Raw genomic sequence first — 57132 nt, 5'->3', positions numbered from 1 at the left:
TAATGAATAATTTCAATACAAGGATAAGACCGAAGGCATTCCGAATGAATCGTTCATCTTGCGTTCACCGTTTGTTCACCGTTCACTTTGCGCTCGCGTTTGCGCTCCGTTCGCGTTCTGCGTTCACTCACCGTTCACTGTTCACACATCGTTCACCAAGTTGCGTTCACCGTTCACTCACCGTTCGCTCTGCGTTCGTTCACCGTTCGTTCACCGTTCGTTCACCGTTCGTTCAACGTTCGTTCACCGTTCAGGTTGGAAAGTAGAACGTTTCAGGGACTGTAATACCTAGTAGTGTATCGTCCCTGTTTGGACTATGCGAGACAGCATATGGGAAGTATAGTGCTGTCTCTTCCTCAGGGCTGAGATATCTCTGTCTCGGCCCATTGTCAAGGGGCAGTCTCAGCTCGCCCTCTTATTTCAAATCAGTTCTGTTTAATTTGTGTGAATTATGAATGAAATTAATATTTAAGAAATAAAGTCAGATTTTATGTTTAAAAAATTGAGTAGAATCTTTAAAAATTATATATTTGTGCTAGAATATTGAGAAAACTGTTTTTAAAATTAAATTTCAAATAAAGCAGGCAAAGTAATTTTGAAATACTTTAACTGTAACAGTAAAACTTGTTTAGTACAAACACCAATATTGCGAGTTCATGGATGTAGCAAAATTATCTTGGATCCCCAGCTATGTAGGTAAATATAATGAATTCCTTATACGGATAAAACAAATTATGGTTACAACTTCATAGGTCCCATTGACTTTGCTATTTATCCAAGTTTTTTCTTTACAAGTTAAAACTAAAAATTGCAACTTTCTGAGAACTTCAAACAACCTTAAAGGGCATTGAGAAGTTATAAACATATTATCATGATAAAATGAAAATTGTTGCACAAAAAGATTGAATTTTCAAGTTTCATTTTGAGACTCTGAATTAAATTATAACTTAAAGAGTTATCCTTCCTGTCTGAGGATCCAGGTATCTAAGCAGATTTTTAATACGTCTTTAGAATTATAAATTGCTTCAAACAAAAAATAGTCTTATATTATAGGATAAACCAGTTTGTTTAAACTGTTTTCATTGTTTTATTAGATAAAATTTAAAATATTTTACAAGATTCTGTTTGATAAATGATTTGTTTGTCCTATATTTATGGATATTAGATGAATTTCAGAGGAATAAATGTTTATAAAAGTCACGCGCCCACTGATGCTGGAGTGTGGAGTCCATGTTGTAGAAAAGAAATGAAACACAAGTGAGAAAATGTCGACATCAGTCATCTATGAATGAAGATGGAGATCAAGTCCCTCTCCTAATTTCTGAGGAAAATGGTGTTGTCTAGATCATCCAATGATCACTCCATTCGCAAATTTCCAGGTAATCTTTAGTTTTGTCAATACGTTAACTTTTGCCTGGATAAATTGATGATAAAATATTTTAATTTGTCGTAAGATTCAGTGCGTAAAAATACTTTTAAATTTGTGCAAAGTGAAATTTAAGGATATATTAAAAATTCAGATCATGCTCATCATATTAACATGAATTTTTTACTTATGAAAATACATATACTTGGTTAATTTTCAGGTTGTTTAGCAGATAATTCAGATATGCGGACGCTTCACATATCCGAACAAATTGACTAGTTAAAAGAGACAGTATATTTTGAATATCTTGAATTTTATAGTAGACTTACTGCTTTTGTTATGCATATCATCTTTGCTTTAGCCAAATGTTTCTGGTCTGCTTCTCTCCTTATACTAAAGTGTCTAAATCAAGCTTAATATTGCTGAAAGAAGAGAAACTAAAGTGTCATAAAGTGTATAACAGAACATCAATTTTATCATAAACTTAGAGTGTTCCAAGGAACAAATGTGTCACTTGCTTTTAGCTTCTTTATGAAGATGTATCTAAATCTGAGTGGTCAGCTATTTTTATACTACTGGTATATACAGTATGCAACCCTCAACTGAATAATCTAATTGAAATCATTATAAATAATTATTTTTCAATTTACATGTGTTAATACATGTATGCGTTTCAAAGCAATTGTTACATTGCATGATCCACTTTGTGGGATACAATCCTGATATATCTAAAGAACAGTATTATAAGCTCATAACCATGTGTAAATGTTAATTTATCAACATCCGTCACTCAAAAGTCTTAAGTTAATTTAAATTCTTTGGGGTATTCTTTGTAAACTAGGTCAAAGGTCAAGTAGAAGCTACAGATAGTTTTCAGTAGACACAAATTAACAAGATTTATTTCCATTTGGTCGCCATTTTGTAGGTCAACATGCTCATATTCCTTCATAATTCAACCAACTTTAACTTTTTATACTGGCTATTGTGGCATGGGAAGCATTGTTTTTCTGACAAATATAATTTTTTAGTCTCCTATATTTCATAATGTTTATTCCATAACGATTTTCCCACAAATATTTCTACTACAACCTCTTATATTTGGTAGGACAAACAGGGAAAATTACCTGGTTGACCCACACGATGGCGGCAAACGGGAAATAACTCTTGTTAAAATGAGTCTACTGAAAACTATCTATACAAATACTAGCAAATAAGGATAAAATGTTTTGTTGATGTACTCCGACTGACCCATCAAAATCCCCCAACCCTATTTTTTTTCAGCAACTTGAAGTTTTGACTTTTTTAAAATTTAGTTTTATTAAATAGAAATAGAGACTGTTTCATTGTAATACTGCAGTATATGATTTCTCTTTGATGTTTTTAGATTAAAAGTTTTTTTCAACAATTAATATTTTATCTGTCTAGGTATCTAGTGTATATTGAAAACTGTTTATTAATAAAAAACATTAATAAATTTCTGAGTCTGACGCTGCAATTTTTTAATGACACTTTAATATCAATTTGATCAATACCATTAAGCCAAAAAAAAGGTACCCACCCTACCCTCCTTGAAAAATGTGTGTAAGTACATCAAACAAAATACATGTTATTTTAATCATGGCCAACGTTTCTTGAAAACAATTACCTAGATGATATTCTTCTAGGAATTAAGAAAAAAAAAATGCTGTTGAGACGACGTGCAGCTTGAAAATCGTGTTCACTTGCCTTCTCCCAAGTCAGAAGCAATCAAACATTTTTTTAAAAGATGGCCTGACTGGGAATTTGAACTATGAGCATGTGCTTGAGATTATTACGGAAATTTGTCTCTGGTTTTACATGTATATAAAATTCATTTTAAAATCTGTACTAAGATGAAACAATGCAGCCTATCTTAACTTTTTATGCTGATCAAATTATACAGACATGTTCTTTCTGTTTTCCTTTCATGAATACTGCTTAATTACTTTCTCATTTAAACACCGAATTTTATGTTAACGCCCCCCAAATCTACCCGATTAAAGATCAATAATTTACCGCCTGTCAATCATTAAAAAATAAAAAAAGCTTCTGATTTGATTGACAGACCAGCTACCCGTGCTACCTGATAGTCTGAGTTTGTGTTTTTAGAAAACGATTGCATGGTCACGCGTCAAACACTTTCATGTAGCCGCCTTGTAAATACACAGCGGTTAAAAAAGAATGTTGGTAAAATTTTATTTCAAAAAGAATAAAGAGTAGATTATTAAAACATGACTTCATAAAATATTTGCTTTCAATCTCAACGGCTTTATTGTATTTTAGGCGTTATGTCGTCCAAAATATCTGCTGTAGAATTTAGTCCGTCCGTGCACAGAAACGCTATTTGCCGATTAAAATCGGAATATGATAAATAAGAAAATATATTTAGCACATATGGAATGGATAAAAAATTTCCTTTATCCCATTCCTTTACTCCATGTTTTATCTATGTATATATGAATACAATCTACACCATGTTCAGTTGAAAAGTTCTGAAATATCAGAAACATGAGTTTCGAGAGTGTAACTTTTAGTACGAATTTCCTAACGTCTGTCAATACCCAAAATTCGAAATTAAAAAGTGAATATATAAAGACGAAGATCAATTTTTAAAAGTATAAAAGAAATCTTGCAAACAATAAAGAATTTTAAACACACGAACACCCGGAAATGGTGAATATTTTCGACACTTTTGTTGGTCAGAACGTAGGCAATATTCCTATCGCGGTACATTGTATATGTTCACACGACAGAGAGGCCTATGAATGGAATATTTTATTATTTTTTCAAGTTTGATATTCACACAAGTTTAATTAGAAAGATATGTTTACGTTTAGTTTTACTCTGTGTTCTTTTCTTTATTTTTACATTTTTTTAAATATAAAAACGATATTTTTTTTAGTATTTATTTTTTCTTCATTAAATATCGCTGATAAATAAATAAATAAATTTTATATTGAAATCAATTATTTCAAGTAGTTCACTCAAATTTAGACACGAAACACGGAATGTTGCTCTGATCACCAAACACAAACTTCCTGTGTAATGCTACGTGTATATAGATTTTTGACATCTTGGGTATTTGGAGTCTCCAGGTAAATAACACCACTGGTACTTTGACCACTCTCCCTCCTCAGGTAACCGTACGGTAAAATAAATTGGGTCTTTAAACTGAAAATTGATTCCTGACACAGCTAGTACATGCATATTCATCTACCTTATGTCTGGTTCTGCATGCATGTACATAAATGACCATTAATTAGAACTCAATCCTATCTAATTGCCAAAGACTTTATAAAAAAAATACATGAGCATATATTACTATTTATAAAGTTTTGAAAATTAATACTAAAATGTACTATCTATTAAAAACTCTGTTTTGATGCCCCCAGGGTGTTGATACTACACATAAATGTAAAAATAAAAATTCATTCAAATGCATGCATGCATGAAATGTTATGAATTGAAAATGAAAGGACATGGGCTTACATACAGGCCGTACGTTACAGAGCACTATAAACATTAACCATGAGCACTAACTATCGCTGAAATCGTTGTATCTAATGTCATCAATATCACGCGTTTTGAAATATATACACTCTTAGCATTTTTAGACACTTCTTTCTTGTGTGTATATGAGCTATTAAAACAACAGAAAAATACCACAGAATAAAACAACTTACGTTTTAAACACTGGCGAGCTTGCATCATCATGTCAACATCCATCATGATCATCCACAAGTTGTACTTCGTTAGATTCGGACTATTTTCTTGAAGTTTATAATTAAACTTGTTAATTGCTGTTAAAATTCATTTTAATTCAAAGTGAAAGTTATCTTATCAATAAAAGCAATTTGAATTGATTCCTAGAATTTTTAAAGATTTTTCGGAAATTTATCAAAACTTGCAAAGAACGACTACTCCCTTCGAAAACTTGTTCACGGTCCCGTAATCTAGACGCTAATGGACGAGTTTACCATGTTAAATCTCCGTAGACTTTGAATTTGCCGTCGTGTGTTAACACTGGTTGACCCCGAGGGTTCGGATAAATGCAGAATTTAAGTTTGAAAAAAAAAAATCAATCTACCAATCGGATATAGGTAGAAAGCCAAGGTATTTATTTATTTTGAGATATTTTGCAAAAAGTAGTCACGGTCCGGTCGTGGGACAGACTATAATACTTTGTCGTACATCCCATATAATAAGTCGTACGTCCGAGATACAAAGTCGTATACGAGATACTAAGTTGTACGTACGACATAATAAGTCGCACGAACGAGATAACATTTACCCCTGGTAGTCATTTGGTGTACGAGATAATATGTTCATGTAGTTATCCGGATTTCTTTGTAATTTCATGAATGGACAGGGGTACAAATAGTTGTCGTACTTTTGACTGCTAGAACGAAAAACGTACATTTCATATACATATGCAATTCCGATTTATTTCATTTAATAATTTCCTTTCAATGAATATAAAAAAAAAGATCTATATTCATTGTAAAAAAAGTTAATTTTTATACTCTTGTTGACTATTAGAAGTTCGATCCAAAGAAGCCCCCGCCTACACCTCAAAGAATCTGATATTTTGATAGATTTTTATTGAAGAAATATTTATGAATAAGGTTTTTCAGGGGGTACCGATGGAGTTGAAATATACAAAAATCTCGAAAATGAAAAAAATTCTTTAATTATGGTTTATATTAATGTTTAATTGTCCTTTTAATATAGAAAATCTCGGATGTTTTGAGACTGACATTTAACATTTTTGGAATGGGCTGGTTCGAATCACCTGGTGACGCACATTAACTTCTAAAAAAAGAGGCTTGTGTATTTCACTTCGTTTTTCCTCAGATTCTAAGATGAATACTTTTCCTTTTGAGAGAAACGGCATTTATAAGAATGTAGATAATAAATATTGGTCTCTAAAAATAAAAACAACTGGTGTTATTCCACAGTGTAAGCATACATTGTTTGAAGACAAGGATTATACATTCTTCTTTACGATGAAGGAGTCACACACATACGCCCCCCATCCCCCCCCCCCCCCCCCCCCCAAAGAAAAATGCATGAATGACATGCGGTTAATCCTAGTATACAACCTCGCCTGAAAAAAAACTCAATAAAATGCATAGTTGATCCTAAACATTTAACTAGATGCCATCATGAGACTATTTGCCTGTTTTTGGAAATAGGCCTAGATGGCAAAGTTAAGATAAAACATCTTTTGTAAATGATAATTTTATTTTTTTTCTTGTACTTTACATGTATCAGAACACCTGCATCACAGTGGGCTTGTGTCACTTACTCACTTAAGTACTAATATTACCATTATCGTTTTTAGATTGCACTGCAGTCTGCACGTTCAGTGTGGTGAACACATCATTGCATGTATATTTGAAGGAATTGTTTCATTTTGTTTAATTGGTTTTATTTCATGAAGTTGAAAGGACCTTGAACAATCGGTAAGTACAAGTTTTGGTATAGATTGGGTAAAATAGTCTGAAATGAATATGGTTAGGTTAAAGTTGAAAGGATCATAGGTCATTGGATGCTTAGACGAATTTCACATTCAGAAGAGTTATCCCCCGTTGTCTACGTTAAATTCAGTTGTAAATAAACAAGATTTTTTTTCTGGGAGGGAGGGGGGATTTCCAGACCAGAATTTCCTGTATATTTAATAGTCCTGCAAATACCGGGGGGTGGGGCTCCCCAATCCACTCCCTTTCCCTGTAATGACAAATGATCATATGACTCCTAAATAGTATGAAACTTTTTCCATTTGACTATACATAATTATGTTTCTTGTGTTATTATGTTATGTAAATTAAATGGTATGAAGGTTATGAACCCTTGGAGGCCACTCTCCTAAAGAACTGGAAACGTTCACAATATGACTGCATTCAATTAAATAAAAGTGCATCAATGATAAGATTGCTTGACATTTTATTCATGAATTTGTGTCAACCTATCCTCCTAAAATTAGAAATGAAAATTATTTGAAGAGATGGACCACATTAAATCTGAAACTTATGTGAAAACATCCTCGGGAAGTGTAGATATTAAATTGTAAAAATCATGACCCCCGGGGCCACAATAGGGAGTTCCAAGTTTTTATGGAGATATATAGAACAAATCTTTTAAAATCTTCTTCTCAAGAACCATTGGGCCAGGAAAACTAAAACTTATGTGGAAGCATCCTTGGATAGTGTAGATATTAAACTGTTTAAATCAAGACCCCCAAGGGGAGGGCGGGCGACAATAGGGAATCCAAGTTTTACATAGAAATATATAGAACAAATCTTTTAAAATCTTCTTCTTAAGAACCACTGGGCCAGAAAAGCTGAAACTTAAGTGGAAGTATCCTTGGGTAGCGTAGATATTAAATTGTTAAAATCATGACCCCCGGGGGTAGGGCGGGGCCACAATAGGGAATCGAAGTTTTACATATAATTTTTTTTTTAAAAAGAATCTTCTTCTAAAAAAACACTGGGCCAGGAAAGATGAAACTTATGTGGAAGCATCCGGGGGTAGTGCAGATTCTAAAGTGATAGTGGAGGGGGTAGGGGCGCGATAGGTATAGGAAGAGGGGAAATATGGGTAAAGAACTTCATTACCCAAGTTACTCAGGTGAGCCATGTGACCCATGGGCATCTTGTTCATATTTGTGTTTCTTGTGACAAGACTTTTTTTTTCTGATACCAACAATTTTAACCCTTTGATCTTGACCTTTGAGTTTGACATACATTTGAGAAACTTCAACCTTCGCCATAAGCTGCCATACTGGGGCATAAGTGTTTCAGAAATGCATCTCGTCTTCATTATTATTAATTGTGTCTCCAAAAACCTTACTGCACATTTACATGACACCAGCAACCATCTCCCAAAAGATGATTAGGCTACTTTGTAAAATGTAGGAGGAGTTCAGGAAAGACGACTTTTTGCATAAAAAACGTCATTTTTCGACCCCCATTTGACCCCCCCGGGGCAAAATCAAAATTCCAAAACCTTACTGCACATCTACATGACATTAGCAACCATCTCCCAAAAGATGATACGGCTACTTTGTAAAATGTAGGAGGAGTTCAGGGAAGATGGGCTTTTTGCATAAAAACGTCATTTTTCGACCCCCATTTGACCCCCCGGGGCAAAATCAAAATTCCGAAACCTTACTGCACATCAACATGACACCAGCAACCATTTCCCAAAAGATGATTAGGCTACTTTGTAAAATGTAGGAGGAGTTCAGGGAAGACGCTGCTTTCGCATAAAAAACCTCATTTTTCGACCCCCATTTGACCCACCGGGGCAAAATCAAAAGTCCGAAACCTTACTGCATATCTACATGGCACCATCAACCATTTCCCAAAAGATGATTAGGCTACAATGTAAAATGTAGGAGGAGTTCAGGGAAGAAAAGTGTGACAGACGGACGGACATGAGTAACAAAAATATACCAAAACTTTCTTTAAAAAGTGCGGGTATAACAATGTTTACAAATCAATTAAAATGAAATCGCAGAAGTAATGTATGATGTGTGGGAAGAATATCTTCATGATTTGATTTTAAGAATATTATAGATCTACAGTGATTTGACCAGTTCCGAATAAGAAACCGATTTGGCGGTGCTCTGAATATACTATGCAATGTTTCAAAATTAAATTGTTTTATCAAGGTAGTTCGATGACTTGTGGAATTAAATATTGTTGAATAAAGTTCAGCCTTCCCTCAAAAAAAAAATTATTTCGCAAGTTTACATAAGTGTTCATTTTACCAGTTACGAATAAGCCGACGAGTTCCGGATAACCTAGAGATTCTTATTCAATTCAACCCTAAATCAACAAGCTAATTCAGAGAATTCGTGTCCCCCGCTTAGGGAAAAAGTCGGATCCCCCTGACAGAATTTGTAGAATTATTAAATGTATACATGTATACTGAAGCAAATAAAATACATGTATGTCAATATGCGTATAAATTCTTTATTATGTGTATAGAAGATTCTTTTTATATGGAATATTTACCACACTGTAATGATGATTTTATAACCTCATAAATTATTCTTTTCACATGCTGAATGCTATCATTTAAAAAAAAGAAAAGTTAAAAAAAAAGGTGGGGATCGTCCGAGATTCGATCCCAGGACCTCTCATATGTGAAGCGGGAGATATTCCACCAGAGCACGGAATCGCTTTAATTGCCGTCAAGAAAATGCAGAAGTAAACTGAAAGTCACATACATGTATATATTCATGTTCGGTATCGTCAAAATTTTACACAATCCATGGTGTTTGATTTATTTAGCCTTTATTAAACAGTTCAAATAGATATAAGAACATAAAGTCCGCCGAGAACCTGTTTTATACGCAATAACTCTCCGCGTGCCCCTGTGCTAAAAATAACGACATGTAATACTCTAAAAATACTTATAAAACAAACGGGCGGGGCACTTTGAGAGGAGTGAGAGAGGTCCTAGGGAGTTTTGGTATAAAATAACATTGCATAAGCTCAAAATTTTCTTGAAATATAGCCTGGAAATGATAGTGTTACACAAAGACAGAATGTATAAATTTACTACCTTGAACTTTAATCTTTTGACCTCAAAATCAATAGGGGTCTTCCTTAAGCCACAGGGAGATGTTATGTAGAATTTCATTGCAATAGCACAAATGGTTTTAGAGATATCGTGTGGAAACGAAAGTGTTATAACAGACATAATTTGCTTATTTATGACCTTGACCTTTGCCCTTATCACCTCAAAATCAATAGGGGTCTTCTTTAGTCCATAGTTCTCCTTAATTATCAAATTCTGCTTGACCCACTGTATTATGTGTATATATGTTATATATTTTTGTGTACCTCATGTACCATTTACATGGTTTTGAGAGAATAAATTGAATTGAATGAATTGAGTTGCTATGCTAAATTTCATGGCAAAAGCTCAAAGGGTTCTTGAGATATCGTGTGGAAACGAAAGCGTTACAGACAGACAGAAAGACGGACGGACGGACGGACAAACCCAAATTAATATAAAAATATACGCCCCATATGTTATCCACTGGCATGCTTAAGAAAAGTTAAATCAATTGCTTACCAATAAATTATTTGTATTTTCAAAGGTTGAAGAGAAACTAGAGGTACTGTGGGCACTGAGCTCATTTTGATGATACCCCACACCTTTATGACAATATCCATGTTTAGCTCTGGGAGACCCGAAATAAGTGTCAGATCAAAAAGTCAAAAAAAAAGGTCACAATGGCACAATGTAATAAAGAATCAGTGAAAGTATCATTAAATAGTATTCAGTGGTATAGGAGGAATTGTGGATAAGAGATGGATATAACTTTCACTATTACAAAGAATGGTAGTATCTATGTTTTTCTCAGGAAGCTCAAATTATGTGCCTGATCCAAAAATAAAATAGCTGCACTTTGTCACTGTTAAACAAAGATTCTGTGAACAACTCATTAAATTCCGCGAAGCCTCATAAAACTTTATTCAGTGGCAGACGAGGGGTTGCGGATAAAAAATGGATACCCAGGAGCGTATCAGTGGATGCACCTACAGACGGATGGATGGTCAAACATCCAATTACTATATACCCCTTCTTCCTGTTTTTCAAGCGGGGGTATAATACATGTAAGTCACGTTAACAATGAAGAAAACATCGATGAGCGAATTTATAATAGTGTATAAAATCGGTATTCGGAACTGGGAAAATAGAGTACGAAAATATTTCGATATCTTCCAATTACTAGTATCTATTTTTGACAAATCTTTCGTATATATTAGAGTACATACCAAACTTACTTTTGATACCATGAACGTTGTCGTATGCGAAAATGTTTGTTTCTAAAGAGGTTTTTCTGCAGACTTATGCGTCGCCGTGATTCAGATATCTTCCAATTACTAGTATCTATTTTTGACAAATCTTTCGTATATATTAGAGTACATACCAAACTTACTTTTGATACCATGAACGTTGTCGTATGCGAAAATGTTTGTTTCTAAAGAGGTTTTTCTGCAGACTTATGCGTCGCCGTGATTCAGATTTGTTGCATTGCAAAAGTATGTCGACTGTTTCAAGTACGATAACGAAACCAAACTGACAGCAAAAAATCAAACTTCACATAATTCAAAACTCATGAATAAACCTTCCTAACATTGATAACAATTTATTTTTACACCGTTGAATTTATTGATTATCAGTCCTTATATTACTAATTATTCGGAACTGGCCAAACGACTGTATTAAACGAAGATAACATTTCTAACAGGTCTTACGTATATGATCTTGGGGCTACGGAAGCCTGTTGGTGCCACAGTGGAATTTTTTTTATCTGGTGGCCGATCATTGTAAAATATGACGGGGCAAGGACTACATGTGTAACTGTTGAATAGTATGGCAATGGTTTATTATATGTATACCGGGTATATTTAAGGAATCACTGTCTAGTTTTGAGAGTGTGATTCCTTATATTTCCATTTCATTGTGAGATAAAATTGTAGACATAGACATCAAAAATGTAGACTAATAATTTAAATTACACGAGGACTTCCATGCCAATTGACGTCAATCACAAAGACAGCCGCTCGAGATTTACATGCTTATTTGGCCTCCTTAGCGTCAGACACAGAACCAGATGCGCACGAGATTTGACCGCGTATTAGGCCTCCTTAGCTGCTGACCTATCGACCTGTCTAATTTACATTCCCGCAGAATTATCAAGAAATAAATTCCCCCAACTTTCAAACAGTTATCACAGAGAAAAAAAATAGAAATGGAAATATTAAAGTAAAATGTTATTGTCAAGGACAGATAAACGGTGCCCAAGGGAAGTTAATTTCACAAAAAATAAATATTTAAGGAATAACTGCCTTATTTTTCCATTTCATGATGTGATCAATCGATTTAGAGTTTTTAAATTAATAACAAGGTTGATGATTTACTGCCAGAGAACACAAAATTTCTTTAAAGGTAAGCCCCATATGAAAATACAGAGCAACATCTATCTTCTTAACCCAATAAAGATACATTAACACTCACCTATTGAAAAATAATTTATGATGCGGCCGCCAGATATATAAGTGGCGGCCGCCACATAAAATATTTTTTCCTACGTGGCACCAGGGGGCCGTAACAGAAAGCATGCTATTTAGGTTTCAAATGACTGTAAGCAAAGTTGCAAGCCTAAAATTAATATATGAATTTTTCCTATGGAGCTCTTCTTCTAATGAAGAGCAATACAGTCTGAATGGCCAAGTTCAAAGGAGCTGGAATTCCGAGAAAAATTAAAAAATCAGAATTTTTTGCAGTGACGTAGCATCGTTTATGAAGGGGGTGGGGAGGGGGGGGGGGTAGGGGGCAGCCATTGATAAAATAACTTCCCCTGAAAAAAGTTGACAGGTCAAAAAACAACACTCTAAGAAGAAAATATTATTTCGGGAGGGGAGACATTTAAGTCTACACGAACGAGACTTTTTAAATACTTCATGTACTTACATACACAACAGTATTCGGCATAAATCTATTACATAATGTATCTGGTTCCATTTCATGTTTAGAGGCACCTATGTTTTAGGGTGCTTGTGAACTAGGTCCGGTGTTATTGTTCGGCAAGAATAAAATTTCCCATAAATTTCTGTACAGATTTATTCTAACATTTCTCTGATTTCATGCTTTAGTCATAAAGGTAATATAGTAGGAAGTATAAATGTAATAACTTTAAATATGTACCTTATAATGAGATAAATATGTTGTTTATATGTTAATTACTTCATTCAATGAGATATTCATTTACCTGGTTACTGACACGGTATCAGTTTCTCAATGACAGTAGCTTTTCATTGACAAAGTGTTCCCATACTATAATAAATATTGCTTTACAGATTTTTCAGAACAACCCCCAGATTTCAACAAGGCGTAATAGATTAAATAGTATCAACATGATCAATGTAATGAGAAAACTTTTACCTTTCATCAAAATGGTGTCCACCGTGCTGTAAAGGCCTTCCTCAATCGCATCATCTCGGGTCTTTCCGTCACAGGTCAGAAAAACAACCTCGAATGTATTAACATCACTGGATGTTAAAATTGTATACATTTCCAGTTTATTCGAATACAGGATAAACAGAGTAAGAAGTCCCTTCGATTGTATATTATAGGTAATATCATTACATTGAATAAAGTTAAACTTCATAATCAACAGATAAAAGGTCTCCATGCATTTATTTAAAGATCGTGAAAAGAGAGGGTTGTCATGTATATCATACCATATTCATTCGAGGTCGTTTTTCCGCCAGTCGGAAAGGCCCGAGAAGTTGCGATTGAGGCCCCCCTTTCTCTGGCTGACAAAATGAATATTAAAACGAAAGTAGAATGAAGTTTTCTGTATGATTTAAAATCTGTAAAAATACATAAAAATGCCTTTTTTGTATTTCAGTTTTGATATTTTATACTTTCTACTTTATACTTTTTAATCAGTTCATGTATTTTGTAGATACGACTTCCCTTGCGGGCCCCAACCACCGCTCTACTGTATAATATACATTACTCATTGGTGGCGGATCTTAAAATGAGAAATGCACAACACTATGGAGTGGTAGGAATATTTCTTTATTCCATCAATTTAAACTTTAAAGATTAATATTAATATATGGATGTACGTTGGGACGCACGAATGTGAATATTTTTTTTAAAATTCCATTTAATGTATTCTAGTTAGTTTAGTGTAAGAAGTATTTTACTCATAAAATACAAGAAGTATACAATATGAATATGTACTGAACAGAATGCAAATCACCAAACTTTTTTCTTCGTTTACAATTTGATCCACATCGTGAGGACGAAAATCCTCAACTCTGAAATCAGGAGAACAAGAAAATATTTTCATTAACTGTAATTTGCGACATTCTATTGATTTCAAAAATACAATCCCTCGGTTATGTGTGAATCCGCCTTTCTATATCGTTTTTTCTATCTCGGATCCTGTTTTTTGCCTTCTGCTCTTCTTTGCGAATATCATGTATTCTCTCTTCTTTAAGCTTGTTAACTATTCCTATTACTGTATCTGTATGATGTTCTATTTGCTTCTGAATTTTACCTTTTCTCCTAGATAGATATGTCTCTTTTGCTTCTTCTTTTGACAGTATATCCTGGTATTTTGGTATATATATTCCTTCTATTTCGTCTTTATCCCTCTGAATGTTAGCTCTCATTTATCATACACTACCTCCAGGTCCTGGACTTTGTGTCCTTCATGGTTTCCTTCACGACATTTAGGACATATTGGCGTGTGACAGAGTGAGCAGTAAAATTTAAGTAGTTTTCTTTTATGGATGGGAGCAGTCAAGAATTTCTGTAACTTTTTTGATCTCGCGATATCTAGCGATTATTCTCTTCTAGTGCTTTGCTTTGCCAAGTGCACTTTTTGCACACAAATTGTGCTGCACTGTCCTCACAGTCTTCGCACTCAATATAGTGCTGAGCAGATCGATCGGAAAGTTCCGTAGTTAAAGCCAGATTATAGTTATAAATTTCAAATGATTAGATTTATGTACATTGATGGTTTATTAAACATATAATAAGTGTAATTATGACCCTAAAATTCCATTGTTCAAATCAATCAAAAGATATTTTCAAAAGATAGGGTTTATGTAATTGATTTAATTTTCTTTCATTGAAATCAGTGAAACCTTGATCTGCATTATTGAAGGCTAGAATTTGAAAAAGAATAATCTACTAACTTTCACTTTCGGTCCGCTGAGATCCTTCTTAAGCAAGTATAAAATGCTTTTACAAGGATTGACAATAAGAAATAAAACATCCGTTAGATGATCAGCAATGTATTGTAATACTTTTCCAACATAAGGAAACGTGACATTTATATTGGATAATCATGGGACACGGCTTTAAATTTTTATGAACGTTGAAAAAGTGTCAATAGAACATTATTCAATAGCCTGGATACGCATTAGGTAAACTAATGTACTGTTATCAACCAGAACAAATATATTAAATATAAAAACTAATTTATCAACTTGGATGATTTATATCACAAAGAATTAGGTTTAACAATTCACATCGATATTAACTGATGAGAAATATACTTGATGTCGCTGTGTATCAATGCAGCCAGTTGTAACTGCATTTCTTCTTTTGCTTTGACAAAACAAAATTTGTAACAATGATACCTTGATAGTGATGAAATCCACAAAACCTTCTGATGTGTATTTCTAATCCTTCCTTCTTTTTTAGAGGGATAATCCAAAATCTGAAGTTTAAAATGCGTCGAAACATCACAAGCAAATTCTCGTCGGTAAATCAATAAAACAAGCATTTATTTTTTTTCTAAACAATCATGTGATTCTCTAGATTGCCCAAAAGTTCGTTATCTAATCATATAAAGAAAGTTTCAAAAGACTTAATAATATACATTCTAAGCTTAATATTCTTTACATCTAATAACAATTCGAAAAAACAAGAATGAGCGGTACAAAGATTTGAATTCGTCGTTAGAGGTAACGGTGTTAGGGAATAACACGGTGAGATGAAACCTTGTCTACAGTACTTCATTCCTCAAAGTATACTAGAAAAACATTGAAGTAACCATCAATTGTCACCCGGGAAATGAATAATTAGTAAATAATGGAGATTATTCTTCATCATCAAACCGCTTTGATATGTGTGAAAAAGACATGCGTCTAAATGATGGAGACAATAGTCGAGACTACTTTGAAAACTTATAGTCCGAGAAAAATCGAACAAAGACGACACCCTTTTAAACTTTATAAATTCTTCAAGTAAATGTTTTGCTGCATAAATATAAATTGAAAACAGACGCATGCATCACCTAGATATATTTCACTTTAAGAATATAAAACACGAAATATGTAGAGTACGTTTTTATACGACATGTAAAATTCGATGTTCTAAAAAAGGGACCTTTGTTTAAGTAGTCAATGATAAGCAACTTTTATGGCACGCCAAATTCACAAAAATGAGATAATCATAGTTTCACAATCGATAAACTAGGTTTATCGGTTGTAAACTATAGTTTACGGACTGTAAACTATAGTTAACAATATTAATCTATATTTTACATTTGTAAACTACAGTTAACGCGATAATCTATGTTTCACAACCGTAAACTATACTTAACACTGAAAACAATCATTTGCGATTGCAAAACATAGATTATCTGATAAATACAGTTTTACGATTTGTAAACTATAGTTTACAAACCGTTAACTATAGTTAACGATCTGATAAATATAGTTTCACGATTTGTGAAACTATGATTATCAACTCTTAACCATAGTTTACGATTGTAAACTATAGTTTACGAACTTGAATCTATGTTTATCAACAAAATCTATTGTTAACGCTTATTACAGACAGATAAACTTAGATTATCATTCGTAAACTATAGTTAACAACCGTTAAATATAGTTTTACAGATGAAAACTATACTTAACGAATCGTTAACTATAGTTTACGGTTTGTAAACAATAGTTTACAGTCGATAAACCTAGTTTATCAATTGTGAAACTAGGTTTAGCTCATTTTTGTGAATTTGGCTTGCCATAAACTTTATATATTAAATGTGAAAAACATATATATCTTTACAGATACACTTTATGGAAGTAAATATATTATGTATCTCGTAACTTATAAACGGAAAGAACATTGTGATTAACAATCTTTTTTGATGTTTAGAAAGCCTTTAATTCTGAAGAACTTCTCCCAGCTCAATCCCTGAATACACCAACACTTAAACTTATATGTATAAACAATAATGTATCATTTCTATCAATTAACAAATGTCCACTCAATATTCCTTTGGCAAGACAGCTAATTTGGATATGTTTGTAATATTTTTGTCTTGCTCACACATTTGTGCGGTTTGTAGAGTCGTTTGATCACAGTTTGTCATCTTCACCTTGTCATCCTCCAAGCAGAATAAGACTTGTCCACTTCAGTGAATTACATGTAGCAACGGGAGTGTTCGATATTGAACAATTTTTTATATTATGAAGTTTTAAGCCTGAAATTAACGTTTCCTGCTGAAACATAAACTGACATTTTTTGCTGAAATTCCACCGCTTTATATACGAAGAAATCTTTAGAAAGTAAATCATCCTCAATACTTATCATTGCAAGCTGTATTAATATTTTCCGGAATTTGATTGAAAAATCAGTTGTAACATGAAATGTAGGATATGGGAAAACTTATGACTATGTTGTCATTATTATGATCCATAGTCATACGTCGTTAACACATTTTTCTATGTTCACTCTGGGTTCTCCATGGGCCGTTTTACATGGCGGCTCCGCCACAGTTAAATTCCTTAGCACCACAGTTACAATATTAGCGCCACGGTAAGATCGTCGTTGTTAGTATGATAAATATTATATTTTTTAAAAAATCAAATAAACTCCTTAACCTTAAAATTATGTATCATTTTTCAGTTTCTAATGCTTAGGTGTTTATTTACTCTAATCATGCTAATTATGGCTCAGATTTGGGCTTGCAAAATCAATTATTTTTTGGACGTCGCTTGACATATGAAGCCATTTTTTTCACACTTCACGATAATTACGAAGAAAATTTTAAAACCGGTTATCTAAAGCTTAAATAGTTCTACAGTCAATCAAGTCTCTAACATAACACTCGCACTACTAATCAAAACATCGTGTGGTAGAACGTTCGCTTCGTGATCGGGAGGCTCGGGTTCGATTTTCGTCCGCGCGGCGCCGCGTCATACCTAAGACGTAACCAAAGTTAGTGACTGTTCCTTCGCCGATCGCTTGGCATTAGAAGTGAAAGTCACGGGTCTTTCGGATATGACCTTAAAAACGTAGGTTCCGTGTCACGGTAGGCACTGGCACGATAAAGAACCTTCACTGCTCAATGGCCCTGAGTGCCGAGCATAGGTCTAAATTTTAAGCCATTCACCGGCATGTCGTCTCCATAGGAGTGAAAAATTCTCAAGAGGGACTTAAACAATATACAATTAATCAATCAATCAAAACATCTTGTGTGATCTATCAGAATTTCCTCTGTCGATCTTTAATGAACACTGCATGCTTGCGTATATTCATCTTTTGAAAACAATCCTTAATCAATAGGATCAATGCTCAAACCCTGTTGTACAGGATATTATTTTTTCAGATTCTATTAGCAATTACTGTAAAACGAGAAAATTGGCGCATACGTATTTAAGCGCAAACGCAAGTGGGAGTGCATTGCCGCAAATTTGAAGTCGGCTCACTTTATGCATAAAATGGCCCTGTAGATATACCAATTAATTGATCAACACTTGATTTTCTATTTGAAGCATTAGAATAAAATAGAGACTTGGTGCTTTCATATCCTATTAAAAAAAATCCTCTAAAAGTCTAGGTCTAGGAGAACTGGCTTTATGAAACTACAATGTTCTCGAATTTGTAGGTAAACAGGTATAATTGAGTACTTTCAATGAAGAAAAAAAATATGAGCGCACTCTCTGATCTAAAAAAAAAAAAAACATGTCTATTAATCCTCTGAAACAGTTCTATCATTTAGAAGTTGGATATTTTAGATCAGAGGTTGCGTTCTATATCAATTATCAAAAAATAGCTTTGAAAAGTGGCCCTTTTGTAGACTTTTTCATAATATGCTTATGTAAAAGCTTTGAACACACGCAAAAAAGGATAATTAGAAATTCTTAAGCGCACAATAAATTTTAGCGCTCAGAGGATCTTGTGCCAAAAGAGCTAAAATTAGTAGTGTTCCAAATATACAACGCGGGTATGTTAAGGAAGCATATAAGTCATTTTTCGAGAAATTTAGACTTTTTAAAGAAAATTAACTTTGATAATTTACCAAAACCGCTGATAAACACAAACTATTGTAATTTTTGCATAAAGAGTGTCTAAAGCAATGATGTGCACCACCACCACCACATCACGTGACTTCAATTAATAGCGAAATTTTCTTTGAGTAAATAATATAGTTGAAAAACATCTATGTTGCCTAAAAAGGGCTGCTAGAATCCCACTGTCCCGTCAGTAAAATAATTATTCCACACATTCGCACGAAACCTTACCCAATGTTTTGATTTTTTTTTTTTACATATGAACCAAGATTTTTCGTAAAACCATGCTTTACCCGACAACACTTTCCAAGTATTTTAGGAGGCGAACTTTCTATCTGTACAAATCTTTTATTTTGAACAAGAGGCCCACGGGCCTTATAGGTCACCTGAGCATTATGCAACAATTTTCCAGTTATTGAATTTGATTCATGTTTTAAGCCAGATGCTATATGACATTCACAATTTTGAAAAAGGCACCATTGATCATCATCACAATACACTTAGCAGTTGCTTAGCTTGGTTACTGAATACCCATATGCAGGGTAGGGGAACAAAAATGCATTCCAACTAACCAGTAGTGCCCCTAACACTGTGACATAAACCCCTGACCCTAGGTCCACACATTGCACAAATTTCAAAAAGGCACCCTTAATATAAAAAAATAAATAAATGTTTTATAAATACAAAAGAGCAGATTTCAAACAATAAATTCATTTTCAGTTTATAAGTAGAGCCCCCACCCCACCCCTGACCCTGGGGCTTTGAAATTCACAATTCTGCAAGATTAGGACCCTTGCTCATCATAACTATAAAGGTAGTTCATCTGCTTTATACCCAGAGACAAAGAAAAAAAAATTCAAAGATTTAATGTATTTTCATAATATAATCAATTGAGCCCCGCCCCCCTTACACCAGAATCCCAGACCCTGGGGCCATAAAATTCATAATTTTAAAAGAGGCATTCTTGCTCATCATAACTATGTACTTAGTTTATTTAATTCCTAGGAGCAGAGAAGAAGATTTTCAAAGAATTCATGTATTTTCAATATATAATCAATAGAGCCCTGTCCTAACACCAGAAACCCTGACCATGGGACCATAAAATTCACAATTTTGGTAAAAGCACTCTTGCTCATCATAATTTTGCACTTAGTAAGTTTATTTAATATCTAGGAGCAGAGAAGAAGATTTTCAAAGAATTCATGTATTTTTACTATATAGAATCTATAGAGCCCCGCCCTAACACCAGAACCCTTGAGCCATAAAATTCACAATTTTGGTTGAGGCACTCTTGCTCATCATAACTATGCACTAAGTTGGTTTATTTAATACCTAGGAGCAGAGAAGAATATTTTCAAAGAATTCATGTTTTTTCACTATATAATCAATAGAGCCCCCCCCCCCCCCAACACCAGAACCCTTGACCCTGGGGTCATAAAATTCACAATTTTGGTAAAGCACTCATGCTTATCATCACTATGCACTAAGTTAGTATATTAAATACCCAGGGGTAGAGAAGAATATTTTCAAAGAAATCATGTATTTTCACTATATATAATCAATAAAGCCCCGCCCTAACACCAGAACCCCTGACCCTGGGGCCATAAAATTCACAATTTTGGTAGAGGCACTCATGCTCATCATATTTAATATCCAGGGGCAGAGAAGGAGATTTTCAAAGAAATAATGTATTTTCACTATATATAATCAATAGAGCCCCGCCCTAACACCAGAACCCCTGACCCTGGGACCATAAAATTCACAATTTTGGTAGAGGCACTCATGCTCATCATAACTATGCACTTAATTAGTATATTTAATATCCAGAGGCAGAGAAGAAGATTTTCAAAGAAATCATGTATTTTCACTATATATAATCAATAGAGCCCCGCCCTAACACCAGAACCCCTGACCCTGGGGCCATAAAATTTACAATTTTGGTAGAGGCACTCTTGCTCATCCTAACTATGTAATTAGTTGATTTATTTAATACCCAGGAGTAGAGAAGAAGATTTCCAAAGAAATAATGCATTTTCACTATATATAATCAATAGAGCCCCACCCTAACACCAGAACCCCTGACCCTGGGGCCATAAAATTCACAATTTTGGTAGAGGCACTCTTGCTAATCATAACTATGTACTTAGTTGGTTTATTTAATACCCAGGAGTAGAGAAGAAGAGTTCCAAAGAAATAATGCATTTTCACTATATACTTATTTTGCCCCGCCCTAGCACTAGAACCCCTGACCCCAGGGCCATGAATTTCGCAATTTTGGTAAAGGACTCAATGCTGATTACAATCATGCAAACAGTTTGACTGCTTGGTGTCCAGAAGTAAAGAAGAAGATTTTTAAAGATTGCATTAATTTTAGTGGTTTTGGCCCCATCCCTCAGGCCCCAGGGGGGCAGGGATCATGAAATTCACAATTTTTGTTCCCCTTCACCCATAGATGCTTTGTGCCAAATTTGTTTGCATTTTTTCAGTGGTTGCAGAGAAGAAGCTGAAAATGTTCAAATGTTAACACACGACGGACGACGAAGGACGAAAACGGATAGCAATAGGTCACCTGAGTTTACTCAGGTGACCTAAAAATACAGCTTATTGTTGTTCTGTTGCATTATTTTTGCCACAAATGACAGAGGAAAGGCCGATCGGGATACGTTTTTACCTGACTGTCTTCTAAAGATTATATAATCGATGTAAATAAATTAGCATACCTGTTTTATTAACTGAACTCCATATGAATTTAACAAAATATTCACGATATATTCTATTTTAAACTCCATTTTACGCATCTTTGTTCATGCCGCCTCAGCTTAATTCTCTTTACACAACATTCAGCTTAATTCTCTTTACACAACATGATCAATTCCGAAGTTACTTGATTTACAGGTATGACGTCATCGGTGGTAGATTTTAATCAAAATTGCAGAATACAGCATATCTAAATAAGATCATTACTTTTTTTAAATATTAATGTTTACACGTTTCTCTTCAATTTCTAGAGTAAAATTACATCTTTAAATATCAATATTACGAAAACTTATGTTCTAGAATTGACGTCATCTCGCCTGCTATGACGTTATAACATAGCACTAGGTAGAATATTTTGTATGCTTCCTTATTCCCCCTGCGTAGTTTTATTTATTTATTTTGTGTGTTTGAGAAGGTGGGTCTTTGTCAGAGTATGAATCGTTGAAATGATTAAATTTCCTTTGCTATTTGTATTTGAATAATGATACATAGGTACTGTGTGTTTTTCAATATTTTTGGAATTCTTACACGAAATTGTCGCGAAATAACCGCAAATATTAGTACTTCGCGAAATTCTTGCGCCACAGTTAAATTTGAAATGATGGAGAACCCTGGTCATTGTGTGCATGCGTATCAGAACATGATTATAAGGTGGGCCGTATGTGTGATATTTTTATTTGATCATTTCAATTAATTGTAAATATAAGTGCATTGTATCTAAAAAGAAAGTGAGAAATGTTCTCTGCGGAATGAATTTAATTTATTCGTGATTAGATGAACTAAGATTAACACAAGAAATTTTGACTTCACTAAATGCATCTTAATTAGAAATACTAATAACCTCTTGCAATTGGCAGGAGATACAAAATATTTAAATCTTAATTATTCCATACAAACGACAATGCTCTTTTTTAAAATTAAGTACTGATAATTGTCCGTAATGTTCAATGCCTACAATTTGCTGTTTTATTGTTTTTTGCATCAAAATAGTGCCATTCGAAAGTATATATGGCTTATATCCGGAGGCTACCAAAAGTTAAGGTTATAAAACTATTACGATAAAATACAGCCAAAAGAGATGATTCGATACTAATATTTTGTTCTTTAAGTATTACATGTAGAATGTATGAGAAATATTTGGAGATAACAAAGACTACTATATGGTATTTAAGATCAAATGTCCTTAAACAATACCTATTTTGGGTGCAAACATGTAGCAAACACGGACAAGAGTTTTGATCAGGTGCTATAGAGGAATGCCAACTGGTCACACCAACCTTGTTCTTCTTGTCTTGATCGTGAATTAACTAAAACATCCGTCCACAACTGAGTTTGTAAATAATAGCCTAGAAATTACATTGTAGTATGAATAACGTCAGCCAGAATTCTAATTATTAGTTCAGTATATTTTTTCCAAGATCATTGTACCGACCATAGATGATACGAAATGGTGTCTATTAAAGAGACAGATGGTATTTTTGTTTTAGCAACTTGTTTGTCAATATGAAATTATTTATGAAATTATTTGTACGTAGTGCATGTTGTAGAGTATCGAACCAAAGGAAAGATGAAAACCCTGCAGGTAATGAAGGTAAATACATTGCTGCATACGCAAGGGAAGCTGATGATTGAAAAGTAAAAGTCATCAAAAGCATTAAGCCCCGTGGGGATCCGGGTTGGAATAGGTCCTCAGTACCCCCTTGCTTGTCGTAAAAGGCGACTAAATGGGTCGGTCCTTCGGATGAAACAGTATAATCCGAGGCCCCGTGCAACAGCAGGTGTGGCACGATAAAGATCCCTACCTGCTCAAAGGCCGTAAGTGCCGAGCATAGGCCTAAATTTGCAGCCCTTCACCGGCAATGGTGACGTCTCCATATCAGTGAAATATTCTGGAGAGGGACGCTAAACAGTATACAATCAATCAATCAAAAGCTATAAACTTACGAAATGATTATTCTTTTAAAAAATGGGACTGTTGGTATTCCTGTATTTTTTACTAATACACATCTTAAGTCCTTCTCATGTTAAATATTAAAATATGAAACATATATTTCGGTCTTGGTGGTATCTTTTATTTCTACCTCAGTGGTATATATAAAAGCAACATTAAAATATAATTGACAATTGTTAATTAGCAATACGCCATCAAAACATTTGAAAGTCGAGTGAAAGGCTAAACAAAGTGCGTTTTACTTTCCTGTTTTTAAAAGATTTTGAACAAAGTCTTCTTCATTTCAACACGAATATATAAGTCTTCTAATAACGCAATGCAGATGGTGCCCAAAAAAGTTCAATTACATGAGATTGTTGGAAGACCTAGCATCTAAAATCCTTTAGATACGATGTCTTATAGAAATCAATAATTGGTTAATATGATAAATTTTAAACAATTTAATTAGACAGTTTTAAACTTATAACAAGAAGCAAAAATTGTTTTGTAAGTCATTTATGCATTAGACAGCTTACACTCTAGGAAGTAAAATAATTAAGAGATAAATAGAATTCATTTTTAAAAGACTCAACTCAAGATTAGCATTATAGGTACAAATAAACTGCATGATGAGAAAAAGAAACGCAGGGCAACATAATATTCGAAATTTATTTGACAGTATGACCGAAAAATACGAACATTGCTCAGATGAGAATGCTAGTTACCATGCACCAAATTTGTGTTCAGAATTGCTCACCCGTAAAATGTATGATTCCACAGAGGCAAAACATTAAAAAGTCCAAAACACGTGCAAATTGACAAAGATAAGTTTTTCAACAAATCTTTTTTTTTCCTATTTGATGCACCTAAGGTATTCACATAGTTTTTCAATATTTACATATGGTATGAATTTTTTGCGATATTGGTACAGTTTACGGAATTTCCATGGAATTTGGTTTTTGAAATGCCACAATAAGGATAAGAACAACAACGGATTACTGTGCAGTTTCTTTTAAATTTCCTCCCAAATAACCTGTTTTCGGAGAGGGTCTGGAATTGTTTCCAACCAACCATAACAATGAAATTGATGTGAAACAGAGTCACGTTAAGATCAAGTTACTCGTTTTGCCACATGTTTAAACGACACCTTATTAGTACTACAAAAACCACTTTTAATACAGTAGACTATTACAATCAATACATCCACCCAAAAACTGAAAGAAACCAATTGTGCAATTTGGGTGTTTGAGTCCTTAAACTTTACGCTGTGTTCCTCTCACTGGCGCATGTGCACGTCGTTTGACTAATGTTTCAGAGCGGTAAACCCATGTCTAGCATAGGCAGGGTTTGAAACATAAACACTCTGATGAATTCTATGCAAAGGAGAATCAAGGCTGTGGGAGACATTGACGATAATGAGAGTTCATGACTTCAACTTAGGAGGATATTGTCATAGGACTTTCAATAACTTATGCATTATAAGACAAAGTAAAGCAGGATTTTGGTTAAATTTTCTTTAGAGATGAAAAGTTAAATAGAAATACTGAAAAAAATAAACTAAATTCACCGCAAAAGTTTACACTGTGTTACTTTTTCCTTTCAGTATAAATATTTTGTAAAGTGCATTCTAAGATAACTATAATTATCAAATAAACGTATTCAAAACGATTTCACAGAAATATAATTGACTTGACAAATATTTTGGGGTATATTACATTTGTCTGCAAAAACATTCTAATTTAAACAAAAAAATGAAGTATATTCTTATATAATGATACTCTCACTCACGATATGGCTTAGGTGTAAAATGGGATATTTGATTTATAGCCAAAAAACCTTCAGTGAAAGCAATTGGCGTAAACACACAAATAGGTATAAAATGAAAAAGAAACATGAAAAAAAATTTATTTTTTTTTAAAAAATCCCAGCAAGGAGCAACTGCAGTGTCTATTTAAGAATAATTTGTGAAAAAAGTTATTCAGTATAGTGTTATATATTTGTAAACATATTTTTTTTTTTCGAATACCTTTTGTTTTTAACCTTGCCAACAAAGTGCTTAAGTACTAAATGTTACAAAAAGAGAATTTTTTAAAATTTGAACTCCCTGAATGTACAAAAATACAGTATTTCTTCTCTAATCAAAGACTTAAGAAGTGTCGTGTTCATCAGACTTTATTTAATTCCTGAATGTCATATGACTTCAAAGAAAGCTATTGGTATGTCAAGTTTACACTAATATACGAGGGTTGTTCCAAAATTCCGTAGACAAGCGTTGTTTTGTAGGAACCCTATGTCATACATAAATGAAACTTCGTATATAGATTAAACCAACACTTTGTAATAAATTCATGGACAAATATGGAATAACTTCTCAAATTATTCCAATTTAAAAGACACCTTTCATTGTCTTGTGTAGGAAGGCGGCGGAATACCCAAAAGTTGCAATTAAAATTTGGTTTATTATATTTAAAATCCTACGGAAAGGTATGTACTACCCTGTAATTTTTAAATGGGAATGAAAAATCTTAATGCTGTTTTATTGTCTACATAACTTCAAATTTTGGTGTTTATCTTTTGATAAATATAAAATTTATAATGTTTTATACACATGGGGTTGAAATCCGACTTTTTGAAAAAATGGCGGCTGTGTTGGAACAGGCGGCGCACTGGACTATGATAAAGTGTTTTGATCCTGAATTTACTCTTACAGAAAGGTTACAGTCAAAAATGTTTGGTAGATTTGGAAACGTTTTCTCGTCCGTAGTATTTAAAATGACTGAAACGGTTTCTCTATGTATATGTGAATAACAGTAACTAAAATAAAAGACAAGACTAAGAAATGGGCAAGAGTTCCATTGTGCAACTCCATTAGAGAAAACAGACGAAAAGCCCGTAGAACTATAGCGTTTTTCATACCTGTACATGCATATACTTTGTTTACATACTTTAATGTTTAATCATATCATAGTAATTAAGATATTTCACATTTATAACTATAACCGTTTCGTTTCATTTAAGAATTTGATTCTGGTAGTTGAAATATTTTCTCCAAAATTTTGAACCGTTGACATTTGTATTTTTTGACGTTGCAGATTGCTCCGGGTGTTAGAGAACGACATCACTTTAAATGTTTTTACTCGAAAAGTTTTTAAGTAAACATGATAAAACTTCGTAATTCATCTGCCAAGAACACGCTTTATCCACCCTGAAAATTTTATAAAATACATTAATTCCTTTAAAAGATATGAGCCCAGTCTACGACTTTTTGGGACAACCCTCGTATTCTACTTGTTTCTGTAATATAATGATATAGTAAGCTATAAGGATCAATATTTTTAAAAAGCATTTAGAAGGGTCAATTACCTTGGAAATTTCTTTTTTCTTTCCTATTTAGAATTTTACGTAAATTTTACTGAAATACTTAATGATTTTACTTTAGGAATCTCGTGACACTTCTTCAGACTTTGATTGTAAGAAAAGAAGCAACAAAAAATGGTCCAGGTATAAATTTTAAATTTCAACTTATTTTGTCGTTAGTGTGCATAAAATACCTAAAAAGACCATATCACAGGCGCTGATATAGATTTTTTTAAGGGGGGAGGGGGTTGAAGAGAAAAAGAGTTATTGTCATCTCCCTCGGGAGATGACACATAAAGATTGTATGCCGGAAGTGAAGTCCTAGTGTAAGCCTCCATTAATCTTTCGGGATTCCTCGAAGTTTTACAGAGTTCCAAGTAGCCTGTAAACTGGTTTTCTTTTAGAAGAACTAGCTTAGGAGTGTGTGATCTACTTTCGGTTTCGCCTATTTGAAAGCCAAGGAAAATTTAGAAAAGAAGTACGATGCTTTTAAATACCTATAGTTTCGGTGTGTCGTATATATATTGATCCACAATACTATGCCTTATTAAATTGGTAAGCCACATAAGGAGAATTGACAATGACGTGATTTCTATATATAGGTTTGTTGACGCGAAGGGAAAACTGGTTCTCGCACAATAGAACAAGCTTACAATTAGATTCTGCAAAAATGAATGAAGAGTAGCCAACTCTAATTTTATGTAAATTTTTTAGACTGTAATTGGATTTATTAAATTAATTCCTGTCAAACTTTAATGATTAGCTGCTTTTAAATGAATGATAAGTATTGTTGATAATTCCGTATCGTGTTAAAAAAATATAGTTCAAGGAAAGTATTTGAATTTAAGTAAATTGTAAACACCCAGAAGCACAAATACCGCTAGAATGAAATTTCACCAAAAATCGCCTTGGGTGCTCTCGCAGACGTCCATGCTTTCCATATATATATATATATATATATATATATATATATATATATATATATATATATATATATATATATATATATATATATATATATATAAATGGCGAAAAAGAAAAATTCGACACTCAATGGACAGGTGAAACCTATTTTTTCTATAATTCTAACTCTCTCTTCTCTCTCTCTCTCTCTCTCTCTCTCTCTCTCTCTCTCTCTCTCTCTATATGTAAAATACACAATTCTGTTCTGTAACAAAGATTTTGAATGTTTCTGTATGAAATGAATTGTGTTAAAAAAAAAAAAAAAAAAAAAAAAACTATAGTTCTTTTTTGTTAGGGTACAGTGTCCTTTCCGCTCTGTGTAAAAATAACACCCGTGTTTCATAAAACTGATACTATTTATCTTAATAAATAATAATTCTCAAAAGGTTTTGATAATGTTTTAAATCATTTTATGTGACACATATAAAATAGTAGCAATAATAGAACATGGCCCCGCTCTTTCTGCCTAAAAATTAATAAAGGGTTGACGTGTTTGTGATGACCTTCGATCTAAAATTCCTTTTACTCAAATTACGATTTGTTATTTTCTAAAGAAGGTTTTGACAAACATATTATTCACACTAAACATGGCTTATATATAAATCTCAACATATACTTGATTTATATCTAGAACAATAATAAAAATGTATTAGTAACAAAAATGATTGAATCATTTTACCTTTTTAGAAAATGGTGTCTTCATGCTGTAAACACATTCCCGTCGCTATGTGACATAATAGATAATTAAATGAAAGTAGGAACTATGAGTCTAATTGATTCGAGAACTTAAACAAAATAAATGATATGATTTTAAATTCATTTTTTATATAAATAACTGAATGTGAAAGTCAGTAAATGTGTTTAACGGACAAGACTTCCCATTTGGGCCCCAGTCAATTCTATTCTTATGTGACATAATAGATAATAAAACGAAAGTAGGAACTATGAGTCTAATTGATTCGAGAACTTAAACAAAATAAATGATATGATTTTAAATTCATTTTTTTTATATAAATAACTGAATGTGAAAGTCAGTAAATGTGTTTAACGGACAAGACTTCCCATTTGGGCCCCAGTCAATGTGTTACTATATATTCTATTCTTAAAAGTGGCGGATCCTAAACTGAACAATGTGACAACGCTATGGAATATTTGGAATATGTCTCTGTTCAACCTTTTTACTATTCTTTTTTATTATATGATTGAAAAATTTCCATCTCTCTGATTGGCTGAGATCCAACTATGTTAGAAAAATATTACGTTGTATTGACCTGCACGTGACGTTCCAGGTCAATACAAGGATTTATTTCCTCTACATTGATCTAAAAATAGATTGGGAAATTCCAAATTGATACAAATTGTTTTTAAAAGCTATTTAAACGACTATGATTTTTTATGTGAACAAAACATATAAGCAAATGTACATATTGAGGGTGGTAAGAAGGGATGCAAGGACACCCCTCCAACACTTTTACTAAACAACTTTTTTTTTTTACTTTTTGGCAGTAAGTCCTCCCTGATAATACTCATTCCTTTCAAAATCTATCCCATAAAAAAGACTGACATTATATTTTTTTTTCATTGAAACTAAAATTGATTTTAATAAAAACATTTCAAATTGATACGATTGTAAGGTTTATTCACATTTTAATTCTGCTTCTCTCTTGTATTTGGCTAGGACTTAATAAAATAAGCTGTATCATTTTATCAGTGAATCATATAATAAAACAATTATTGCTGTTTTTTCGGTCAATACAATGATTTAGCCATCTTCGAAGTACAATATTCACCTCGCCCTTCGGGCTCGGTGAATATTGTACTCCTCAGATGGCTAAATCATTGTATTGACCTCAAAAACCAGCAATAATTGTATAATATCTATGATATGATATATAAATGTAAGATTTCAAGTAAAAGGGAGGGGGCATAAGAATATGTCTTAATAGTGTTTTAAAAACCCATTTAACTTATTCTTATCGCAGGTCGAGTACGATATGGTCTAATACTTTCAAGTATATCTGTCATAGTTTTATTATAACCGTTAACACCGACCAGGGTAATCATTTAAAGTAAAATAGGTTCTACAAGAACTTTGATAGTTAACTATCGTTTTTAATTTTTTTTTAAATATGTACGTTGCTATATTATAGTGAATAGAAATCACTTTTAAATGAATTTGAAATTGAAATATTTTTTCTTAATCTTTATTTTCTGAATTTAAATAATTGTTTTCCAATAAAAAATAAAAGAATATTAAAATAGTAGTTTTGCTAGGGAAATATAATTCCCCGTTATTACTCACAACAAATTTTGCTTGGAAACGCCGCTTATAACTTTCAATCAATATAACTGATTACAATAAAGATTAAAAAAAATTAACAAAGTTCCCAATCTTTGGATTATTATCTAAAACATAGAGCATATATATATATATTGATACTTCTTCATCGGAAACAAGAATACTATCTGGAGATAACAATAATTCAAGCAAAGTCATCCATTAAATCAATACAAAGCGGGAGAAAAGCAGAACAGCCCCGGGCCTAAAAAATATCATAGGTGGGATAAGGTGCAATGCATGTATCCATATTGAAACACCCACCGTGTGCACATTGTCACGATTCGTGAAAGATATTTAAATTCCTAAGACTATTCATCAATCGTTTCAAATTGTCAAGCAAATAGATTTAGTTATAGATTGAATACGCGCACAAGATCATTGTAAAAATCAAAGACCTGCAAAATGAAAACAGTAAATGAGACTGCTGATACATTTGTTTTTTTCATATTTTTTGTCAATTGCTTCTATCATTTTAAAAATTATGTTTACGATGAGCTTCCTTTTATGTATTGAATCAACCGGGGCACCCAATGCTGGTGATAAGGGTATATGTTAGGGAAAGTTGACGAGAGAAAGGTTGAAGCCATCACATCTTTACTATTAAAGACTTCTTCTAGTAAAATAACCAAATATAAAACTAATGTGTCAGGCGTGAGATATACCCTGTCCACATATGAATCAAAACATTTATTATTAATAAATACGTTTACGATGTACTGTACGTGCACATAAATTGGCGTATTCAATGTTCAACAGACAATCATATTATCTTGAAAAATTTCCTACTTCAAAAAGGAATCTGTGTGTATAACTTGTTCTTCTAAAACACATTTAAAACAAGCCTTACAAACAAAACTGGAAGTATTGTGATCAATGACCTCACTAAATAATACCCCGCCTCCCATATGAATATGATGGAAGTATCCATGTTTTGCTCAGAAAAATCGAAAATATAGGTCAGATCAAAAAGTAAGTTAGGAGGTCACAATGGCAATATTTAATAAAGAATCTGTAAAAGTTTCATTAAATTTCCTTCAGTGGTATAACAGAAATCACGGATAAGAGATGGGTACCCCAAAGCATGACAGACGGCCGGACATACCGATTACTATATACCCTGCCACTTTTCAAGCGGGGGGTATAATTTATGGGGATACATGTTTTATCAACAGGGACCAGTACATTCTGACCGTAATATTTATCTTTTTTTAAAATTCTTGGGTTATATATAAATGAGAAAATTTTTAAAGTTTCACTGCGTTCTTTTTATTTCTTTATTCGAAGTTGCACAAAATGATATTTTAATTGAAAAAATGTTTCTTTAGATTAATAAGAATGGTTTCAGAAGAATAGCATCTTGAACATTACAGAAGGCTGAAGGCTTGCACTTTCTTTATACTTTAGAAATTTATTATGTGCATAATTACCAATGAAACTAGGCAAAAATATACCAATCAAGGCATACATTGTTTGTTTTTATCATCTGTCCTTAACGCGAAATTTTAGCATATATCTGATACATTAAATCAATTCTGACAAAATATCAAGGTATTTTTCTAGTCTATTTACTCTGGTTTCTTTTTGTTTTGTTTCAATGGACTCGTGGACTTGATAACTGTTCGTTATTTTCATATTTCAAGTGTATTGAAATGATTTATTGCTATTTTGTTATTTTATAGGTACCTCTTAGTTGTCATTTTCATGCGAATGCTGTTTTCAAGATAGCGGACGATACAAAGATGCAATCATTTAATTGATGAAGAATAATTTGCGCCTTAAAATGATATGAATATTTTCCTATAATTTTAAATAAAACTAAATGCACCCCTTTATTTATTTTTGTTTGCACTACGCTCGAAGTGTGTCCGTTGATCTATCAAATATTTATAGCTACAAGTTCCACTAATTTGAATATAGGATATGCAGATTTCATGGCTAAAAACGCATTGAAATGCAAAGACAGTGCTTCTTATGAAATATTCTTGCGTGGCTCTCATCAAGTATACGATTCCCATTTTTGAAATCATCGAAATGCTATCAGCTTTAGGATAACGTTTATCTGTAAAGGTTGTTAAGAGTTAATTTAGAAGAGAATTAAATTCAATTTAGTAGCAATTCCGAGTACATTCATCTTAACGTCTTATAAAAATCCAAAAGGTTGATAATTTAAGATACTTGTTTACTAGAAATAAGAAAAAAAATCCAATGAAAATATCAAGTATTGAATTAGTTCAATGACCTGTCTGATATTAGCCAATGAAATTAAAGCTTGAAATAACCGGTCATAATGTATATAATTTTTTAATAAATTATCTAAATATTGAGATATTTTGTTATGAAAAAAATTAACTTCCTCTGTTCCAAAACATTTAATACATAAAAATGTACTCTTTTCATTTAAAAATACTAAAAATGTAACTATTTAAACTGTCATTCAACAGTTCATTCAAACTGTATGAATATGATATAAATTTTGAGATATTTTGTAATAAGTAGCCTAAATTTCCTATTTTTTTTCATTTCATATGATATTTCATTATTTTTCATAGAAGCCCAATAGTGCAAACCAAGAAAACAGAATAAGGAAATTATTAGAAATAGAATAAAGAAAAAGAAAAACGAAATTATTGGAAGTAGAAAACGAAATTATGAAATAAAGAAAAACGAAATTATTAAAAGTAAAAACCTGAAACTGAAATACGGAATTTTTAGATGTGCATGGTAAGTGCCTGAACCCATAAATCATTAACGCACATGCTTATAAACCTGATTTTATTTCGACAATAAACAAGTGTGATGTTTGCCGACAATTGTTTTTCGTTAAAAACCAACGGAACAAAATTAATTTAGAAAAATAAATTTCATCAATATCACGCCCTGTTGTTCCCACGTCAAAGACGACATTTTTCTTCTGTTGAAAAACACTTCTATTGTTGTTCAGATGAGGGTGGTGGAATTTCATCTGCTAAAACATTGGATGCAGACATATCAACCCAGTATTTGGAACTTCAAAGCAAAAATAAATTTTCAAAACTTACCAAGAAGAGCAAATTAATCTATTTAAGATTGCATAATTCCAAAACCATTTTTTCTGTCAACATGAAATACTATTGTTATAACAACCTTACAAATATCACATGTGTACTTAATATTTAACATATCAAAGGTTATGTTGTCATCATCACCCAACTGCCTTCCGAGTTGGTGACATGGAGTCCAGACCAAGCTGTTAATGTGGAAAGGGGGCATGCACCGCCCGTAGTCGTTATAATTTGAATAAATAGCACAACACTCAGGATACCGAATAAGTCATGAAATTTTCCTGACCAAACACAGATCTGATTAGGAGGGTCCTAAAAATCACGATTCGATCCATGTGTTTTTTTATTTGAGGGTGGGGAAATTTTTTTCAGATTTATTTTTTGGCGATAAAAACTTACGACTCCTATGACTAAGGTGATGATTATTAGGAGCTTTTCGAGGGACAAATTTGTGCTTAATTTGCATGTGTACTTCATAATCTTGAACGTTTTGGAAGTGCCCTTCGGCAGCTAGCTTGGAGCAAATGAGTTGAATGGACTCTAGGAGATTGTTGTCCTTGAGTGGTTTTCCATATAGCAAAGCAGAATTGTAGATTGCTTATATATATATATATGGGAAAAAGACTCATTCCATGCACTGTGATCTCCAAAAGTGTTTCTTCCTTCCAACCCTTTCTGTACCCCCTCCGTATTTCCTTGGTTTTGTGGTAACATTTAATCAAAACATTTTGCTAAATACAAATGCTCAGTGATCTGTCTTAGTAAACCATACAGATTTGAAGTGAAGTTTTCTTTGTTTTATCACTAATCTTTGTACTGTTTTGTGGACATGTCTCAAATGACAAAAGGTATTGGTGTCCATCTGCAACCACATGTGTTATTTTCACCCCTTCTTCCACTTTTCTGGAGATCGTTTTAGCCTCCATATCCTTTTTCATTGCCTTAAAGCTTCCTATATAAAAAAAGTGCAGCTTAATTGAGATCATATAATTGTATTAAGTTAAAGGTTTCATGTGCTACTAGAACTGTTTATATTTAACAATATACACTCTCTACAGCTCATTCTAAGTTGTTCCCACCCTCACAATTTTAAGGGTTCAAAGTACAAGAACTGCATTTATTTGTATTTAATATATTTTAAATTTTTCAATTATTGCAAAAAATGTATAGGTCACCATATTATTTAAGAAGCAAAACATATATTAACAGAAGTGTATTTCAAGATTAGAAAATCGCACATGTTTTTGTATTTTCAGTAGTACATAATATATAAAACATGTAAAAGCTTGTTGAAATGCATAATTCTGATTCTGAATGTTCCTAAATACTCTCTACTTATAAGATAATTTTGGATTGTAAATATCAGGGAAACTATTTTTCATTAGAAGTACAATAAAGCAAATGCCTGATGAAGAAAAGGGAGTTATTGTCATAAATATTGACAAGAAGTTCTTGCCCTTGACTAATTTTTTGAAGACTGAATAATTGATCCGGTGAAGAAAATATGCATTTCAATTTTTTTTTTTTACATAACAATATTTATCATTATACCTATTGTAAGGCACTCTTCCAAAAGAAATTTTCTATTAGGTATGAATTTAAACTAATTACAGTTTTTGCGAAAGCCTATCACATCATTGGAGGGTGGAATTACCTTAAATGGATCATATTTTGCGGAAATTGCGGATTCAGAATATAAGTTTTTTAATTTAAATCTAGAATATGTTGGAAATGCTAGTGAAATAAATTGGGTAATTTATAGGAAAGTCATATCTTGATATAAAGCAACAGTAACAATAAAAAGATCTTTTCTAACTGAAGTTAATCTGAACTTTTAAAAATACGCTATATTTGACATTAAATGAATTTCCTTCATTTTTTCTAACAATATAAAGTGTTAAAACATAACTTCAATAAATTACTTGCATAAAAGCATGTATTATTCTACAGTGCTGTTGCTTTATAATATTTTTAAATTATTGCATTATGCCTGTAGGTGTGATTTAATGTTGTAAGAAGTTGCGTTCACTCGACACTTAGTGTTTGCAAGCGCATAAAGCCCGTTGTTTCTGAAATCACTGGTGATGTTTTGTGTTTAAACGCCCTATCTGAACACCATATTCTTAAGATATCCCATGTCCCGCACAAAAATAGATTGCTTACTCTATTAGATTGCTTTCTCTATTAATGTTATCACTCTGTTTTAAGTATATGCATTTGCATGATGATAAGATTTCATTGAAGTTGAGAATAATAGAAAGGAAAAAAATAAGTGGGTCAGTTCTGTCTTTTTCAGACAATAGCATAACTTCCGACTTTTTTCGCAAGTCATGATCGTTGAGGTCCTTTCTATTTTTTGTAGCACAAGTAAAAAATTTTGCACATTTTTGTTCCGATTTCATAATCATATATTTTGCTTGTCTAAGATCCAAACATGGAGCAATGATCTAAAATTATGTTTTAGATAAAAAGTCATGCAGATTGAGTTATTTAAGGAATAAACGTATTAAGGTCTTCCGTTTTCAGCGGAAGACATTATTGTTTTTCTTAGGTTTCTTTTCCACTATTTTTCTTCTTATTATTATTTTTACCGAATTTGTGCACGCGAGTTCTTGGAAACGGCTCAGTGGATTTTCATGAAACTTTCAGGTCCGATAGGACATCAAAAAATCTATATCTATTTTTTTAAAATTTTGATGACGTCACTTCCAGATCGGAGATTTTAGAGATTTTGTCCGGCAATGTTCTCAAAAACCGTTGAAGATAGAAGTACAAAATTTTCAGTGATGATAGAGCAACCCTTGGAGAAGTGAATTGAATATCTCACTGTCATAGGAAGTACGAAGCGCCGATGCACGCTATGGTCCGAAAATAGTCCTATCAAGAATTTCAAAAAAATTGACACTTTTTATCGATAACTTTTTACTAGAAATATTTTGCTAAAACATATCAAACAAAAGGAGTGTAGAATCACATTATCTTTCAAATGATATCTCAAAAAAGGGCTGGCTAATAACTATAATAAGGGCCGAGAAGAGCCGCAACTTTTTCCTTAATATTTCAAAAAGTTTTAAGTATTTGTAATATGTTAAAATAGCAAAGTTGTTCAAAATGTCAAACTGAATCAAGTGGCGTCGTCAAAATATGTCTGGTGACGTCACTTCCGGTCAAACCGGAAGTAGTCAGAAAATGCGTATTTTTGCCGTTCTTGACAAGTTTTTGGGTAACAGCTGTGCCTAAGAGCATAAAATTCAATTTTCTGTCCGTCGTCATCACTTCCGGCCAAACCGGAAGTAGCAAAAATGGCTTATTTTTTAATTGTACTTCCGGTCAAACAGGATGGAAGACCTACTCGTTGCTTTGCAACGAGCTTTGCTCTAGTTATAATATATGTTTGTTATGGAATATATTTACTTTAAATTGTGCAAATTTTATATTTGAAGGTTTACTTTGTGAAACGTTCAATTCCTTTTAAAGGAAAAAAAACAAGCAAAGCAAACCAGAGAAACTGTCAAGGGATCGCCCACTACTTCGTTTTTGCCAACCTAACACTGCCTGTTAGCTTCTCACATTAAAAAAAACTATCAGAAACAGGACTCTAATTGGTTTTCCTCAACTTCATTGTTGTTCATCTCTTAAAATGTACGTTTTTTTAAAAAAATCTTTAACTGAAAATGATCTACTGATTTATTGCATATATATAATTTGGTAAAGATGAATATATTTGAGAACAGAAATACAGTAAAACTGGATTATAGCAAAGTCCTGGGGACCTGTGGATTTTTAAATTTCCTATATCTGTTATTCGTTATATCTGTATAACAAATTAAGTAAATTCGCAAATTACGGTTTCCTTCAAGTTTTTTTCACATAATATGTAAGGAAAATAACACATGTAGTTACGAAACATTCCTTGGGTAAATATAGTTTTATTAGGAATCGAATTTTAAATACAAACACTTACCAAAAATAAAGTCGTTTTAATGTATTAATTTTTCAAAATACACATGTATAAAAGATGTGAATTTAATTTTGTTTTCCTGTAAAGGACTCAAATCAGTTCCCTATATCCGTAAATCTATTACATTAGATTTGCTTTAACAGTATATTTAAAAAAAATACAATTTTGCCGGAGATCCCTAATAAGTTTGATTTATTCGTGAAATCGGCATATGCGTATTCATAATGCACGAGTTTTAATGTACTAAGATTTAAAATGACATCATGAGACATATTGGGATAACGAACAATATTTAAGATCAATAGTCCTTTAGATAATACAAATTATGAGCAGAGAAAACACGGACCCCAAACCATTTGAGTTGGTATCAGGTGGAGAAGTAAGAAACACCTGCAAAACGGTCACACCTGTTGTGTGCTCCTTGTTATGATCGGAAAATAACGGGAAAAATTGTCGTCAATTCAGTGTATAAATAATGAACTAACAATAAGTATGCAGCAACATATCTTAATCATGCACCTGCGTACGGAGTTTATATTTCTAAGTTGATTCGATATGTAAGAGCATGCTCTAAATAAGAACAATTTCAATAACGAGGTGAATTATTGAAAAACAATTTGATGAAACAAAAATATAAACAGTCTCTGATAAAGTTATCTTTACGTAACAGTTGATACGGTGACCTTGTCAGCAAATACAATTTATCCTTGAGTCAAATGCTTACTGATGTTTTTCATACTAATTGTTAGTTCCAGATTATACACTGAATTGACGACGAATTTTCCGTTATATCCCAATAAGGACAAGGAGTGTACGGCGGATGAGACCGGTCGGCGGAAGTCCGTGTTTGCTCTGCTCCTATTTTGTATTTTTTATACTTTGAAATTAAATACTGTTCGTTATCTCCATATCCTTCATTAGTTAAAATATTAATCGTGGAATAAAAAAAGAAAACACATTTATTGTTTATGTAAGTTTTACATGTAATATTAAAATACAAAACCATTCATTTTCACAACTTGTTAAATTTACAACATTTTAAGTACAGTGATCCGTTGTTTTAAAACATCGTGAGTAAACAAGTATCTTAAGAACATTTTCTGGGTAAAGAGAGAGAGAGAAAGAGAGAGAGAGAGAGAGAGAGAGAGAGAGAGAGAGAGAGAGAGAAAGAGAGAAAGATACACCAAGAAAGTAAGAACACTGAAATATTTATGCATGTATTTTGAATTTGAGAATAATATTAATTTGAAACATAGAAAGTAAAGAATAGCGACGATGAATATTTTCGACTAAAGATTTTGTCAAATATTAAATGACTCTTCAGCGTATCGTAATAAAAAAATCTATTTTGAAACAATGATTCTCTTAAAAACTTGAAAAACAAGAGGCCCATGGGCCACATCGCTCACCTGAGAAGCTTTGACCATTCTGTTCTTTACCAGATTTCACCCTTGTTATACATAATGCATCCCCACCCTACCTCACTGATCATAATTTAGATATTTTGAAATCTACACTACCCCATGATCCTTCCATGGGTACATATGTTTCAGCTTTATTGGCCCAGTGGTTCCTGAGAAGAAGATTTTCAAAGATTTTTCCTATATATTTCTATGTAAAACTTTGATTCCCTATAATGGCCCCGCCCTTCCCCAGGGGGGTCATAATTCCTACAATTTAGAATTTACACTACCCCAGAATGCTTCCACATAAGCTTCACTTTTTCTGGCCCAGTGGTTCTTGAGAAGAAAATTTTCAAAGATTTTTCCTATATATTTCTATATAAAATTTTGATTCCCCATTGTGGCCCGGCCCTTCCCCTGGGTGTCATTATTTGAACAATTTAGAATCTACATTATACCAGGATGCTTCCACATAAGTTTCAGCTTTTCTGGCCCAGTGGTTCTTGAGAAGAAGATTTTCAAAGATTTTTCCTATATATTTCTATATAAAACTTTGATTCCCCATTGTGGCCCGGCCCTTCCCCTGGGTGTCATTATTTGAACAATTTAGAATCTACATTATACCAGGATGCTTCCACATAAGTTTCAGCTTTTCTGGCCCAGTAGTTCTTGAGAAGAATACTTTCAAAGATTTTTCCTATATATTTCTATATAAAACTTTGATTCCCCATTCTGGCCCCACCCATCCCCTGGGGGTCATTATTTGAACAATTTAGAATCTACACTATACCAGGATGCTTCCACATAAGTTTCAGCTTTTCTGGCCCAGTGGTTCTTGAGAAGAAGATTTTCAAAGATTTTTCCTATATATTTCTATGTAAAACTTTGATTCCCCATTGTGGCCCAGCCCTTCCCCCGGGGGTCATGATTTGAACAATTTAGAATCTACACTATACCAGAATGCTTCCATAAAAGTTTCAGCTTTTCTGGCCTAGTGGTTCTTGAGAAGAAGACTTTTAAAGATTTTTCCTATATATTTCTGTATAAAACTTTGATTCCCCATTCTGGCCCAGCCCTTCCCCTGGGGGTCGTGATTTGAACAATTTAGAATGTACACTACCCCAGGATGCTTCCACATAAGTTTCAGCTTTACTGGCCCAGTGGTTCTTGAGAAGAAGATTTTTTAATGACCCCACCCTATTTTTGTCTTTTCTTGATTATCTCCCCTTGCGAGGAGATATGTCCCTTCATTTTAACAATTTAAAATTCCCTTTACCCAAGGATGCTTTGTACCAAGTTTGGTGAAAATTGGCCCAGTGGTTTTTGAGAAGAAGTCGAAAATGTGAAAAGTTTACAGACGGACAGACAGACGGACAGACGGACGGACGACGGACAAAATGTGATCAGAAAAGCTCACTTGAGCCTTCGGCTCAGGTGAGCTAAAAACTAGTTCTGATTTACATCCAAAGGTAAAGCGATATCTGCTTTTGACTTCACTTAATTCTTCTTTTTCTTTTTCTTTTTATCACATCCTTCCCATTGCATATTAACATAACTCAATTCTCTTGAAAAAATTGGTGATTTCCCAAATAGACCCTCAGTTGTTAGTTCACTTGTATCAACAGGTTGAAAGTTGTTTAGCTTGTAATTAACACTGGAAGGTAATACTTGCATACCTTTTGATAGGAATGAGTCTGTATTCCTAAAAAATGAAATTCCAGGGTCTGCATCTAAATTGGCTGTGATGCCTTCATTAATTGTCTCTAATGTACTAATTCTATGTTCAATTTCTAGTTCTGTTTTCTCGACTGCTCCAATGACCCTCTCTTTCTCTAGTAAAAGACACTGTAATGTTTCATTTTCCATTACTATGACCTTCTGAATAATTGATTTTGTGTGATCTTTTATTTGTTTTTGCACTTCCTCTGTTCTCTTTGATATTTCCAATTTCTTGGTTTTTTCATTGTTTAACAATCCTCTAAACTTTGGTAAAAGTGTATTTTCTATTTCTTTTTTCTCTTTTTTGAATTTCATTCTGATCTCTTTGTACATTTTCTCAAGCTCTTCCAATTTATGTCCATTATGGGATTCTATAAGACATTTTGAACACACCGGCTCCTTGCAGGGAGAGCAGTACCACTCTAACTTGTTTACAGTATGTTTTGCACAGTAAATAAGACCCATTCTATCCTCCCTATTTATATGCATGTGCATAATGTCGTGGGTTTTTGTAATTTTTCTCGCTTCATGTTCTGTTTTGCATTTCTCGCAAAGATGACCAGGGCATGTTTTACAAAGGAATTGCGCGGGATTTTCCTCACAGTTTTCGCATTCAAGGAAATGTTGACCAAATGACCTAGCTGTTGCCATTTTGACATTTGATCTACAAAGACACATAATAATTAATACTTCTTAGAAATGAATCTAATACACGTGCAAACATTTCTTTAAGATTTTATACTGTATGAAAGCCATGTACTAGTATTCAAATATTAGAAATTAAAGCAAATATTTGAGAATATTTTGCAATTGTCTACTTTTGGATAATTGTTTAGGCACAAAACATTAAATTAAAAAAAAAAGAATAAGAAGAAAGGATATTTCCACTTTAGTATAGTAGCATGGTCCCTTTTTTTTGCTCTTATTTTACAGAATATACATGAAGATACGGTATTATTATTATTATTAATTTTATTGTATATAACAACGAATTTTTAATTAACATTTTATACAATCATTATTAATAGCTTTGAATATCAACAAATACAAGCCTATTTTCAACAACTACTGAACATATAAATTCCAGAACATTTTTTCGAACACAGTGCGGTTCCTCTATTACATACAAATAGGCGGAACCATTTAAATTAGGTATTATATAAAGGATATTGGTATATTTTTTGTCGGAGTTTTGAAAATCCCCTATAATCACATGTTTTTCATTTTTAATTTGTCATTGTTGAATAAAATGTCAAGATAATTTAACCACTATATCAATTTTCTTTTATATGAAAGTTAAATTAGTAATTAACGACAATTTCATACAGAAATACACTCCCTTTTTTGTAATGGGGGAGGGAGGGGGGCTGAAAGTAACAAGAAACATGATTTTGATAAAGAAATTTAGAAAAAACCCTTTTCCAAATTTGAAGAAAAAAAAAGATCATGTAGAATTAATAGTCTAAAAATTGCTCATTTTGTATTTTAAAAATTTAACATCAACTTTAATGTGTTTTGTAACAGCGTAAAGGCGTATAAAAGTTTTTTTAGGGGGCTGTGAAGAACTCAAGATTTATCGCTGAAAAGAAGGCGTCAGTCCTCCCCCTGATACTTCCTGCCTGACATGTACATGTATATCTATTTCTTAATTTCGCTCTAAATTCTGCAATACATATTTCGATTTACTTATCGATTATTGATTAATGCATGACGTGTACAAATACATTTAATATACATGTGTATAAGTTGTTGAATAATAGAAACATAATAATAATACTTCAGAAGGATTCTTTCTTATAATAAATATCACAAGGTTGGTAAAGGAAATTCAAAGTCAGGAATCATTTTCTTCGATGCATCAATACATTCAAGGTTTGTTTCCCGATCTAGTTTCTAAATTATATGCATTGTTACAACGCACTTTGAAGATTACGCACTTTGATAAAAAAAAATCAATGTGCGTTTAATTTGGGACCAAATCAACGCACTTTGAAAAAAAATAAAATTCTTTTCAAAGTGCTTTAAAATCGTCCATATTAACGCACTTTGAAAACAAACGTGTACCAGGTCGATATTCTTACAAATCTAAAGTATGATAAATAATAGAAACTGTTGGATAACTTTCCAGGGATAAGGTCACTTCAGGGTGTGAAAGTGAGCGATTTTGATTTTTCTATATTTTGAAATTTCTTTCTCTCTTAAATGTTTTACTGTTGTTGTTTTTTTCCAGTTTGCAGGCATTTTATGTAAACTAAAATTTATCCACCTTCAATTGGCTACCCATGGCAGTGTATAAGAACGAGTTAGGCCGAAAGACCTTCGACTCGTTTTCTTTTTGTTCTCAATGAGGTTAAATTAATACATGTAAATTAAAAAAAAGTTTTTCGAAAGATATTACTATAGATAAAATTCTCCCAATTACTGAAATATCGGTCTATAATTTTTGTTTTTCAAAGTGCGTGAAATTTCCCCATGATAAAAATCGTTGATGTTCACTCTTAAGGCACTTTGAATGTTTTTTTTTTCAAAGTGCGTTGAGTGTGTCTCAAATTTAACGGACTTTGAAAAGAAATTTTCAAAGTGCGTTTATTTTGTCCCAATTTCAACGTACTTTGAAAAAAATATTTCAAAGTGCGTATTTTTTTTTCAAAGTGCGTTGCTACAATGCATGCATCCAAAAGATGACAAGAGTTTAAAGTTGCTTTGAATATATTGAAGTGGTCAGTATACGCGTGCATTTGTTTAGAGTGATTAAATGTGAAGAAATTATTACGTCTTTGGTATTTTTTGCTTTTTTGTTTCTTTTTCGCAAGAAATCATTAAATGTGTATTTATATACATCTACTGGTATATATTAATTCGTGTGCTGTTTGCAATGAACAGAAAACTTACGATTACGTGCATGAGAATTTAAATATGTCCCAGAAAATCGTCAAAGTTTAACATTAGTGATATTCATCGAAGTCTATAGAGAACCATTTTTTTTAAATATATACATTATATTTTAATCACGACTTTGAACAAACCTACGCTCGATGTTTACGAAAGCTGTGAATTGGATACATGTCACAAATGTCTTTTGACATTCATGAAAATCAAACGACCCCACCTTCTAAACACAGCTTCACGTGTTTTTTTTTTTGTTTTTTGTTTTTTTTGCAATTATTTGAAATTGTTAGACGCTGGCGCATGTACTACAGACATAAGAGAATAATATATTTACTTTTATTTACTTTTTAGTTTTTTTTTTAAAGTTTCAAATTCGACAAATAACCATGGATCATGGCTTATTGAGATTTCTTCTTTAACAGGAATTTGATTCAATTTAACTTTTAAAGATGATTTCATTTTATATGCCACTTACAGCTTTTTTTTTATAGTGAAAGGCATTGAGATAGTAAAATTTATTAAACGACACAAACATTTTTTTGCTTAGAAGCCAGAAAGAAATATTCGTTATAATGCTTACGAATACCCCATTCTCTATATATATCTTTTAGCCACATGAATCATACTGAAAGATTGGAGATTTTATAAAGTAAGAGAGAGAGAGAGAGAGAGACCGCATCTGTAAAACGCATTACAACAATTAAAAGTGCCTCCATCATTGTGAATTTATCGTTTGTTGGATTTACCACAAAAATATGTTGGTTGAACATGTGTTTACTCAGTGTTTTTGTATTGACTATCAACTCGATTGGCCAATGGATATGCTGAATACCTTTTTCAGGACACACGTAAGGTAAAATACACTTTTATGTATTTAGGGGAATTAAATAAATAAAGTATTGGTAATCTTTACACATACCGACTTTTTTACGAATTAGAATTCTGCAATTTGCAAAAAATATTAATCGTGCCTCTGTAAATTTTGACCAACGCGACGTCACTTACACCTGATGTTTGTTGCGTTAGAAATAAAAAAAATTCCAATATTTATTAAAAAGAACCTAGAATGGGTTTAAACATATTTAAATGACACTTAGGTTAAAGTCTGTTAAAATATTGGCATGGGTGGTTCGATGGAGTGACAATAGGAATGGTGGACAAACATTTCATTAAAATGTTATAAATTATCTAAGATTCGTTTATTTGTATTATGAATTCATCACCTTTCATTACACATTGCTGTTTTTATAGACATGATTAATGTTAGAGCTGTTTTGACAAGAAAAATAAAGGCAAATGAATATTTCGAGTGTAAAACATTTCATATTTCTTTAAAATTGCAAGAATGTTGTATTATTTACGATATTTTAACAAATTAATTGTCTTTAAAAAAAAGAGTCGAAATATACATTTCGGCGTTTCTTGTGCATTGAAAATGCATATAAATCCTACTTTGCATTCTGCAGATATGATCAGTCAAACTGATATTGTGCATTATATAAAATCTTTGTATATCATTTTAAAAATATGTTTACGACATACAGTCGCGCTTTCCAGACAGTCTTGTTGTACTCGACTATAGATTTTTATGCAGAAAGCTGACGGAGAGTCTGGCTTGTGGACAAGGGATGAAAAGTAATTTATGTATATCACCTTCATTAATTTTAAACTTACTTTTTATTACCCTTTTCTTTTCATTTAACTTAAGATATTTTGATTACAGATTTTACCTGTAAAAAAAGTCTACTTCATTTCATCTGTCATATTTGATGGGAGAGATTAAAAGTCTTAGGTATTTATTCGGCCACGTCAAAATTATCGAGTATCAAAACACCGTATCGATTGCACGCTCATTGACAAGCCAACGCATTTTAGGAAAAATAAACACATTAACATATTCAATAAAGTAAAAATGTTTATAAAGAGCAGATTAATAACTAAAAGTACAGAAGGACAAATAAGCAATCAAATGTAAGGAATATGAAGGTAATAATATCCCAGCTCCGATATCGGAAAAAATATGGCGTTTGTCTCTTAGAACTCCTTTCAGCATTAAATTGTCCGTAAACAGTATAATTTATCATCCCAAACCGTATCATCAATTATAACCTGTAATTGATTTCAGAGTAAAATAAAAATGAGACAAGGGCATGCATACATTCTGATTTACCTGTTTACAAAATGGTGTCCACCCTGTTGCTAACGTTCTTTCCTGATTGTTATGAGTAAATTTTAAAACGAAAGTAGAAAATGGAGGTATTTTTTTAGTCATTTTTAGATCTATTCATAATAAAATATGTATTTATTTCAGACATTATAATTCTTTAAAAACTTAACAAGATGGATTTTTTTTTGTGGATACAACTTAAGTTCCCCATTCTGGGAACTAACCAACTCTTATTTATCAATAAATGGCGGATCTAAAATTTAGCAATATTTAATCATTTTTGTTTTACCTATCTATATGTTCAAGTACCTTAATATTGTATACGTTTATCAAAATGTTTGAATGAAATACTGCCTACTCAACGTTTAACAAAAATCAGTCATTCCTGATATCTTAATTTTTACCGATATTGCTCTTAAGAAAAAAAAGAGCATTTTTACCCAGGCCATCTACATTTTTGTTACATGTAGGAAGGATTATTTATTTAATCGTCAACTGGCAATTTGGGAGAAAAACAACTACATACAACGTGAATTATTGGTTTCTAATCACGGTCTGTGATAGTATAAATCAAGATTTCAATGTCTTTAAATGTGTAACATTCTGACAAGTGTCCTCGTTGAAAGAAAAAAAATATGCATGGCACATTTAAGAATATTAAAGTTAAATTCGATTAAAATATCATTCCTGCGTAAGACAGGAGAAAAATACAATGTTTTAAAGCTAAACATTAAGAATCATTCATTTAACTAACATGGTCCTGTCACTTATATGTAAATATACTTTTTAATCTAGCTTTGGCAATGAAATTTGAATTTAAGCGATGAAAATGGTAATTGTAATTTTTATTTTCTAACATAGATCTATAATGTTAGTGTCTGAAAAACTTAAGTCTTCATATTGTTTATCTGATATTGTAAACCATATCTTCATATTTCATTCCTATCAAATCTGACATTAATTTTAATTAAAGTTTAACAACTGGACCCAGTGATTTGCTAATAATTACAATTGAAACATATGTCGGGGTAGCCTTGCTCGGTATGTATCGCTGGATATATCGTATCGAGATATGAAGGGAAAAACTATTGTTTCTTGCTAAAACACCGTCAAGTAAAAGGCAATATTATACTTTCATGTAAATAAGTTTAATTTGATTGGTCGCAAACGATTTATAAACACTATTACCCGTTGAATAATGAAGCCAGCGTAGCAACAGTCCACAGTGTTTGACGACAAGTGATATTCCAAAAAATAGCGACTGCGCAGATTTTATTTGCGCACGGTTCTCTGTTATAAGTATTTGTATTTAAAGAATGGCTCTAATTCTTGTTCAAATTATCGAGTATATGGGTTAGTTTACGCTTTTTTATAATCCGCCAAGAATTAGAGGCATTCCTTATAATTTAATTTTAGAATAAGTAAACAGTTTTGGATTTAAAATTGTGTGGCTTTATACGAGTTCCATTTTACCGCGCAATATTACAACCGTAGTAACGGAAGTGATGTGAAGCAAGGGGAAATAATCATTGAAACATAGATCTAGCAGCCATAATGTGTGTTTACATGAGGTAAGATCGAGTTAGTGTTTGAAGTTAAAGATACAGTTATTAAATCTTGAATTTTCCATGGATGCAGAGGACTGGAAATGAGGGAATAGCGCAGATAAGATTATTAAGCTGGTCTTCAAGAGGGGGGGGGGGGGTGTCCCCATACCAAACCAGATTATACAAAATTGTTTGCGTTCCTTTTTGGAAATCAACCAATGAGAGGCGAGAATATAATCAAAATTAAATTATAAAACATTCAGTATAATAAAATAAATATTGCATTTTCACTCCTCGAAAACCATTGTCCACCTACATGGGCCGCGCCTCAGTTGACAGTGGTTTTCTATGGGTGAACATTTTCAATGTTATACACTCAACTACATGCAATATTTATATAATAGTAAATTTGCCTTTTAATCGACAGCGAATTAGTGAGACACAATAAGGGTTTTGTTTTCGAATGTATACATTTTTAAAATAAAATGCTTCAAAATTGGTCTGCTGATAACATGGAGGGGCTTGGGGGATCAGTTTGCATTGAAGTTCTTAAAGATTGTTACAGGACTTGTTTTCCAAATATACCACAGATACTTATTAAAACCTCAATTATATTTATGATATCAACTTCAGAATACGAGTTCTATTTTTAATAATAAAAAGACAAATGTCAATGATGTAAACATTCTGGAAAAGAAAATACTTAGGTATTGATAAAGATTTATATTTTTCTCTATTTTGTGCCTTTGAAAAAAATCACATTGCATGTATCGATGCAGATATGTCGTAAAGAGTTGTTACTATTATTTGACACTGCAATGGTATATTTTCATCGTTTGCAATTCACTACATGGGAGGCTAAACCATTTTTAGCGCTTGAACTAAACTTTGAAATCTCCATGAGTCGTATTTTATGGTAATTTTTTAATTAAATCAGTGTTACTGAAGGACCTGAAATGCATCGTTAGAATTATTTTAGGTCGATGAGTTGATTCTTTGCTTTACAGATTCCACCCTCTTTGGAGATAAAATTTAATGAATTAAGGAATTTCATAATGTGATTAATCGAAGGTGTTAATGCATAAAATTATCACGCAAGCCAATTGATTAATCATCGTCATGAAATCGAAAAATAAAGTCATTCCTTATTATTTATATTACATGCTCGTGATTCCGCCAATCCACGTGCTACGAATCCCGTTTCTGTCTAGCTATTTGTCTCGCCCTACATGTCATGTTTTTAACTGCGCATATCGATGAACCATTTCATTGATAGAGAAATAAAGTACATTTACTATTTGTAATTTTATCACGAAGAAAGACAATGGAAACGTGAATATAAAAAAATGATAGGAACTTTGGAGACTTTTTAATAGGCAATAGGATGATTTAAGCAACGAATTCTTAGCAATATTAATCTTAATCTTTACTTTCCTTTAAGAATGATCTGTGAAAGTCTCTAATTTCATCATACTATTCACAGCGCATAATTGGCCGTTTTCCTCTTTTTTTTATAGATCTGTGGAAGTCTTCAATTTCATGGTACTCTTCACAGCACGTAACCGGCGTATCTCGTCTCTTTCTCTTCATCTCCTTTATATCTTCTTTTGAGAGATATTTCGGAGAATCACCAAACTTTCCTTCGTTTTCAATTTGATCCACATCGCCAGGTTGACAATCTCTTCTTATAGCATATCAACTTTCCCTATTATCTACTCTGAGTGAACTTCAATTTGCTTTTGAATTTCAACCATTTTTCGTCAAAAGTACCTGAATAATGACGTCAATTTCAGATTGTGACATCACAAACAAGGATCAAAACTTCAGCATATGCTATTTATAGAACTTGTGTTTGGCTATCTAATCTGAACTGTGGTTTGTAGATATAGAGATATTTCGCGAAATTTTTGATAACGCTTCGTACTAGTAGGTACTAAAAAAAGGTCATTCGTATCAGTCAATTTTATGTGTCTAATTTCTTTGTGTTTTATTGTAAATAGTTCAATTTTAATAGATAATATAATTTATCTGTGACAAACTTACAAACTCTTTACTTTTAACTTTGATGGTGCTCATTTTTCCTTACCTGGAATCAAAGAGTTTAATTTTTTTTATATCAATACGTAAACTATTCGATAATAATACTAAATAAATTACTTCAAGCCACACTGTAACACCTTTCCTCTTTTAAAAGTGTTCATATTATTTGAAATATTTGGCAACTGTAATTCTCTTCTACATTTAAAGATTGTTATGCCCGTCCATATTAAGAACAGGTATGGAAAACAAGATTCTGTGCTAAAAATAGACCACGTGCTGCTATCCATGAACTACTTTCATGGTTCTTTACACTTTTTTTGAAGACAATGGTACCTTGTTTTGAACTTGAAATTATTATTTAAAAGTGCAAAATTTAGACATTTTCTCAACAAATGGTTGTAGAGAGAACATTAATGCACAGTTTGCATATTGTTTTGGATTTTTTAAGGCTCTGCTGAATTCTGTAGCTGCGCAGTTCTAAGGAGCATATCAAAAGCAAAAGTATAGATCATATATGCACAACATGCATTCGGTTATGCATGTTTATTGTATCTTTATCAAAAAGACTTAAAATTTGATCAAAATATAAGGTATTTTAACCATTTGAAGAAATGTTTACATTTTGCTCTCACTGCACTAAAAGTGGCCGTACATCCCCCTAAAGTATGACGGATATAAATCTCGGAAAGCTTCTCCGTTGTCGGGAAGTGCTCGTACAGCCAAATATTTTAGTAATAACTAATGTTTGTCATTTGCAATTACAAAAGATATGATTGTGTTTTATTTTTTTTTTTCAACTTATAAAATACATGAATAGATATGAAATATATATTTGAGGTAATGTGTCATAAGAACATTTGATAAAAATAAACAATTACGAGGGGTTATCAAAAAGTTCGTGGACTAGCGCCATAAAATTAAAACCGATCAAGGTACATCAATGAATTTTGAAATATCTAGTAAGCATCATCTTTTCTATCCAAAGAATAAACCACAAATCAATAATTTTATTTTTTAAATAAATTAGTAACGTTTTTGTAAGCAATGGTATGTCCAAGCGGCGCAACCTCGAAAACGACGTTTTTTCGACCTATGTGTAACTGAGAAAAACTCATTTGATATGATTGTTTGACATCCAAAAATCCTGTTAATTCAGGTACATGTGTATGTGTCGGGACACAATTGTTTTATAAAATATGAAATTTTCACTTCATTCTGGAAATTCTATGAAATTTTATCGTAAATTTTACACGGAATGTCTAAACAAATGAGGCCTTGAAAATGACGTCAAAAGGGGGAAGGATTTCCGTTTCTAACATAATATAAAGTTTTGTCCCTGAAAAAATAGTATAGACCTAAATTATGTTGAAATTGGCAACAGAAAAATAATATGCATTCAGAGTACTTGTCTTTTAATGTCAAAATAGATTCAGAGGGTAAAGGGATACACCGTTAATTTCGATTTGCAGTCAAGGTGTGAAAAATCAATCCCGTCAAAAATGACGTTGATCATGTGTTGTAGATATTGAACTCCCAAAAGCAAAATATGCCGGCACAATCAAGCGCGGATCTCTCCCAATGTATTAATCCATCTGTTATATCATATTCATTGAATGCCACTAGTACTGTTAATGACATTGTAAAGTTATAAAAACAAAGCGGGTTTAAGTCCTTACTCAGCTCTAGGGAATCTAATCAAAAAAGTGTATGAGGTATGAGGTAGAAGAAGACGACATTGAAAAAACAATGACGTTATCGGACGTCATGAAAATAAACGACGACAGCGCCGGGTGATCATATAATGTGGTTTTCATTTTATAATAATTTGGAAAAAAATGAACGTATCAGGCTAAATTTTTCTACATTACTCTATTTTGTGTTGTTTTAAGTTCCGTATAAATTTTGAAAGCACAGACAACATAGTACTAATTTTATAGCCTCAGTCCACGAACTTTTTGATAACCCCTCGTATAGGTTAACTTATCCTCGTACATTCCAAGAGAAGTTGTTATTTTCATATATTCAGTTAGAAAAATTAATTCATCAGATAGTTAATGAAGTGTATGGAATTTAAAGTTTATCATATTGTGAAGAAAGCTAGCCGCAAAAAGAGAGATTAAAGTTAATTATAAATGGAAAGAAACAAGTCGCAAAAAGTTTTTGTATCTTTCCCCTTTAATTATTTTTTTTGTCTAAGGAACTTATCTTCGAATGAACGAAAGCAGGATACTGATTTACTAAGTGTAAATAGTTGAGATAACATAAGTATTATCAATCTCATAAATGCACCAGACAGGAAAAATCGTATACAATAACAAGGTCAATTTTAACAAATCGTTGGAGCAATGGAAGAATCTGTTAATGCAATTCAGTTTCTCTCTCTCTCTCTAAAAGAATTATTACAGGAAGTATATATGAATTGTGAAGTTATGCATCACAAAATGTAAAAAAAAAATATCGTGGAAAAAGGGAAAAAAGGCTTTAGATAAGCTAGCTGTAATTGAGAACTCTACGTTCCTAGGGTACCAATCACACCAACAGTGATCCATGCGTATTGCTTGCGTAGATTTACTATGAAACCTAATAATTGACTTGAATAAAGTTAGAATTTGCTTTAAATAATCTTATGGGCATGAAAAAAAAATAAAAGATTACTATCGAAAGATAATTTTGGATTTTATTCAATTTTTTAAAATTCTTTTAGAAACATTTGAAATGGAACCTGATCCAACTTCTGATGTTTAGGAGAACCTTTTTTACTCTGCTCCTATTTTGTATTGATTTTGGACCCTCGATCTTGAATACTTTTCGTTATCTCCATGTTTCACTCTTTCTCTCTCCCTATCTCTCATTTTCAGGAAGGGTAATGTAAGATACGCTTATGAACTCTTCTTAAATTATTTCAAATCATATTTCAATTATAACATCTTCTACCAATAGAAGTAACGTTGATGGAAATAGTCAAAATAATCAAAATAATGCTTCCTATTACTTTTCCTATTGTATAAAAAACAATTAAAAGAAACCTCGTGCGCCAAAACGCCTTTGAATCACTAAGATATGAGATACAAGGACAAGTTTGTGGTCGCGTTTAAATTATACAAAAGATTAGGAAGTTCCAAAGAAAGAGACAGAAACCTCTGTTGGACTCATTTAAGACGTAGATAATTAAACTTTCTTCTTGAGATATGCCTTTTTCCTACGATAGCTTCATAAACTCCCTTGCAGTTCCTTAGTCCTTATTTATTTTCAGAAGAAAATGAATGAACATCTTTTATGTTTGAAATATTTTGGGTTCAAAAATAAATATTTTGTTGAAATTGAAATATTGAATAAAAAAATTTGAAAACATTAGTTCTACAATATGGACATTTATCTGGCTTTATACAGATTTTTTTTTTAAAAAATTGTACCCAAGATGGCAGTTATAAAAATTATATAGATTTTGGTCAACAATTTATCTCTGATTGGAATTAAGTTATTGTTAAGCCAAAAACTATTACTGATAAAGACCACAATATTTTTGAATGCATGATCTTTTGAAGAATTGATCTATCCACATTTAGCCAATTTTCGTTTTCTATTTTTAAAATTTTTTCACATCTTATTGAATCAGTTAAAATAAAATTTTGAATTAGAACTCCCAGATTATAAAAGGTAGATAAAGAAATGTCTAATAGAAGCTGTTGTCATAATTTCTATATCATTGAATCACAATAATCATCTTTAGCATCAATAGATAAATCTTCCTTCGGATGGTTGTCACCGTAAACATAAGATTCTCGTCCTGCTTTCTTGCCTCGTAATTCTTCTAATAGTGAGGAAGAAAAATGTGAAAATCTCCAATTCTTCTTTCGTCTACAATTCTTTTTATATCACCAGCTTGAAAGTCCTCAATTTTGTACGCAATATTACTTTGAAATTTTCTAGGTTCATTTAATGTCGTGCGATCGACAGGTATAAAAACTTTAATCCCTTGTCTTTCTTCCAAATTGCTTGTTATTTGCGTCTGCATTATTGTTAGCTGCTGAATTCCTTTTTCTATGACATCTTTTGAATCCTGAATTGATTTCAGCACTTTTTCTTCCTCTTTTCGTAAATTGCGTACCCTTTCTTCTTGGAGCAATATAACTCTTGTTATTATCTTTTCTGTGTGATCTTTAATTTGCTTCTGAACTTGGTCTGTTCTATGTGATGAATCAGAAGTCTTGGCTTCTTCCTTCCACAACAATTCCTGATATTTTGGCATTAGTACTGTTTCTATTTCCTCCTTCTCCATTTGAAGATCTCGCCTAATCTTCATGTGCATTTCTTCCAGATTCTCTACTTTATGACCATTATGTGTTTCAATTAGACATTGAGTACATATTGGCTGTTGGCAGGGAGAGCAATAACATTCTAGCTTTTTTGTGATGTGGACAAAACAATGTAGACGTTCTGCTGTATATTCTTTATCTAAAGTCAGTTCTGTTATCTCGTGATGTCTGGTGAGTTTTCTCATCTCGTGGTCTGTCTTGCATATTTCACACAGATGACCAGAACAAGTTCTGCACAAAAACTTTGACGGATTTTCCTCACAGTTTTCACACTCAATATAGTGCTGAGCAGAACTTGCAGTTGTAGCCATTGCTAGGGTTTTATCTGCAATCGAAAATATATTCATATAATTGTAGAGTAATATATTTATCGTCTTTTACAATATAATTTGTAAAATGTAAAAGGATCTCAGGGAACTAGATTTTTGTAGAATAGATTTATTTTTGGCCCACATTGGCTGATAATAGGCATCATTGTTAAATTGAAAATTCCATGAACATCTACTAGTCTTACGATAACAAAGATAGTGTTCTAGTAGTCCCGGGTATTTACTGATAGGTGTCTTTGGCTTATAAACTCGTGCATTTTTTGCATGATTTTAACATTCAATCTTGTGACTCTTTATTTAAATCTTCACAATATAGGATTCTTGTATATAACCGACTCTATGTGGCCCTATATTTTATTCTAGAATTTCTTTGCAATTTCGAATGAAAAAATTATCTGCTGCGGTCTTACTTACCCCGGAGACAGATCTGAATATACATCCAGTTAAGATACTTTAATATTGTATTTTTGTTTAGATTATGTATTCTAAAAATGCGATTTAAGCCATGTCTGCTTTATACAAATAAAGCATTTAAGGTAGTAAACAGATAAGTAATTTTTTTTTCAAATTTCATTTTTTTTTATTATTGTGATAAATATTTTTTTCAAATTATATAAAGTATCTCTTTATGTTTAATATGAAAGAAAGAAATTGAACTACACATTTTTTGACTCAACATTCAAATTTATTTTTATTTCTGACCATTGTCTATATTTATTCATATGTGTTAAGTAAGATAAGAGTCGTGTCTTTATTTTTGTTATGCCTTATCCGTCACTGTTGATTAATAATCTCCTGATGATAGATGATCTATAAATATTCTTCATTTATATTTACAAATCGTTTGTCGCTGTTTATTTAAAAATCTTTCCTATTGTATGAACATTTTCGAGAGAGACTTTCTTTATCAGAAATGTGACACTTGCTTAAAGGTTCATAAACCCTCTGCTCACTCATAAAATGTTGTTTGAACCTTGTCGATTTTCCAAAAGACATGTATTTCATAAGTAAAACACAAGCAATAATAGAATAATTTGTGGGGCAAAACTGGACAAAAACGACACTTCAACTTGGCAGATTTATAAATGTATGACGGTCATTTATGTCAGAAAGAGTTATCCCTCTTGTCAGAGTATCGATATAACTTGAATGCAATTAAGGGTGTTTCATTTTTTTAATATTAAGAAAAAAGAGGTGTTTTAGTACATTCAGAAAAAGAATTGTGAAAATACTATGCCGACGTACGAATTTAGAAAACAAAACGTTACTAATACAAAATTTATATAAATGATTTCATTTATAAAAAGGAGTATTTCTATATAATTCTAATCTTAATTTTATTTATTGATTCCCTGTGTTTTTATTGGACGAGAACAAATTCAAGAAAAAGTTTACACATCGATGAATTCTTCAATCAGAACTACTTTCTTGACTGTCGTAAAAACAATGAAAACAGATACTTCTAGTCCGTTTTAGCTAAATTATGATTACAAGAAACTTGAAATAAAAAATGAATGAATGAATGAAAAGGAGATAAACAGCACTGACAGACGGGAATATTATGTTTATGTCACTGTCGGATCACGAGTGTGAATTTTATAAATAATCGCTGATCATGCTGTAATTTTCCCGACGTTCCATATTAGCTCAGTTGGTATCGTTGTGATAGGGAAAAGAAACGTACCTCGATCAGACTCTTGCCTTTTCAGCATCAAATTCATATGTTTACATCCTACAGATCCCATATTCTCCCTAAATCTTTGAACGAACCAGAGGAAATCGAGGACGTTGTCGGGCTGCAACTTCCACTATGACGTTGTCGATCTCTAATGTCAACATGGCCATGGTCAAGGACGAATTATTCTAGAGAATACGCGTATTTAGGATATTTGTTGACTTAATCAACATTCAATGAGTTTTTATAAGTTTATTTATTGATTGTTTTGACAATTTCAGTTGGATTTTATCGATATTCATCTTGTATACGTTTCTTTGCGGCATAGAGTAATCCTACGCCGTACAAAATAACGGATTGTATGGCGGCCTCCAAGGGAAGTAATTTTAATAATTAAAAAAAAATTCGTAATTGGAATTATAAGAATTAAACGTTCTTTTTTCAGAATTTATCGATGTGTAAACTCTGCCTTTTTACTCACAAACTTTACATAATAGTGCTTCGCACTTTTATTCAGTTTGTGAGTAAAAAGGCAGAGTTTACACATCGATAAATTCTGAAAAAAGAACGTTTAATCCTATAATGCGTTGTCTTATTTTCAAACCAAAGTTAAAATATCTTATTTCTTGTTTCTGTACATTTTTAGAAAACTTGATTCAAGGCTGCGTAGTCAAATGCATATGAATAAATTACTTAGAAACTAAAATTTCCAAGGTTCTATTGTCGATTTGATGATCTTTTTTCTTTTCATTTAAGAAACCGGATTCTCATTCGGAGAAATAACAGAATATCCTGATGAAACAGTAAAATAGTAATCGGTCTGAAAAAGTCAAGGAAAACAATACAAATTTGAAGTAGAGCAAACACCTATACAGAAAATTAAAGGCTGCATATTTCAGTGCATATGAACTATGGTTGATGCAATGACCTTGTCATCAAATACACTTCAACAGTTAGACAAATGCAGACTGATGCTTTACATACTAATCTTTAAACCATTATTTACCTACTGAATTGTCAACGTAATTTCCAGATCATGATAAGGAACACTCGGTACGTGTGACTGGTCGGCAGAGGATACTCACTCTTCCATGACACCTGATACGCCTTTTTGAGGTCCATGTCTATTCTACTCCAGTTTTGTATTTTTTAATGGGCGTTTGAACTTAAATATTGTCGTTATCTCAATATATTTCATTACAAGACTACTGCCAAATCTTATATAATATATAACTCTTTTATAAAACATTGATCTAGTCTCTGTATATTATACATATATTACATGGCTTATAGGGCAGCATACCAAAATATTTGCCCCGAGGTGACAGGAAAGCCCTGGAGTATTATATCGCTCGATGCCAAACCCAAATCGATCATAGAACATATTTATGGCATGAACATTATGTACACATGTACGTTAAGTATAATTCCGTTACATCCCGTCCGTCCGATTTCAAG

The 57132-nt window shown here is 32.4% G+C and overlaps 2 protein-coding genes across 2 annotated transcripts; both read right to left on the bottom strand.

Annotated features, from left to right (window-relative positions):
- Positions 1-40489: 40489 nt before the first annotated feature.
- LOC134267208 (E3 ubiquitin-protein ligase TRIM9-like) lies at positions 40490-45812 on the bottom strand. The gene is made up of 2 exons (XM_062749430.1): positions 45771-45812; positions 40490-41375 (listed from the first exon to the last, which is right to left on the bottom strand). The coding sequence occupies exon 2, from the start codon at positions 41360-41362 to the stop codon at positions 40490-40492; it is 873 nt and encodes a 290-aa protein (XP_062605414.1). The 5' UTR covers positions 41363-41375; positions 45771-45812.
- Positions 45813-53165: 7353 nt separating this feature from the next.
- On the bottom strand, positions 53166-53981 carry LOC134267207 (E3 ubiquitin-protein ligase TRIM45-like). Its single transcript, XM_062749429.1, has one exon. The coding sequence runs from the start codon at positions 53979-53981 to the stop codon at positions 53166-53168; it is 816 nt and encodes a 271-aa protein (XP_062605413.1).
- Between the last annotated feature and the right edge of the window lie 3151 nt (positions 53982-57132).

The sequence above is a fragment of the Saccostrea cucullata genome, unplaced genomic scaffold (genome assembly GCF_032062105.1).
Source record: "Saccostrea cucullata isolate Sc308-1 unplaced genomic scaffold, CSIRO_AGI_Scuc_v1 ctg989, whole genome shotgun sequence".
Classification (NCBI taxonomy): Eukaryota; Metazoa; Mollusca; class Bivalvia; order Ostreida; family Ostreidae; genus Saccostrea; species Saccostrea cuccullata.
Note: the sequence above shows the minus strand (reverse complement) of the source record. Positions and strands in the feature narration are given on the sequence as shown.

What these genes read in the sequence shown, in the direction of transcription:
- LOC134267208 (XM_062749430.1), bottom strand. Translation starts at nt 41,362, where the DNA reads ATGGCAACAGCTAGGTCATTTGGTCAACATTTCCTTGAATGCGAAAAC.
- LOC134267207 (XM_062749429.1), bottom strand. Translation starts at nt 53,981, where the DNA reads ATGGCTACAACTGCAAGTTCTGCTCAGCACTATATTGAGTGTGAAAAC.